We start from the raw sequence: 72089 nt of genomic DNA on the forward strand, positions 1-72089 counted from the left end.
GAGTGAATGAACCTTTTTCAGCCCTTGTGTGTCTCATCATCACTGTGGGGCATTTTTGTTTCAGACTACTTTCCCACATTCTGGCAATCACACTGTCACTGTCTGGCTGTGTTTATGCCCCTTTAAACCTAATCTTCACATGATTATAGAGTGTCTGTGTTTTTGTTGTACCTCAAGGAGACAGAGGCATCATTGTGAGAGCAACCCTTGCCCGCAGGTAGCCTCAGCAGTCTCACCAACTTGTTAAAGGTGGCATCACATAGAAAAAGTTATTCATTCATCATGAGGCTTTAGATGCTCAATTTGAATTTTGCAGAGCATAAAAAGCATAAAAGCCACACACATATTATTGTTATGTGTTGTATTCCCTTTGATATGAATCTGCAGACAAAAAAAACCCTAATATTGGCACCACCCTACCACTCCCTGTCTTGCTCATTGTACCAGACAATTCATGCCTAAGTGATGTTTACGCCCGCTGAGTCTATTTCATGTTCTACCATCGTAATGACAGGTTTTTAATATATGCACCAACAAGCACTCATTGTGTCCTTCAGCTCTCACAACCAAGTGATTGTCATTCTTGCATCTGCAGCCTTGAGACCTGTATTTATTCTGTTGTATAAACTGTTAAGAGAGATGTTGATGGGACTTGTTTTCCACTGTGACCTCACAGGGCCCAGCCTGGAAAAAGGCCTCTTACACTGCTGAGGAATGACTTTGTAGCTGCTGTGCTACTGTTCAACTTCACTGTGTGCATAAATTAAAGCTGTACGCGTTAATACTTGTATTTTAGCAGATGATATATTGAACTATAAGGTTTCGATCAAAGTAGCAAGATGCTCAGCACAAAGCAGAGAGGCCCAGATTCTCTGAATCCTCTGTTGCTGCCTTGAGTGGATAAAAAAAACTTGACAGAGGGCATACAACCATTTGCAGAGACGTCACTGGCTCCATGAAGAACAGTGACAGCAACTCACATCCATCTTAGCAGCCTTGGCCGGCTGTCATGGACGAGCTCCATCCCGTGAAGGCACTCAACTCACCCTTAATACCTGCTAACAATTGTCCTGTGTCGCAGTGAATATACACAGGAGTTTTCTGAGGCTTAATTTTAAACATAAGTATCTAATAATGGAGACTTTAGAGAATAACAGATGGCCCATTCTAAAATTACCCTGATGGCTACTGCATGACACTCATGGACTAAATTTAGGAGGATACGATGCCTTATTGTTGCTCTCTCGAACGTTCACATCTTGTGTGTCCAAAGGCAATTCAGTTTTTTGTGGACCTTATTTTGACTTTCTGGCAGGTAGCCATTCCCTCACATGCCTCATGTCTGAAAGCTCGGCGCCGAGGTCCAAGAAGAGACTTATGGGTGAGCTAATCAGCTCAGGATTTTATACGCATAAAGGGTTTGCACTCTGATCCACTCACAGGCAAATGAAGAGGCAGGTGAGGCTCCGTGGATGAGTGTGGGCAACCCTCTGTCAACTGGTAGGAAAATATGTATTTGTGTGAGTGTTTCCATGTGTACCAAATGGTCGTCAGAGAGCAGGTGTTCTCTGCCTCTCCTGATAAAGCTAGTGACAGGCAGACGTTCATGTCTGGCTTATCCGTCCCTTCCATCTGTCTCGATGTGAGCCAAGAGAAACTGGATCCTCTATTCCCCACACACCTACGCTAAAAGGGGGACCCTTTTAATTGCCTTCCTCTGCTATGGGAGATGATGATGACGAACCACTTCAAGTTCATTGATGACAGAAAGATTCATTTTCCTGTGAGGTGACTGATGCCATTAAGATGGCAACATGACCGAGCATCTGTTGTCCTGCTTGGCAGCAATACAACCTTATAAATCACTTGTTATATATCAGATGTGAACGGCATTAAAATGTAGATTTCACAAAATTCCTCCCCAACACTGAAAGCAAACTACAATCCTTTAAAATTGCTGACTCATTTATATAGTCAATTATATTTGGGACTTAATTATCTCTTAATCCCTTAGCCTTACCTGAGCTATAAATAGGAATTCATGTTGTTCCTTGTATCTTATCATTTTGAATATTAATTATGAGTCTGTTTGAATGTACATCTTCATAATGAACTCAATAAATATGTTATCTATTTCTATGTACACAATTAAAACGTTTCTGTATTTGTAATGTGCCGCGAATATCTGTCTAGTAATCAGATCATCATCAGAACGAGATGATGATGCTGCAGTTTATGACCTTTGATAACATGATGACCTGAATTGAAGTTTATTTTGTTTCCTGACAGATGTGAGTGATGACCACTGGAACTAAAATGACAGCATGACGTTTGTTGGACGCTGTATGTGTGAGACCAGGGAGCAATGAGGGCAAATGACCTCATCAGTTCAGCCATGTCAAAGCCTCAATTTCCTAGAGCTTGTCTTGTTTTAAATTAATGAAAGAAAGTGAAGCCAACGTAATTCGAGGGCCCCCTGGTGGCTTGATGCAGTATGGGTAATAAATCCTGCCTCCTCCATGTTAGTGGATGGGACAGAGAGCAAAGTCAATGTAAACGTTAAATACAGTGGCGGCTGGTGACATTTTTTTTGGGGGGGGCGCACTTGGGCGGCGCGGTTTAAATAGCCCACCGCAATGAGAAAAAAAAAACTCCGGGGTGCTCCGGGGACCTCCGGTCCGGGACCGGGACGTCCCCGGGGACGTGCTCCTCCGGGACCGTCTCCGGGACCGGTGCACCTCCCCGGGTGCACCTCCCTCCGGTGCTCCGGAGACCGGGACCGGAGCACCTCCCGGAGCACCTCCCCGGGAGGTGCTCCGGTCGCGTCCCGGTCGTCCCGGACGTCCCGGTCCCCGGGAATGTGCTCCGGTGCTCCGGGAGGTGACCGAGACCGGGATGTCCCCGGGGACGGTCCCGGAGGAGCACGTCCTCATGCACGTTAACATGTGGTTAAAAATTTCAGCTGATTATTACTGATCGATAAAACTACACACACGACACAGTAAACAACAATGATTCTATCTGTCCACTGTCTGTCCTCTACCTGTCTCACTCAGTGCTCCGGGACTGGAGCTGCACCTCCGTGCAGATTAAAAGTATCTGCTAACTATGCAGCTCCTGTAGATCAGTGATAAGGTCTCTGATTGGACAGTCCTGTCAGCATGATGTATAAGAAACCCTTTCATTGGCTGTAGGCGCAAGTGAAGTGCGCCCATGGCTCGAACTGTCATCCGCCATTGAGAAGCTGTCCTTGCTCAAATGTTCCTGCCCCTTTTGTTGGCTTCCATAGACTTCCACTTGCCCGGCGCCCACAGGGAGGAGTGACTTCTCTCTCAGTGATAACGAATGGCAAATATATTACCAAATATAATATATTAAGTGGTTTTTGACAGGGGCTTACGGTCTCCGGCACACATTTAATGCTTTAAAACAGTACATTTCTTATTAAATTATTTGATATATAATGTTTTTTGACATGTCATTTTTTTTTTTTTTTTTTTTTTTTCATCTCAAAATTGTAGGGTGGGCGGCGCCCCAGCGCCCTGTATGACAAACCGCCACTGGTTAAATACCTTTTTATCAAAGATGGTTTCTGACGTTTTCGAAATTCTTAAAACACTTCACTCAAAATCACAAGTGTCAACCTGCAGGTGGCGCTAAAGAGAAAGTCCGGGATCATTAAAGTCAGTCAGGTTATTAACTGAATGAATGAATGTCTGGACAAATTTTCATGATTATTTCAGCAATAACAACTAACATTACCATCCATGCTGCTAACAACTAAAATAACTTTTAGAATAATATTATATTCCACATTTTGCCTTTATTGTCCACTATGGCCTCAGTCAGGAATCAGTGGCAACAACACTTGAAAACACTTTGATCAAATGTACCCTTTGACACGTCTTTGTCTGCTGGAGGAAACTTTGTTTGTGATGTTATCAACATGTGGATCATCCGTTTAACCTGCAGGTCAAAGGTGAACTGAACGTGAATGTAGCTGTTAAAGCACCTGGGCACAGACCCCCCCCCCCCTCCCCCTTAGACAAAGTACGCCTTTACTCGCCATAAAACTAATTGAATCATCTATCCCATGCCTTTTAGGAATTAGATCATTGAAACAACTGAATCTGTTAATGAATTACAGCAACTGCCCTGAAAATAACCCCACTTCTGAGTATAGTTACAGAGGGAAGGGATGGCATTATTCATTCACTTAACATCATATAGGGTTTAACATCAGATATGATATGAGACAGATTTTACTCTAATGTGTTCAGACAGGAGTGGTGCTTATTCACAGAGACACCTCCCCGCTGTATTACAACACAGTGACCTTTGACCTGGAGTTTCATATACCTTAATTATTTTAGTCAGAATACGTTTTTTGTGTAAAAACTGGTTCCCTTTTGTTTCCACATTGACTGGATGTCACACACTTTTATGAAATAATCTCAGTGTTGCAAATTCACTGGAAGATGGGAGTCGCTGGTTAATTTCTCAACACACTGGAATAAATGTAATTGGCCCATTGACTGCTGGACATGTAGTACATGTTGTTGAGCATTGTTTTGCCAAAGCCCCCCCCGAACTCCCCTCAAAACACGATAAAATAAAATGTCCAAGGTGCTTGATTGAAAGAACTGCTCGACTATCAACATGCTTGGCTCTTTAAAACTTGACATACCGCTTACCTTCAGCAAACAGAATGACACAGAAGTGTGTTACATGTGTTTATATTAAAGGTGGAACTTAAATCATTAATCTCTGCTTTTTAAAAAACTGCTGTAAAAGAGCAATAAAAATGCCACGGCTGACTGAATGCATGAGATTATAACAGGGTTTGTTCTGTTTGTCGAGCTGAGCCCCAGACTTAACATTTCAGTCCCCGTGGATTAAGATTTAACAGGGCATGCTAAAGATATTTGATGGTTCTTAGAGGTTTCATTTCAGAATTTGGGTTTTCCTACATCACTGAGACATCAAGGCAGTTCGAGGTGGGGGCTACATGTGAAGGAATTGAACCCACAATCATCGGTTTCCATGCAGATCTTTTTCACAGCAGATATTTTAAGCTGTTAGAGTAGGAAAGCTCTGGTGTTGCCAATGACATGAACAATAGCTCTGTTCTATTTACGTTTGACTGTAAGCGCTGTAGAGCAGCACAAACAATACCAGGACGCTTTACTGTAACGCATCTAGAGAGAATCCAGCCATGTTTATTTTATCATTCACACCTGTGCTTTTCTCACTGTGACGTGTCCAAATGTCTGCTGTGGAAAAAGTATTGAATCTCAACTTAAACAACCTCAAATTCACATGATGGAGTTCTTGAAGTATTTTAAATTGACTTATGTTACTTTCTGCATCTTCCCTGATTTGTCCCACTTACTCACTTTGAAAATTTGAATTATCGTTAGACTAAACATATCTAACTGTAATTAATGACCAATGACACCAAGGCAATTTCCTGTATGTGCAAACATACCTGGCAAATAAAAGATTTCTGATTCTGATTCTGAAATAATCCAATATGTCTCCAAAAATATAATATGATGGGGAAATGTGTAATTGTGAAGAACTTTGCCTTTTCTTCCCTCCTGTCTCATTAATCATCTCACAACCCGTTTTATCTGAGTGTGGCTCTGCCTATAGATCCACATGCTGCTGACACTAAGTACACACTGACCTTCCACTATTAATCATCTAATGATGTTGCAATAAAACCGGTAAAGGTGTCATGTCCGTCTGCTGCTTGAACCAACACAAATTAATTTTTTAATCAATAAAACACAGATAGATACTTCATTGACCCCAGGGGAAATGTAGGAGTCCAGTAGCACATAAAACAGTCAAACACACGAGCATCAGAATAATAAGCTGCAGGGAGATGAACATGTATAGCTACCAGAACTACTAGAAAGCTGTCGCTGTAAAGAAGCATGTGCTAATGGAGATATTGACAATATGATATTTAAGTATAAGGTGATTGAAAGTACCCGAGGCAGAGTATTGAAGTCAAATATAAATAATAACTGAAGCTATGCAAAGTTGTGTGTTAAAGACTGAGCATAGCTTGTAAAACTATGGTACAGCAGATGTATTTAAAAAACAGTGAGAGTCAAACTTAAAATAAAAGACTAGAAATGTAAAAGATGTCAAATCAAATAGAGAAAATGTTGACAGCACATATAAAGAATAGTTCATGAACATACAGAAACACACAAAACAGAGAAATGTGTTTGTGTGTTAGTACTTAGAAGTGCAAGTATGTGTGTAATGAAATAAAAGAAACCCATGATAAAACGTATAAAAGCAGGGCTACACTTGTATCAGTACATGAGTTCAGTTCGTTCAGTACAGATCGTTGTAGAACTTCTTTTTCTGTCCCTGCGCTAAATTACGCGTTTGTTTATTCTCGGTGTTTTGGCCAGCAGCCGTGGGCCAGCCACCCCCGAGGCGGCCGCAGCCAATCAGCGGGCTCCTGGCTGAGAGGAGTGCTGCGTGGTGTGGAGCTGCTTCATTGTAGCGAAGCGGCGGCGGAGCCCGGAGCCGACATAAGACGCCTGTGTGTGGGACCTGCAGCTCACACTCCCCGCCTCAGACTCCCACACACCAGGACCCCCAGGACCTCCAGACCCGCAGCTTGGATTAACCTCTCCGGCTGAGACACGTCCACCACCCCCCCTCTCCTCTCCTCCCGGAACCGAGCAGCCCGGACCGCGGATGCAGAGAGAAGAAGCGGCGGCGGCGATGCGGCGGCTCCGCTGTTAAGTCGTCGGACCTTCCTCCTCCTCCTCCCTTCCTCTTCTTCCTCGTCTTCCTCGCGTCTTCCTGCCTCCTCTTCCTCTCCTGCTGTCGCCGGTTCCAGCCGGAGGAGGCCGCCGGGTGACGCGGGCCCAGGATGAAGCTCAAGCCGAACCAGACCAGGACGTACGACGGCGAGGGCTTCAAGAGGCGGGCGGCGTGCCTGTGCTTCAAGAACGAGCGTGAGGAGGAGGTAGGAGAGACACCACCACCCCCCCCCCCCCCCCCCATGTTAGTGTGTGTGTGTGAGTGTGGCCTGTAGGACCCCCCCCCCTCCAGTCATTCACACAGCAGGAGGGTGTGGATAAATCCAAAAAGACCACATTCTTTAATGAAACATGGGAGTTGTGATTTGTGTGTGTGTCATTGTGCAGCTCTGTCTATTCGTGTGTGTGTGTGTGTGTGTGTGTGTGTGTGTGTGTGTGTGTGTGTGTGTGTGTGTGTGTGTGTGTGTGTGTGTGTGTGTGTGTGTGTGTGTGTGTGTGTGTGTGTGTGTGTGTGTGTGTGTGTGTGTGTGTGTGTGTGTGTGTGTGTGTGTGTGTGTGTGTGTGTGTGTGTGTGTGTGTGTGTGTGTGTGTGTGTGTGTGTGTCCGTGCTGCTGGTTGTGTCGGTGATGCGCCTCGGGCCATCCAGTTCAGGCTAGTTTCAGGAGCACGGCGAGAAAAAAAAAAGGAGGAAAACGACCGTTGTCAAGGCAGCTTCGCCTAGCAACGCAGGAGTGGAGGTCCTGACTTTCAAAATGAAAGCCCCCCCCCTTCCTCCTCTGAAACTGAGGAAATAAGAATTATCAGTTATCACAATATAATATGCATCATTTGCAGTGTAGTAAAGATTCTATGTGTTCCGATCCTTTTCCACAAAGGCTTGAGCTCAGATTTGTAAAATTTGTTCCAGTGTTTGTTTTCCCATAAAGAAGAGTTTAAAACCCACAACCCTAACCCAAGAGTTAAAAGTACTCTTTGAAATACAAAGAAATAACAATGTGACATCGCCTGACATACTTGTTTTTGTTAGGATGTATTTCTTGGCAGTATCGTCCAACCCTTTCCTCGACCTGATCAATACGATAAGCTTTATTAGTGTGTCATTTACACGTCTTGCAAAATTAGTTATTATATGAGTTACATCCTTTCATTGTGCACAAGCATTATGTCAATACTTATTGAACTTGTTCTATATTGCAATTAATGAATATAAGACTGATAATTACTGATATCGTTTTATTGTCCAGCCCTAAAACAAACCGCAGACAGTGGCACCAAGTTAATGATGTCGCAATATGTATTTACAGATTTTTGTCTGTTTGGCAACTAAAACCACACACTTCAAACTGAATGAAGGGTCCTTCTGTGTCAAACTTTGGAATATGGGGCAGTAGCCTATTTTTATTTGAATTCCAAACCTGTTTTTATATTTTAACAAGGTGTTTACATACTTTTGCAGCAAAGTGTGTTCCACTGCTTTTTTCTGTGTCTTCTCCATTTCCTGACTTCTTCAGGGTCTTTTTGCTGGTTTCTGACACCTGTGAAGTGATCTGCCGCGCCACACTGTCTGTTTGCGGACAAATAGTGTGTTATGAGTGTGTGATGTCATTCCAGCAAGTTGTGTAATTCTCTTACTTAACTTCGGTCTAACGCTCTTATTTTGAAGATGTGCTCGCTGCACTTCCTGTTAGCATGTAGCTAGGGGGCGAGGCGCTGCGATGCTCGTTTCCTTCTAACAGCGACTTCATCATCGACAGGTATTAAAGATAAATGTCAGAGGTCGAGTCACACCGAAGCATTTGATCGTCACGACATTGTTTACGTCCAGAAACAAGCTTCTTCCATTCAACTCCACTGCCGCATCCCGGCGGTGCAGCTGAATCATGTTGGAGGATTTAAAGGGACCAGCACCATGTAAATAAATGTGTGGTAACAGACTTTATACAACTTAAAAAACAATTTCCTTTGCCTAGAGTCGTGTTTTCCACCCCCGGACATAATTAGGAATACATAAGATGTGATATGAGATATTGTTACATGTCACATAAAGTAATAATCAACATTAAATGCATAGACTGTATATATATGTAAAGGGTCTCCACTTCCTCCCACTGTCCAGAAATGAAGCCAAAGTATTGATGATGTGAACGCCACCATCTTGTGCATTGTTGTCAGTCAGTCATGATGTTTTCCTCACATTTTCTTATAGCATCAAATGACTAAGCAAAACAAAACTTACCGGAAAAAATAGCACTCGGAAAAGAACTTCCTTAAATTACAGAATCCATAAACTGATTCAAATGATAAAGTCTGAAAATATTAACATACGTTTGCTGAAAATGCAAAGAGGAAGCGAGCCACACATAATATAGGTGGGCTATCTAGAGCCTTTTAACGACTTTGAACTATGACTTTGGTTACCTTTCTGCAGTAAGTCCTGTTTATGTCAAAACACGTCACTAGCATATCTCTTTTATTGTGGCAAACACTTGCCAGTCTAAATTTAGCCTCATGTTTGAGTGTGGAGTATACAAACTGTTACACAATATATTCTAGAAGCAGTCTGAGTGTCACTAGAAAGGCACAAAGAGCTCTGTCTCTGCCCTTCTGTGTTTGCCTGGACAATACACTGATATGAAGATATAGACACACAAGCATGTCTGTTCAGTGCTCGCCTACATGTGCACAACATGTTATGTCATCGTTATGTCTGGCCATGAAATAGTTTTTATATAAGTGATGCTATAACAGTAGAGATTTGTCTCTTGATATAATTTCTGTTGTTATAAAAACTGTGCACCTGCATATCTGAACCCTTTCCTCAGAACTTGTTTGTACAATTCCAAAAATTATAATTACAGGAAATGACAGTCAGACAGTATTGTGACAACAGACGTGTGTAGGTGTGACTATCAACCTCAGGATTTTCCGGCTCTGACGAGCATGTTTGCTCATGCATTCACAGAGATGACTGTCCGAAGAAGCAATCTGCTGCTCTGATTGTGATCGTCAGTGATACGGGATCAGCTTAAACTTAAAAAAGCCTGAGATGTTCAGCTTTGTGTGATTAAGTCATACGTTAAACACATACTGAACATACAATCAGTTCCACAGACACCGGAGACACGTCTGTGGTGAAGGAGAGTCGGACGTGCTGCCGGAGTGTTTTGTTTTGGAGACGAACGGAGAAAGCTGAGCCCTGGGGGCGAGCTACCCTGACAGCAATTAAACTCCTAACAAGGGAAGGCAGCAACCTGACAGTGCAGAGGGACAACAGTGGTAACTGAGCGGGGGCCACCTGAGTTAAACAGCATGTTGGTCCTTCTTTAATTATTTTCCATCAGGATAGAGCAGTGATAGGCTGTAGAAGTCCGTAATTAAGTACGTTGTGCCACAAACTGGTGGGCGTGTCAATGATTTAATCACAAACTCAGATTACAGCCCAAAGTTGCCTGTATGACTTTACAATCAATATATTTTTATACTAACAATTTGAAAAAGTACAACGTTTTAGTGAAAAGGGTATGTTTTTTAAATGTCTTATCTTTTATATAGTTTTTTTTTTCAAAATCTTCAAAATATAAAAAGTCTTTAGATGTCCTTTGTTTTTTTGTCTTTTTTTGTAAAGTGTGTCTAAAGACAACTAGACCTATCTTATATATTGGTTTTACTTGTGCACTTACATTATCCAATATCCTTCGAACAATGTTCAAACCCAGAGAAGCACCAAACGAGAACATTGTGTATAAAGAAGGAAAATCACACAGTTGTTTTTATTATAACTTTAATAAAACTTTATTACGTATCCTCATCCCTGAACATCATTTGCATCATGTCGGTTTTCACTGGCAATGGTGGTGAAGACAACAAGTCCCATGATCTAACTTTGTTTCGATTGAAGAAACCCCTCGTGGCTGAAGTTACATATCTTTTGTTTTCAAATGCATTGAGCTTGTGCATCAAATGATAGCAATGAATTGATTCCTCTGATAGAGACGGCATTTCTAGCAACGACCTCCATGTTTATGATTAAAACCCAGGGGCTCAGTTTTGAAGGTCGCTGCAGCAGATTGTTAATAATGTCAAATTGGAAACAGGAGTGTGTGTGTGTGTGTGGGGGGGTTATCTGATTGAGTGGATGCTTCACTGTAACATCAGAAATTGAGGCATTTGGTTTCTCTCTCACTCTTGAGCACTCGTGTTATCTGTTGATAGCGCAGCGGCGAGTGTACGACTGTAGATTGTGTCCCTCGCTCCCTCCTCCCGGCAGCGGGCCCTGGCTTGGCATTTGGAGCCTTCCTTATTTGACAGCTACATGCGTTCCTCCTCGGGGAGGAGGAGGTGTTAATGTCCTCCAGAATATTTCTGCCTGCTGTCTATGATTGAGGCCTTGCCAAAGGAGCTGCTGTCATAACGGCTGGTGGTGATTTACTACCAGTGGCAAGTCTGACGTCGCAAACTAAGAAACTAAGTTAAAATGACTGATTTTTTCTTATTTTAAATCAGTTCTTGTGTGGCTTTGTGTTGGAGTTTTAGATCACAGAGAGCTCAGCCAGTGGTAGATGTGTCCTGAGTGTCTCTATAGCGTTTGTCAGTGCACAGATTTACTGCACGTTGCCCCAGAATTGGCCCTCCTCTATTTACAATGGGGGCCCCTCGGAAGTGGTGTGAGTTGCAAAATCACCAGGAAACACTGCAGCATTCCCTCTGAGGGTCCTCTGTCTCTCTGCCCCTCTTTTTAAATATAGGTGTTTTTTTTTACCTGCACTCAGAGGTCATCTGTCAGCTGACTGTTGACCAATCTGTCATGACTGTGTGAGTTATTTTGTTTTGGCTTTTCATCACGCTTTCAAACCAGAGTTAAATCCGGGGTGTTGATCATTATGAGTTAGTGATAGCCAACAAGGGGTGCTTCCCCCCAGGGTAGTTTTACAGTTGCCAGGGTGGGCTTGGAAGGATTTTATGGTAGATCAACTAATTTAACAGAATTTAAACGGCTGAGTTATTATTATTGCTTTCTTTTTAAATATCAGGGAATTGGTTTATATGACTCAGTGCTCAAAGGCAGGACCAAGCTCCGGCTTCTCCCTCCCAGCCAAGTAGCACATGAGGCAACAAAATCTTAATTATATACAGTTTGTAGTATGTTGATTAACTGGTCTACATTCCTAAATGCAATAAAACAAAACCTAAATGTGGCCGGCACTGTGTGCTGAGGACAGACGACAACCAATAGATCAAAATGGAACAAGCAGAGCAGAAATCCGCTTTGTCCCCCCTGCCCTGAAAGCTCTTCAGCTTTTGTATTGTACACAACACTCACTGTCGGCTCTGACCACGTCGACACCAGCGATCCTTCCTTTAAGCCTTGTTGGCCGCAGCTCAGCAAACAGACAACACACAACCGGACAGCCGGGGCCGTGTGTGCTCTGAAATCTGCCCCAACAAGTCCCGAACACAAAGAATGAATGAATCTTTCATTATGTAATGGCACTGAAATAGCCCATCCTGCGTGGAAGTACTTCACACAATAAATAGCCCAATGTGAAAACAGACGTCTGGCAGGGGACAGGAGGACAAACAAACCCTTGTCAGAAGTCGCACACAAATTCCTGGATAAGAAAAGCACATTTTTCTGTAGTTCAGTTTGGCTGAGCTCTTCTCAAAGGGCTGTTTTCTCGAGCAGGTTTAACTTTGCACCTTACTCCCAGTTAACACTCTGCTGGGAATGCGTCCTATTCCCCACTAGAACCGCTTGTACAGTGACTGTAAATGTACCTGCCTTTAAACTGGAGGGCACCTTTTATGACCTGCATCTGTTGTGTAGGGTTGACACCTTTTTTGTTTGTGTGTTTTTAAATTTTTTGCAGATGCTCACACTTAATCCACATTCTCATACTTCGACTTCCAGCCGCACACATGCGACCTGTCCCCCTCCCGCCCTTTCTTCCTAACCTATATCATCTGGGAACAAGCAGATGGCTGAGTTGGGCACGGGAGAAAGGCAGCAGCCGACAGCGCCCGCTCTCAAGGGGCCCCCCCCCCTCCAAGCATGCCAATCGGTTTGGCCCCCAGCCATTTAGAGAGAAGCCCCAGAAGGCCTCTGGTCCCACAATCCCATTAGAGAACGTGAAGAAGGCAAAACAGAGTCAGGATCAAGTGACAGGTTGACTCCTCTGGCAGATTACTAGATATTGTGATCGGAGGGGTGGCAGAAGAGGATGTCACCATTTGTCGCGCAATCTGCTTAACGCATGTTTCTCCCTTTAATGCACGTATATTTACATTTCAAGGAGAATGATTTCTGGGATGACAAAGATGCACGAGAGACATCGATGTGAGCATGAGAGAAAGACGACACAGTTGCGTGTCCTCGAGCGAGACGCTGCTGCTATTGCGGTGCTTATAATGTCTCTGTTCCTTGCCCGCAGTGGTGAAACTGATTTGTTTGTATGTTTGTATCAGATTGAAATGAACCTAATGTGTCAAATTAAATGCTGCAGGGCTGAGAAAGTGTGGCTGAATCACACATGCAAATGAACCGCTCCATTGTTTTTCCCCGTGTTGGTGCTGATGTTGTTATGACATGCGTTCTGTCACGGGCTGAGCCTTAATGATGATTGATTCGCTCTGTGCCAATGCGATAATGTTTACAGCTGGTGCACTTGTGTCTGTTGTGATTGCTTCTCTGTACGGATACGGCAAGAACCTGCCGACACAGGCACATCTGATCCTTGTGTATCGGTGTCCGCTGAAACTGTAGTGTAATTCGAAGTCGCCGCAGGGCGCCCACTGGAGTGCTGGGGAGAATTTGAGCGGCTCATGCTCGGTTTTATGTGCATTGTTGCCGGGGGTGAAAGTTGGAGCTAATTCGCTACTGGCTTTGATTGAGCTGCATCAGCAGACTGGAAAAATCCTAAATAAGTATAGTGAACATACGCTATGGCCTCAGAACATTTGGGATTGGACATCTGTTGCTGAAATCACTGTTGGTGTGTGATAGTTGTCAGAATCAAATGTTCAATGGGACGATGTGGATGCTGAGTTAAGAGACAGCAGAGGCACCAGCAGTCATCAATCATCTCTCCATGAGACCTGACTCCGAATAGTCAAAGGGTCGAGTCCCATTTCAAAGTGATCAATTTCAATATGACACAAAACGTCAAGGCAGTGAAGTCACTGAAGCAAATCGGAATCAACACTTGGGTGTGAGAACAGATTCCACTTTTCTTAAGGTTGGGATTTCATGTGAGACGCACATTCCCGGCTAAGCAAAATAAAACGATTAAAACCAGGCTCTATGGCTGCTGATGTTGTGTGTTTTCTTTCTTCAACAGGTTCTGTTGGTCAGCAGCAGTCGACACCCGGAGCAGTGGATCGTCCCCGGAGGAGGGATGGAGCCAGAGGAGGAGCCGTGTGGTGCCGCTGTGCGAGAGGTCTTCGAGGAGGTGAATAAATCTCAAATAATTTTGAGAGAAAGCTAAATGAAAAAACAGCAATATATCGTTGTCCTGACTCACAAGATTCGATTACCGTTATTTAGTTGTACATATAGTTTGGACTCCACTTCATGGTTATTTTGCAATAGAATGATGGCTTATGTGAACATTGACAAGTTACAACGTATTTGTTTAAGATTTAAGAGGCACCAAAATAAGACTTCATAAAAACATTTATGATGTACGTTATATGATTGTCTTGCAATTTATCAATATCGCAGAGTCACTTAATCCTGATATTATCGTGGGACATGTATCCATCATCAAATCATTTGAGACAACACGTGGCGGCTGAGGACATTTAACATGCAACGTTTTGGCCAGGGAAAGATATTTGTGCTTATTTTGATCAGATATCAACCGTCACCCGTGACTCCCTCTTGCCCTTTGCAACCGATTTCCAGTCATATAAAACCGGCTGAAATTACCAGTGGTAGACTTGTGTAGCGTTACAGCAGAGCGCATACTAAAGCAGAGATTTTTGAAGGGCCAGGGTGTCAGGGTGTCAGTGGCCGAGCTTGCTGGTATTCCAGAGGTCCAGCCGGCGGAGGACCTTGTGTTCTCAGCCACGTCAGCGGTCTAAACTTGGCTGCTCGCTGGATTCCTGTGCATTCACACAGGCTGCACTCAAGTCCACCGGACACATCGGTGGGACAGAGTGACACTTGTGAAGTATGCAGAGAGGGGAAAAGGACAGATGTCATTTTTCGTGACAGTAATTTGAATCCTGTGAAGTGCATCTGACTTAATAAAACAAATGTTAGAGACATTATTGCATTTCCATGATGATGCACTTTCAGGATTCATGCCAGGGTTTTTATCCAGGGAAAATTCAAATAATTGCTAATGACAACTATTATTATAAGATGTCCCTAAGTTCCTCTAAAAGTCTTTATCTCATCAAACTAGGCTGGAACAAAAGCTGTGTCTCAATTCAGGGGCTGCATCCTTCAGAGGATTCGGGTCTACCGGGCCCATGAAGACTGTCTCCTTCTTAGACTGCGAAGTCCGAACAAAAATGAGAATGTTTTAATACAGCATTTCAAGGAGCCAGTGGTCTTCAAACGCAGCCTCTGAAAGATGCGGCCCCTGAATTGAGACAAAGCTATAGAATGCATATAAAGAGCAACATCACTGTTCCCCAAAAGTGAAGCCAAAGGGTCTCTATTGCCCCCTGATGGATGGTTTCTGTTACTTTAGGTTGTTTTTATCACACTGTTTGTTCAAGTGCTCATTTTTCATTATGTCTGGTTTTAATTGGTTAGTTTAAATAAAAAGGAGGTGAAACATCATAGTTGACAGCTGAGACAGTCTCAAGATTGGTTGAGCATGGCTACCGACATCCCCCAATCACTACTGCGCAGACTATGTTCATACCGGGATATTTAGGCTTCATTTCTGGATAGTGGGATGTAGTTTAAATGCGTCGTCCATCTTTATATACGGTGAATGGTCTGGAACATACATGGCTCCATAGAGACACTGTGACAACTTTAAAAGGAACACAACATTTGTAGCTTGACCGGCAGTTTCTACGAAACCAAAGCAGTTGTGAGGCCACATCGGACAAAAAATTAAATCTAAAAATTTTTTCCAGAGAACACATGGATTTATTCCACAATTTACTTCTGAACATTCTCATGCTCCAGTGATTGTTTGTCAGGCACGTCCAGTATTTTTGTATCAAAACAAAGCCTGGGAGTTTACACTTGAGCTCAGTTCATAGGAGGTGGACTCTGCGTTCTTTAAAACATTGAAATGCAATACAACACAATGCCCATTGTGTGAACTCAGATTATAGTCTGTGGTTTGAGTGCTGCTTTTCTATTGTTTTCAGCCTCTATTCATCGTTTTGTTGTTGTTGTGAGTCCACAATGAAGTGTCCTCAACATGAAGTGTCCTGAACAAAGGAGAACAAACATTGCATTATTTTCATGTTTTATCTTTTCTTTTTTCAGGCTGGTGTGAAAGGAAAGCTCGGACGTCTGCTCGGTGTATTCGAGGTAAGCATTTCACATTAGCATATTAGCATATAAATGTGCACCTTTTCAATTGAAAAGTGCCCGTCAGTGCCAACGCACTTGCAATTCTAATGTTTATTTTGCATTGAATAATAATTCTTGGCAAGCCAAGTTTATTCGCACTATTCTGATATAAGTATTGATCCTTTCATTCTATGAAACCTTTCCAAACACCTGGGGCACCTTACAATACATTATATATGAACTCAAGTCCCAGAAGCCCCCTTATGAAACCATGTTTAATATGTTTCACGATACCCATTTTTATTTGGATCTGCTTCAAATTGCACACACTCATAAATATCTGTCCTCTAAACATGCCATATTAAAAAAGAAATCAAGATCCATGAGTTATTCTCTGAACGAAAAAACTTGGCAGAGGTAAAAACCATGCAGGCGTGAAGACTCTCCTGACAAACCTCACGTGTTTTGTATCATTGTTGTGTAATATAGTTTCCTTCCTTTTTCGTCTCTAAAGCAAAACCAGGATCGGAAGCATCGGACGTATGTGTACGTGTTGACTGTGACAGAAACCCTGGAGGCCTGGGAGGACTCTGTCAACATAGGTGCAGTTCCCCTCCTCATCACTGTTTGCAGATGCAGTTGTTCTTACTGTTTTGTGTGTGTGTGTGTGTGTACACTTGCTCTGTTTAGGTTCTTTTTTCACTTATCTGTGAAAGCTGCTTTACCCCATGCAGACAACTAAGGGTAGTGGGGTAGGCAGTGACAACAGGTGCATATACATCTCGGCCACTGATCTTCGCTGCAGCATTTCTCCGGTTTCAGTGTATTGGAGCCGTTGGCGGCCTGGCTGGCAAAATCCAGCCTCAGTTTGTCCTGAGCTCAGTGGGAAGCAGCTTAAATCTGACCTGGAGCCTGCTGTATCTGCTGGTTTCTTGTTTTGAAATTTAATAACACGTGTGCCTCTATTTTTGTTCATGCACGCAACATTTGTTGGTTTATATATGTACACACATGCATTTGTGTGTGTGTGTGTGTGTTTGTGTTTGTCGTTTTTACTTTCATTTTTCTTCAATTAACCTTTTGAATCTGACAAACCAACCAATAAGCTGCCTCTTGTGGCATTTTACTGCAAAATATATCAGCCCAGCTCCAAAATTATACTTAACTTATTTCTATAAATTATTTTTACAGTATAATCTGTGCAATTGTACATACACAACAGAATATGTAGAATTTATTAATGGGTATACATGGAAGATCTGATCTAAAGGCTTCCTCTGACTCATGCGTGAATCTCTGTCGCCCTCCACAGGCCGTAAGCGGGAGTGGTTCACCGTGGAGGAGGCTATCAAAGTGCTGCAGAGCCACAAACCCGTCCACGCAGAATACCTGCGGAGGCTCCAACTCAGCTGCTCCCCGACCAACGGGAACTCCTTCCTGCCCAGCCCGCAGCCCAACGACAACTTCCCCCATTACAGCGCCACCGCCAACACGCCCTCGACGGGCAGCGTGCTGGGCTCCTCCTGCAGATAGGACTGCACCTCCACCTTTATTTTTCGTTTTCTTGTCCAGCTTGGACAGTTTACTCAAAGTCTGTACAGTCTTGCATGAATCTAATGACTTTTCAGAGTCACGGCTCTCTTGTATGTATAAATTCTAGTCTTAGCTGCAGGACAGACCAAAGCCATTCGCCAGAGCTGTGTTAAAAGGCTTGTGTTAAAGACTCGTGTAACTGAGCAGAAGCAGGTGGAGAAGCCGGGACAGAAAAACAGTGGAAATGGCGAATGGAAGAAACCTTTCCTTTGCTGGCGAAATCCCAGAGTGATGAGCCGACGTTGTGGAGGAAGCTGCAGACTCTGCTGGCATGACTGAGCTGGTGAAGGAATGCCTTACTGAAACTTTGTATGAATGTTGTTCTTATTTCACTAACGCTCGTTTTTATTTTCTTTATTAGAATGGATTTGCTCTCTAGTGAATGAAAAGGGGGGGATGACCCCAGAGCATGTCCATGTGGGAAGGGGGGGAGACTGAATAATGTCTTCATCATCAACCAGTGATGATAACAACCAAATATCGGATTTTACTACACAGATATAACTTTACAAAAAACTCCCTGAGCACTGATGTGATTCGAGAATCTTCTCTTTTGAATCTTTTATGCCAAGTGGGATTTTTTCTCTCCATTAGATCATTCATTAAATGCATTTGTTGTTAAGTTACCTGGCCTAAGAATTATTAACCCGTGTCCAAACATTGCTTTTCAAAGCCCCAAGTAGTGGTGATAAAAGAGAAGTGAAAGTTCTCACATGTATTAGCAAAACAAACGTTCACTGATTTAAAAAAAGGCCGCCTGTGAGTTTCTACCTCTGCAAACTGGACCCGGGTCGCGACGCTCGATAGTTCGATTTCCTCCAACACGACACTGCTGTGTTTGTAGTTCAACTTCACTCGAGGCCTCTGAATCTCACGTCAGCTGACCTTGACTGATCCAACAAACCCGGTGTCTGCCTCAGGCCGCATACCTTTACATCGGCGTTTCCCATGTCGTCCAAGTGAAAGGATTAAACGATGCGGAGAACATCTTTGCCTCGGCTGTTGCTGTCTGTGCTGCCTTGAAGATAAACGAGTTCCCTTCAACTATGTTTGTACGAAAAGAGCATTTCTTTTAACCTTGAATGCAAAATAATGCAGATTCACTTTTGTGTCTTTTAAACAAAACAATGTTTATCAGTTTTATTGTTTATCACAGTGCTGGAATGCAATTTGGTCAAAGCGACCACCAGATAACACGATGTACAGTATGATTGTTTTTGTCTCGATAATTTAAGTCTACAGCTGCAGTTAATTCATCTGACAGGTTTTTTTTTTTATTAATCTATTAGTCGGAAAAGGGTGAAAAATGGTGAAGAATGCTCATCACCATTTCTGCATCCCAGTTCTCAGACCATCACCTCAGTTTTTATTGGTTCATAAATAAAAGGTAATGCAGCTTTCACTTAAATCTTTTCTGTTTCTGTGTAAACAAACAGTTTCATGATGTCCATGTCCCACATAAACGACTGCATCATGTTTCCTGCTGCCTCTTCACGGTCACAGATCCTCCCTCTGAAATCTTCTGCTGAATGACGACTGACCACACAGAGATTTGTAAATAGCTTTGCAGAGAAACCTCGTGTTTTTAACCTGAATGAAAAATGTTCTCTAAACATTTTCTATATTTTTTAAACAATGTACAAATGATGACGGGGAAAACAAAGACGTGCAGAAAAAGCTCACTGATTATTTACAGAACAAGGATGTTTGTATCTGCAACAACGTGCCACAGGTTTAGGATACGGAGAGTTGGTCACTTGGTGTTTTATTGTGAAATGGAGATGTTGGAATTGATGCAAAGTTAAAACGTGATTTGGTGTTTTTCATGTGGTCGTCCGTAATGAATCAAGAGGTAAATTTCAGAATGAAAGGCAGTAAGTTTGGGTGAAAATTTACACTTTAGGTGAGGAACTTGATTTTCTTAAATTAGCATCATGATCATTAACTTTTTTCTTTGTTGCGGCCAAGCAAGTAAACAAATCTGAGCATTAATGAGCACAGAAATAACTCTACTATTGTGAAGGTTTTGGTGAGAAAGCGGTGGTTTTCATTTTTTCACAAATGTTTATCCAGACTCTTTGGTTGGAGCAGAAACACAACACCTTCCGAGCTGCACAAACTTGTCTCGTCGCTCTTTACTTCACAGAATTCACCGCTCTTTCATCCTATCCTTAGCTCGGATTTGCCAATTCAGTTAAAATCAATGTTAGGGTTTATCAACGGTTAAAAAAACACCTTAAACCTCAATGTGTGTGTGTGACGTATGAATTGTGGAAAGATGAATGTGAAATATGATGTGCCAAATGAAAACAATATTAATGGTCAGATGGGGAAATTTGCATTTTTCAGACCTGTACATCAACCCGTCTGTGAAATAAGACCTTAACATCATTGATATGATATGATTGAAATTAAAGTATTAGAGTATTCTTTACCCCATTCACCTTTTTCATATGATTTAAATCAACTTAAATTGAACTCACACCCTTTAATCTTGATGTTTTGCTGCTTTACAAATAAGAAACACTTTCTTTCTCCTCTTGTTGAAATGCTGTGTGACGCTGTGTTGATCTCGTGATGGGTTAAACATGACAGAGTATGGAGAAGAGTCCCTCAGTATACATGTGTTTGAAAACAGAAATGTTAAACAGCTGGTTCATGACACGACTGTTCTATTGTGGATTCAGACTCCTTGAATGTTTGCCGAACACGTTGTGATGTCACGACAATGTGAATCAAAGTGAGTTACAGACATGTCACTGTTTGTTTTCGTGAATATTATGCACAGAGACGATTAATGTGAAAAGTGATTTCAGGAGCTGGACTGGAAAGATTGTTTTTGAGAAAACAAAATGCATTAAAGGGAAAAAAAACAACTAATGCACTTGTTGAGCCTTTATTTATTTGATATATTTATTTATTTTTTTCCTAATAGCAGCAATAGACTGCTGTGGTGAAAGATAATGAGTGCTTCTGCAGATGATGAATCATTACATTTGATCACATAAAAACACATTTGATGTTTTAGTAGATGAAAAGGCCCCATTGTAAACATGGGCCGCTTCCCAGCCCCACCCTCCATTCTCAGCAGAGATTAGCATCTGTAATGCTACACCTATATTAGCTGATCTTTTGGGGTTTGCACAGTTTAACTCCACTCGGCGCTGACTCAGCTCTGTGGAGACAGATCTCAGATGACAGGAGCCGTGAAAAGACACATTTGGACTCTGGTACCAGACACCAGCCAACTGAGGGCCCCTGTGGTGCTTTATGATGGATGTTCTAAATCTGATTGTATATCAGATAAATTGTTCTTGAGCTGTGCTATACAAGTAAACATGCCTATATTTAATCTATACCAAAAACCTTTGTATAACCTGCATCTCTATGATTTTGAATAATCGACCCAAAAGGTTGAGACCTTTATATGTACAGTCTAAGGTTGAGACCATAGACTGTACTGTATAAAGGTTGAGACCTGTTTTTAAAACCCACCAATCAGCTCCAGAGCCAGTGTGACATCAGGGTTGACCAATCAGAGGCGGGCAGGGGCGGGTCTTAGCCTCCGTCCCTCGCAGCAGTGACGTGTGACCATCAGGTGTATCTGCTGTAAGCCCCGCCCTCCTCCGTATGTACCTGGCTGCTCGCAGGAACAAAGCAGGAACTCGACATGTCTGCGGGATCGAACCCCCGGCTCTGAATGGATCCACGGCCGTGACGCTCCCCCCCCGGACCCGGTCACTATGGACGAGGTGTTCCTGAGGTCGGCTCCCCGGGGCCCGGGAGGCTCCGGGCTGGACGACACCAGCCTGGCGGTGCCGGCCGGGCCCGGAGCCTCCTCCCCGGCCAGGATCCCGTCCGCCGAGCGGAGCCTGCGGGTCCAGCAGCAGGTCCAGCTCACCCTGGCGAGGAGGGCGAGGAGGACCCAGAGCACCGGTACCGATCCACATTACTATGATCACTGTGTAGCTTATCATGATGAACATGAGTTACACCTGAGTGGATGTGATGCAGAGGAGCCACACTCTGCTCCTCCTCCTCCTGTCCCCACTAGAATAACCATCCACCTTCAATTATTCATGGCCGCGTTTGGACTAAATGTCACCAAGATGAAACTAATTCATATCATTTTATATCAATAATCATCACGATAAATGATGATAAACACCATAAAACATTTGACAGATCTGAGGTAGAATGCATCCATATATATGGAAGTGCTATCCGTGAAAATTATATTTCAGCAAATGGTCAATTTTATTGCACTATATAGATATATATCTATATGTTGAAGTTTCGATGCATTGCGATCAATGAAAATCTTGTGATATCACTGTTATTGTTATTTATTGAAGTGTTGTATTGTGCTTATTGTTTTTATTTTTTTATCATAATAAACGGAGTATGAAGTTTTGTTACAATGCTATTTAGGAAAATTAAACTGCAAAGATAAATCGCTTCATGTTGAAGTTTTGTTGTATTGGTTTTGATTAGAACGCGATCATTATTGTTGATTAAAACGCGATCATTATTGTTATTGTTTTAAGGCAATATGTTGATATTTATATATATATATATATATATATATATATATATATATAGGAGTTAAGCTACATTGCTATTGATGAGAATTATTTTGCAATATTCACTGTTTCTCTTTTATCACGATACTGAGATATATTGGAGTTTTGGTATATTGCTATCGGTAAAAGTTAAATTGAGATAAATATTGATATTGTTTCATTGCTACATGGGGATAAATATTGAAGATTCGTTAAATAGCTTTTGATGATAATTGCATCGTGATATTTGCTGTTATTGTTTTCTCATGAAAGGAGCCTTTTCCCATCCAGAGGATCTGCTCTGTGTAAAGCATGTGCAGTCCACTGCTGGTTAACTATTTATCAATCATTTCAACTTAATCCAGGCTTTTTTTTGTGAGGAGAATTCTTGCTGCAGTACTTTCTGGTCCAACAGGTTTCTGCAGTTTCCTTCAGCCTGAACCTAAACTCACTTCCTGGCTTTCTAAGGGATCTGTCATCTGTGCTCTTATATTGTTTTATTTGGTCGGTGTGGGTGAGTCAGCTGCGGACACCAGTAAGTCATCAGCATAAAATGATTTACAGGAGAGCAATGAACTAATGACAGATTGAAGCATTCAGGCGTAACACTTTGAATTGTATGTACCAGAAATTTATGTCAAAATCAATTAATGAAAAACCCTAAAATAATATACGCGTTCCTCCTCAGTCTTCTTCTTACCAATCCCTCTAAATGGAAATGAAGAAGTTTGGTTTTCAGTGTAGGAAAACGCTCGCAGCGCTCTGAGTGTTTTGGGTGGGAGTCACTCCGCCGACCCGAGGAGGTGTTGGTGTCGCCATCATGCGTATATATAATTACAGTGTGAAACTGGACGCTCTGACTAAACCTCTTCCACTTGTTCAAGGTGGTGTCCACTTACAGAGAAGCGCAGCACAGAGCTTTGATGCTGCAGATGGACATTTACCAAACATGAAGGTGAGGGGCTCTTTTTACCTCCTGACTCATGCCCACACAAACACCCACACAAACACAAACACAAACACACAAGGCTCGTAGATGCTTATCACGCTTTACTTTACATATTGTGACATTTGAATGCATTCAAATGTCTGCAGCTGCTTCATGCAAATCAATAATCGTGTTCTTCACCACGACGTTGGGATTTATATGTTATTTTAACAGTGTTGACTTCAGCTCTATGGAGCCCCGACAGTGACAAAATAAATAAGCTTTTTCATTCATTTTAACAAGTGATTAGTGGTGAAATGACATTGTAAAGTCGTGTTTTATTTACTTTTTTCGATTCAATCTATTGATTTCAGTATAAATAAAAAAAATTCTCAAGGAATTTGATTCAAAACGATAAAGTAATAACCTAATAACTAATCTCTTAATAAGATCGATTAAAACTTAATGTTTTTGATCAAATTGTAGCTGGTAAAATGAAATTTAGAATTTGCTTTTGTTGATTGAAGTCAATATATAATTTGACACTATAGTTTCAATTATTGAACGAACAGCATGAATTATTGACATCTGTCCCTTCCTATGTGTTTTCAGCTTCATGACTCATATACCAATAAACAAAAGCACTTCCTGTCTATTTTTTTCTTTAAAATCCCCTAAAACTTGTCCAAGGCAACTTTATATTATTATAAAACACATATTTTTGTGACACAACTTGGATAAAGAGTATGTTCTCAGTTCAGGTTCTAAATTAAACATACATTTTACTTTGTGTTTCATGCACTCGCCTAGACAAATGCTTATCTCCGGTTAACATGGCAAAAGTAACAGTATTGATTATTGGATCTAAAATTGTACTGTATTGTGTAAATTTAAAGTCCTCCCAGACCTCACTGTATTAACGTGTAGTTTGTGTTTTGTTTCCACAGATGAATGGATTGACCTCCACTAGCTGCTCTCTGTATAGCAACCACGTGCGGAGACCGACCAGGAGGGTGGAGGTGTCTCCGCCGCAGACCCCACGATTACCTCGCGCCCCCTTCAGCTACAGCACCCTGCGGTTCGCCACGTACACGTTCCCAGGACCGGGTCAGGCTCAGAGGACGGGCACGCTGCTCGACCGCTCGTACGGGAACGACTCAATCTGGCGTTACGCCTTCTCAGAGGCGCCTCATGGAACGCGGCCGCACGCGTCCACAACTGCAAGCAGGAGCTTCCGCCAGGGTTTACAGAGGCAAACGTCAGGGCCTCAGCCCGGGTTTGCAAATGCAACGTTTCAGCAGAGTGGTGGATACGGCTCTCGCTGGAGTCAAAACCGAACTGAGAGACACAACGTGCAGGAGAGAGGTGGTGATGAGGGGCTGTCGTGGTTGGCTCAGGTCGGAAGGAACGCTCAGGGCCACCGCAGGCTGAACTCGTACCCGCCCACGGTCACCAGCGTGGAGGTGGACACTGGCAGGAAGGTGGAAGTAGACGTCCCCGCTCAGCAGATACAGACGCAGAATGTCATGACACTGTAAGAACACGTTTGTGTTTCTTCTGGTTCCATAAATATATTCTCGGTTGTGCAATTTCTCATTCAGGGCTTTGTCTGCTTCACACAGGAAGTCGGAGAACAAGCCTCCGGAGATGACGTTGGATAAGGCCGTGGGCATGTTGACGCAGGAGAACGAGGAAACGCTGATCTACGCAGCCAGCCACATTCAGAATCAATGTTTCAAGAGCGAAAAGGCTAAGAAGATGGTGTGTTTACTCACATGCAGTGTGTCCACATGATGGCGTGTACAGTTTAGTTCATAAATAATTAAATTTTCATACCTCAGTTTAGGGAGGAAATACTTGTAGCATCTTTTAGTCCTGGTATGTCTCTCTTTGTACAGATAGGTGTGAGGTGGCAGGAAACTCGCATGCAATCTCCACTTAAAGGTTCAGTGTGTAGAATGTAGTGACATCTAGTGGTGAAGTTGCATGTTGCAGCTGAATCCCCCTCACCTCACTCTCCCCCTCCAAACCTAAAAAAGAACCTGTGGATCCTTCAGTTATCATAAAAACTCAAAAGGTGTTGTTTAGTTTGTCCAGTCTGGGCTACTGTAAAAAAAAAGGAGCTGCTCCCGATAAAGTATTAAGTATTTAAATATAAAGGGCCCATTTAATTTAGATGTAACACTTGTGAAAACATCAATACCATTATTTTACATTCAATTTCTGCCCAGATTCCTTTCACCTGAATCGTACACGCTAAACCTTTGAAGACCCCATTTTAACATATATTTTCAGGTGTACTTTCTCCGTGGAATCGGAAAGCTGCTGCAGCTCCTCCACAGCGACAGTGAGGAGGTGCAGCGCGTCGCCGCCGGCTCGCTGCGCAACGTCGTGTACCAGAGCAGCGAGAACAAGATGGAGGTGAAGGAGAGCGACGGCATAGCCACCATACTGGGCGCGCTGAAGGGAAGCCATGACATTGAGACCAGACGACAACTCGCAGGTCGGTCTTTGACTTTGTAAATAGATTTTAAGTTGCTCTGGAGATGATTAAATCTATTTCTGTTTTTAGGGCTCTTGTGGAACCTCTCCTCTCACGACTTGCTGAAGGAGCGTCTCTCCAGACAGGCCTTACCTGTCCTCACTCAGTCCGTCCTCGTGCCCAACTCGGGTATCTCCGAGGGCGAGAACCCAAAAGACGATCTCCTCGCCGACCCTGAGGTTTTCCACTTTGCCACAGGCTGCCTGCGGTACGATTCCTCCTCCTCTTCCTCTGTGGGCTTTGAAACCGGATGCTCCGAGTTCTTCTCTGCAGCGCTGATTATAGATGGCAGTAAACAGACACCGACGACTGGTGACAGACGACTCATACCAAAATAAATGAGGCTTTCACTCTAAACCCTGCGCTGGCACTCGGATATACGCCCCTTGTGCTTAGATTTGCTCCACTTTTTATAACGTACCAAAAAGTCAGGCTGAAGCAACAGCTGACTAATAAATCACTTATTAAAATAGATTAAAACTTAATATACATAAAAACGGTGACTGATAAAAGGAAAAACAATCTCTATATGTAATGTAAAGCTTTATAAATTGTATTTTACACTAATTTCACTGATCTAAAAGTATCAATTATTGATTTATTTGATTTTGCTGCATTTAGCTAGTTTAGAAATAAACAAAAGCAGCTACTCTTTTTTTTCTTTATTTAATAATAAAAGTTGTACATGGCAACTTTCATCTGATTATATAATACACATTTTTGTGACACCACACAGTTTATACAGTTTATGAATTATACACACAGTGGGACTGAAATAAGCCTCTATAGACTTTAATGTAATATATAAGTCATTAATAAACCATAAGTAATTAACTGTTCAAGCTGTGTGATAATGTGCAAAGTAGACTTTAAAGATGTAATGTACTTTGCATCAGCTCTGCATTTACTCTGCTTGTGCTCAAACTGCTTGCACTCAGATATTTTGTATCTGCGCTTCAGCTCCTCTTCTAGCGCTCAGACTCAAAGAAGAGCGTGCTCTCAGAGAAGGTAGTCATACACCATCTCTGCTAAGCCGAGTTATGAGTAAACAGATTCTCATCGAGTTATAAACTGATCTCTCCGTCCAAGTTCTGCTGTAACAAGGAACGTGCTGACTGTAGTTCTGTGGAAGGAGCCGAAACCCCTTTTCAGATTCCTGATGAAAAACTTTATTGAGTTTCTGCCAACAAGAAGAAAAACAAAAGAAATTGTGAGAAAGCTGCTCGATGATGGATTGAAGAAATGTCACTTTCTCCTGTTTCGGTTTGTGATCGCACCGACTCAAAAACGCCAAAGAATTTAATACACCTGTCGTATTCTCTGCTCTCGTCATAACTCTCGGTTGATGACAGCTTATCAGCCGCGGCCTCAGATTATGTACGTTGTGTTGGTTTCCAGTTGGTTATTCTCGTCGTAGATCATCTCCTTGTTTACAAAGCAGAAGAGAATGCGACGCGGCCGCTTCCCCGGCAACTACAGCCAGATGAAAAGAGTCGGAGGCTGAATAATTCATGGAACCCTCTCTCTTCTCCGCTCTACTGAACTGAAATCACTCAGTCCTCGGCGGCCCGGCGTTATCAAGTTCTCCTTATCGTGTTCTCAACCCCTCAGAGCCTCCCCGCGGGAGGAGAAAAATGACGAGTTCCCTTCGTTATATTTGATCAAAGAAGCTGTCAGGCGCAGTTAGAATGTTAATCCAGGAATTTGTTTTGCAGCTTGTTTAGGAACAGCCTGAAATCCAAAAACCATTGACGTGTGTAATCATGAAGTGAATTTATTTCTGCCAGTAGAATTAAAAACACAAATGTCACTATGTGTCTAAAGGAATCTGAGCTCTGCGGGTCCGGACGGCAGGAAGGCGATGAGGCACTGCGAGAATCTTATCGACTCTCTGGTCTACTACATCCGGGGAACCATCGCCGACTACAAGACGGATGACAAGGTGAAATGGAAATGATGAAGCGTCCCAGAGAAAAACATTCATCTTCACACAGTCGGCTTCACACAAAGGCCGTTGGCAGTTTGAGCTGAAGTGGAGTTTTACAGGCGCTGGAGTTTCTACATCTGCTAAATCCGATGTTTTAGATGTGATGCTTTCTGTGTTTAAACCCCACATGTTTTACTCAGAGGTGCAGTGGTTCTCAAACTTGGGGGCGGGCCCCGAGGGGACATAGAGTAAAAGTACCTTGATTACAGCTATACAACATGCCATCATTTAAATCCTTGAATATTTACCCATGTTTATATCTGCTCTGAAGTCCACAGAGAACTGCGTCTGCATCCTGCACAACCTTTCTTACCAGATGGAGGCGGAGCTTCCTAAAGACTTCCCCCAGGACCTCAGAGGGTCTCGACGAAACCTGGCTCCCGAGCCAACGAGCGTGAGCTGCTTCCCTCAACGCAGCGCCAAGATCACAGAGGTAATCCCTCCCGACAAGAATCCACTGTGACAATGCAGAATATGTGTTCGACAATATCTGACAGCAAGTCTGTTAAATCTGCTGGATTGCTGCAGGTTTAATCCTCTTTATGTACAGCCCGTGGTTTAATCAGCCCTAACACGGCTTTTATTCATCCTCCTGTTATTTGCATGAAGAGAAACATGAGAGCATGACATTTCAAATAAAAGGATTACAGTTTGGAAAATGCATTTTTAATCCTTTCACATCCATTAGACCCTTTGAACAATATATCTGCATTGCAGCTACTCGGCCGCTGCAGCACAGGTTTCATGATGATGTGAATTTACAGTCTGGTCTCTCTTCTCTGCTCGAGTCAACGTTAAATATCTACACACGCACGGGATGAGAGCAGAGATATGCACATGTCCGTCATCGTCACTCATCCCCCTGCTGGGACTGTGTGAACCCGGTGAACCCAACTCATATCTGCCTGTCCTCCCCCCCACCCCCCCTACCCACCCCCAGCATCTGGAGCGGCAGTGCCCCCTGCTGGAGGAGAAGGCCAACCCCCGTGGCATGGAGTGGCTGTGGAGCGCCATCACTGTCCGCATGTACCTGTCGCTGATCGCCCGCAGCGTCCGCCCGGCCACCCAGGAGGCTGCTGTCGGGGCCCTGCAGAACATCACGGCTGGGAGCGGAGCGGTAGGGTTATGGAGAAGTTGATTGAATATAGAGAAATGTATAAACTGTAGTGAAATATGTGTATATAGAGAAAGGTTTTAAGCATAGAGAAATGAAATTACATCTATTGAATCAATGTTTCATTGATTCAGTAAATGTCGTAGATACATTCATTAATTATAGAGAAATGTTTTATTATAAATAAATATATTATTTATAAAGGTATGTATCAATTATGGAGAACTTTATTGATTATACAGAAATATATTAACTAGAGAAATGTATTGATTATAGAGTAAACTGGTGACATTCATGTGCCTGATTTCAAATATTATGCACATGGATGTAGATTATAACTCATTTATATATGGAACTTTCTCATCTTCTGAAATACAATAAACATATCCCATATTTCACACACATCTTCATCGCAGGTGTCTGAAGCCATCGCTTTCACTGTTGTCCAGCGGGAGAACGGTCTCCATCACGTCAAGAACATGCTGCAGGAGAAAGAGAGCGCTGTGAAGAGGATGACCGTGTCCCTGATAAAAAACCTCTCTCACCACCATGAACTGCATCCTGACATCGGTAAGTTTCACACTGGGACTGGAAAGCGAAGCCAATGCGGAGGCGGCCAGCAGGGGGCACTCAGTTTCTATAGAAGTCAGTTTATGGCCTAACTCTCTAGTTTCAAGTCCTCTTCAACACAGCATGATTTTCATTTTATAAATGATAATCCCATTTAGAGTGAGATAGACTATAAAGCACGGTGTTCTTCTGGGCTTGTATACCGTGTGATTGACAGCTTGTACCGTCCAATGGGTGCAGGTCGCAGGTGTAGGCAGGTGTTCAGAAACTTTGAACCCAGTCAGACTCCACCCCCCATCCTCTTGAAGATAATTTAGGTCTTTTAATATTAACCATGTTGTTTTCACTTGGACTGCGACATTTTTGATTTTTTTATACCTGTTACTGCTCAATTTAAAAATTCTATGTTTTCTATATATTTCCATGTGTGTTATCGTTTCCCACCCGAAGTGAAGCAGGTGTTGCCGGAGGTGGTGGCGATGCTGCCCAACGACGACACGGGAACCGACCTTCCCACTGAGGTGACAGCTTCTCTGTGTCACATCCTGATCAACCTGTGTCAGAGCAGCCTGCAGCACGTCAGAGCCATCGTCAGCCAGGGGGCGCTGCCCAAGATCATCAGCATCAGCAGCAGGGACAGCGGGTAAGTCAGCGCTCACAGCTCACACAGCACAAATGAAGGACAATACAATATGAACACAAACCACAAGTTGAAAGAGAAGCAAAAAAGCAAAGAAAATAGTAAACATGGAGTTTATTTACCTCAATTTCCTATGAATATACCAGAAAAATCTATAAGCAAAATACCTCTACCCTCTCATATACTGTCATACGCACCTATATTATATATTTAGGAGGGAATTAATTCACCTCTCTGTGTCGTAGTTATGGACCCAACAGAGCCTGTCAGGCTGCGTGTGCCCTGCTGCACACCATGTGGAAATACACTGATCTCCATGGAGCCTACAAGAAGGTGAGTGTGTTAGATGTTAGATGTTGTGTGGTTTCCTCCGTCTAACACATTGTCCTTTTGTCTGAACAGAGTCAGCAAAGTCAGTGGCATCTTTTTGTGTGTATGTGTTATTTTTAGGTTTGTGTGGATCCTCGCAGCCTCTTTGATTTTTACCTTTATTTTGCTTGAAATTGCATCAGAAACTGAAATTGTAATAGCAAGTAAGAATAGCGTTTGTTTTAGGTCGAGGGGATTTGAATACATGAACTGAAAGATAAAGCAAGTGAAGAAGCATTCGGTCATTGAAGGAGAAGATAACAACCGAAACTAAACTCACAAGAGCAATACATGAAAAGGCTGTAAATTGAAATGACATATATCAAAAATAAAAGTACATTTATAGAAACATGTACATTATGAAAATGTGTGAAGTGTATTACACATTCTACAGTCACTAGTTTGGCTCTCCATAAAGACAACTAATCATCTGTTGTTCAGCTGATTTAACTTCCAGTATTTCATCTTCCTTCTCCCTCTGCAGTGCGGCTACAGGAAAACTGATTTCATCAATCCGAGAACGACAAAGGCTTTGAACTCTGGACGGAACTGAACCCAAGATGCTCGTGCACAGTACATCATACTCCGTGCTGCACTTGTTCACAGTATCGGAGCTTGTAGTCACATTCACTCGTTGCACTGTTTCCCTTTATTTGTGTCACAGTTAATAGAAGATGCTTTTCTCAACACTGCGGACGAAACATTGTAAAACTACGTCTGTATTTCCGGTTGATGTCTCATGAAATGGGTCAAAACCTTTCTTTGTGTGATTGAATGTAGAGAGTAGATCTTAGTGTTTATGTAGGGAAAGAACAAACCTTGTTTGTAGAATGTTTGTAAATGTGGAAATAGGGAATAGAGTCAATTTAAACACAAAAACATAAAACATTTTTTTATTTGCAGCCGCTGTCTTTGTGCCTCATGTTCGGACAAACTGACGGATGAATTAAGAAACTTTTCTCGAAAATGTAACATCTCTCCAACAATGATAACGGAAATGAATTAATATTCCTGAATTTTTTTCTAGGTTATTTAATAATGGCAGCTTGTTGGTCAGTTTATGGTTTTGCTGTGTGTTTTTTTTGCACTTCAGGTTATTATTGGAAAGAACCACAATGAAACACAAACTAAATGTTTAACCAAAAACAAACGATTGAAGATCAACCTGTATATATGTCATGTACATAAAAGTATTTTAAGACTTGCTCCTGTAAAACAAGCTGCTCTCCTGCTTTCTGCCTTATTGAATGTTCCTCAAATGAATAAACGGTTTTAAATACACTTTATTGCTCAGTATCTTCTCTTTACCTTGTTTTGCTAGTTTTTGGTTGCTCGCACTCTGAGTTCTTAATTTCCTGTTTTATCTTGAAACTGCTTCACTACTTGTCTTTGTGATGCACCTGTCCTGATGTGTTTCTCCTGTGTTCACTGATCCCTTCATCCCTTGTGCTTCCCTTTGTCTTTGTCCCTCCATCTGTTAACTAGTGGCTTTCCCTTGTGTCTCAGTTCAGTTTCCAGGTATTTACCCCATGTTCCTGTGCTGTTTGCCTGCGGCTGGCGACCATAAGCCTGTTTGTGTTTAATTTTCTTCTCGCTGAAGTTCACCTTCACCAGCTTAAGCTTTTGTACCTGCGTTTGTGTCCTGACTCCAGTCCCTCTCCCCCTCTTCCCCTCGGTGGTCGTGTTCTGACACTTTGCGTTTAAAACAGACAAATTCCCCCTGAGATCCACTCGGTCTAATGAAGCCGCTCCCATCTGGGAAATCTACAAAGGCCTCGCTCGACTCCAGGCAGTGGTTGAATTTCCCTCAACCAAATTAACAGCATCCCACTAAAGTAATTACAGCTTTGTGTCAGTGATTGTCTTCATATATCTGCATATCCAGCCTGCACGGGAGCGAGGACGTGAGCTCTTAGAAGAAGCTTAGTCTCCATCTGCAGGTACCTGGGACATAATGTAGCGTGACATGATATACAATTGATGTTCTTCCTGTTTTCTGGCTTCATTCTGAGCGGCTGCAGCTTCTTTTATATGTGTGTGAAGTGCATTTTATATGTATTTGTATGTGTATTACAAGGCAGAAAATGCAGGATGATTCTCAAAATATATGGAATAATTTAAGAACCATTTTTCCGAGCATATAAATGCAGAAAAGTGGAGGGTTTCTCTTGATATATCCTGCAGGGGGCAGTGGTGTAGCATCAACTCATCCTCACTAAGTCTCCTTGATGATGAGCAGAACAGATTCAGTGTAAAATCGTCCCCCAGTTGTTCTTTGCCCTCAAACAACATTTTCTTTTCATATTCACTAACTCCTAATCCGTCATATTTTAAGTGGTTTAACTCTGAGATTAAAACCCTGAGCTGTTCTATTTTTGAAGAACTAAAATCTGCACTTTTCTTCTCTTTCCCTGCTAATAATCTCTAATTCTCCCACTTTCTGAGCTATTTTGATGACAAAGTGCATGATTTCCATGCCTCTAGTTTGCAGAAGAAGTGAAATCCTTTCAACAGCAGCCTTTTTGTCTCTCACACAGCCGAGAACTGGTCAGATTTATTATTTCTCAAGGGGACAATCGTCTTTTTTTAGATGCTAAGAATAATTAAATGTTCCCATTTGTAATTTTGGTCTCAAAAGAGCCCAAAACAACGGGAGAGTGTTAAAGTTTTCTGAAGCCTTAAGAAAAGAGATTTATAGCCTAACTCAGAAATAAGAATATTTCCAAAAATGTCTGTTCGTGGAGCAGGTAGATGTGAAGGGGAGGTTGTCACGTAATGAAAGAACATGTTTGAGACGGAGGAAGAAAGAAAGGATTCTTCCACAGAGGAGCAGCAGCAGTGGAAAACAGGCTGAAAAGAAGCCAGCTTGACTTTTCTCTGCTTAACACTGAGGCCATTGTGAAGGGCGTCAGCACTCAGAGCAAATTGCTTCTCACTGACTTAATCACTCAAGAACATTTCAGATGTAAAATCAAGTTTTCCTTTTTTTTCCAGAACTCGGTCCATTGATTTCCAGGGATGACGTGTGTCCCTTATTCCTCTTCATCTTCTAAGAACATCTGGGATGAAGAACCACCCGGTGATGTCACAAAGGCAGACATGTGAGGAAAATGTTCGAAAGATTATTTAAAAATAATTTAAAACTAACTTACTAGGTATCTAATACATTTTTTGTCACGAATTTGGTCAGGAGGAATTTGGATGAGATTAAATCATATTGAAAATAGTCATTGGAAAAAACAAAACCTCTTATTTAAACTACAGGAAATGACTGACAAATAGAACAACATTTGGTTCATGCCTCTTGACAGAACTGCCTGAAAACCATGAAGAAGCAGGAGTTTATTTAGTGATTCCAACCTGCGGAGGAAATAAATAATCAAAATGACAAAACATCCTGTTTCCGCTGCCATGCTGCTTTTAAAACTGACATTTATAAGATAATATAACTTGTTTCATTATAGATGAAGAGCTTCACATTGCTCAGTCTGATCGAGCTCACTTTCTCTCGTTTGTCTCCATCTCTTTTAGACTTCCAGCTTTTCACTTATTTTTTTACACATTTGTATTTGTTTTGGGGTCATTTCAAATAGAGCGCCTCCCACAGGGCACCACACCTTGGTCTTGGTTTCAAAAGACCCTTGATCCCCTTGAGCCCAGTGATTTCCTCGGCCTTTGTTTGGACCAGGTTTGAGTTAATCCCTTTCCTGGTCAGCTAATTAAAAACACTCAGGTTTGCCAGATAACAGGCAGTGTGATATTAAGCTTTGGCAGCAACACAGCCAGGAAGCAATGGTAGAAAGATTGCACATATAGAGAGAGGAGGTAGAACAGGGATCTTATGAAAGTGGGACAAAGGTTTTTCTCCCTCATTAAACAAAATGGATTGTATTAAGGTTTCACAGCCACATGCTTGCAAATACAAGCAACCTGTGCTGAAGCTAGAAATTAAAACACGCCGGGTGAGAACAGAAAACCTGAACCAAAGGATTTTACATCATTTTAATAGGATTGTAATTTTTGAAATCTCAACCAACATTGTGATTGGGTTGTAACACCTGCTTGATGGTGTATTTTACTTCTAACTGTTCAGAATGTGATAATTAGTTTATTTGATTTTGCCAAAAGTACTGGGCAATATTCCATTGGTCTAAAACGATGACTCCAGACAGTGGAGAGATGAACAAGCGAAAACTATTTGCTACCTTAATTTAATCCATACATTTCCTGCAGCCTTTGGCTCCTGAGAAACGCTGGAACATTTTGTGCAGTTATTTTAACAAAATCACCTCAGTTGAACTGGTCACGTCCAGACACATGCAGCTGCTGGCACAGAGTCATGAGGGCATTTTTTTTCATTCTAAAGACTCATGAGCTTAAAATGCTGAGAACCACTGGTCTGCTTTTTAGAGTACAGAGCTTCTACAGGCAGCTCTGAGGAAAAAGACAAAGAAATCTCTTAATATGTCTTATGATCACTGGTGATTGACAGGAAAATACTCAAATACCTGCTTCTAGATCTTCAGCTGTTACTTTTATTAGACCCACTGAAAAGACTTTTACCACTGTCCATTTTTTTGTCAACAGGATTATGCAAAAACTTCTCAACAGATTTACAGGAAACATTTTCCTATAGATGTCCAAATAATTTATGGATCTTGATGAAAAAAATCGGGCATATTTATTTAGACTGATGTTTGAGGCAGGACTGGCTGTGGCTCAGGGGTTAGAGCGGTCGTCCTCTAACCTGAAGGTTTGTGTCCATGTCTTCCCCATTCTGCACGGCCAAAGTGTCCTTGGGCCATATACTAAGCCCCAAATTGTCCCTTCTCAAATCAAAGCGCTGCTCATATGTGAATGGGTGAAGGGCAAAAGTTGTACTGTAAAGCCCTGTGAGTGGTCATCAAGACAAGAAAAGCTCTATATAAATACAGACCATTTACATGTAAATTAGGTTTCACAAGGGTAAAGACTTTTTTCAGCTGCTGTGCGGCAATAAATCTGCGTGTAGATCCGCACAAAGGGATGGATCCAGGAATGTTTTCTGTAGCATTGCGTTATAGGGTCCTTGGTGGAGGTATGCACTCTACTGAGAACCAAACAGTGACTCTGCTGGTATTATAGGGAAGGAGAATCTTTCAGTGGTCATTACCTCTTTGGTTATAGACCATACCAGGGTCCTTTAGTTTCAGTGTGTCCTCAGGATGACACAACTAACAAGTACTCTATTCAGAGGAAGACTGGTTCAGAGGTGAGGACTCCAATTTGATGTGAACCTGTGGGGTCAGGAGAAGAAGGAATAATCTGTTCAGCCTGAAAGTTTTCATTCTAACACAGAAAACTGATTCCAAAGTTCCACCTGAGCAGGGAAGATCAGTTCACTACTCGGAAAGCAAGGGCAGCATAGAGAGAGCAGAGGGATTTAGCACTTGAGGGATTCCAGCAATGAAACCTTTATAGAAGCAGCCAGGTAGAAAGAGACCCTATACAGTTAAATTCTCAAATCACATGGTCTGCAGTGGTGCCAGGCAGAAACGAATGGCCGATTGTGCCAAGCACCGCAGACAGGTCAAGAATGATGAGGACCAGGAATAAGGAGGCGGCATGAGGAGAGTGGAGTGCTTTTGAAATTCAGAGTAGATGGGGTGTCTGCTGGCCTGACTCGTGACTCGTGGGGTCGAGGAGGTCGTGTTGTGACTGGTACAGAGAGAGCTGGTCGGAGAAAGCATGTTGAAGAGTTTGAGAAAGGGATTAAAAGAGCGACTCACGTCCGCAGGTCCTGACAACGGACGGGGCAAGAGTCTCCGTCTTGAAGTGATGGCAGACAGCGTGCAGACACACAGGTTTAACAGGAGGCAGGAGGTCAAGCACACACATTTTAAGAATTTACCAAGGAGATGATGAGAGAAAAATTAGAAACGTGGAGACTAACTCATCCTCAATCTTTTACAAAATGTGCCCCAGAGGCATTAAATAATTGATTTGATGGAGATGTTCAAGGCGCGATAAGGAGTTCGACTAGACTCTCTTTCAATTCAATGATACAGACGGATATTTTGACTGTCAAAACGTAACATAGCATCATATTTGTGAAGGTCCAGGATTTTAAAGGTCCCCTCGTATGCCCATTTTACCACAGTTGATATGGTTCCTTGGGGTCTTAATGAAATGTCTGTAACATTTTTTGGTCAAAATACCACAAGGATCATTTAAAACAACAGCCTTTTTACCCTGTCTAAAACAGCCCTCTTAAGATTGACCTCTTTTGAGTCCCCCCCCCCCCTCTCTCACCGCCCCGCCCCCCCCTGTCAATCACACACACACACATCCACTTTCACGTCTTAAATCTCTCCTTAGCATATGTAAGGTTGTTAAAATAATTTTAAGTCACTGTCCTGCACATATTTCTGTATTTGTTTGTTGTGTTTCTTCATTGAAGCTACAATTTTAAAACTACTACACCCTCTGATAAGGATGTACATTTATTGAAATACATGCATTAGATATGTGTGTATACAGTATATAATTGTATCTTAGCGCTCGCACACACACACACACACACACACACAGACACAGACACACGCACACACAGACACACGCACACACACAGATAGACACAGACACACACAGGCAAAGGGATGTGGGGGCTAGCCTTGGAAGCTAACACTGCTGCAACTTCTGCGGCGAAATGCACTTAAAATCCCGGGTATGAGTCTATTTTAAAGCGAGCGACGGAGGCGGCACCGGTTCGTGCAGCTCGGGCTGCGTGGAGCAAATCTGTAAGAGCCACAAAAGTTATAATGTGCAGCTCTCTGCCCCCCTCCTCCTCCTCCTCCTCCTCCTCCGCTTCGCCACCCTGGCGCTGAGCGAGCCCACCGGCACCGGTACATTGCAACCGGAGACCGGGGGGGGGGTCCTTGAACACGTTCCGGTGCTAGTTTCTAACAAAGACAGACACACACAGAAGCTACGAGTCGGGTTAGCCTCCGAGTGCATTGTTTTCTATGAAAACGTGCTGCATGCCCGGGACGCCACAAACATACACACACACAAGCTAGACTCCGAGAGCTAACAGCGGCACCTCCGAGGATCCCTCAACGGGACGTCCCGGAGCTAACAGCAGCACCTCCAAGGATCCCTCACCGGGACGTCCCGGAGCCCTCACCGGGACGTCCCCGGAGCTAACAGCGGCACCTCCGAGGATCCCTCACCGGGACGTCCCCGGAGCTAACAGCGGCACCTCCAAGGATCCCTCACCGGGACGTCCCGGAGCCCTCACCGGGACGTCCCCGGAGCTAACAGCGGCACCTCCGAGGAGCCCTCACCGGGACGTCCCCGGAGCTAACAGCGGAACCTCCAAGGAGCCCTCACCGGGACGTCCCCGGAGCTAACAGCGGCACCTCCAAGGAGCCCTCACCGGGACGTCCCGGACCCGACAGCGGCGGTGCACGGAGGTGCCGGTGCCGCAGCTAACGCTAGGCTAGCGTTAGCGTCGCTAGCAGCAAGCTGTTTTGTATTCATACATGCTGCTTCCACCGGGGCAAAACACAAACACAGAAGCCAGCGTTAGCTGCTGCTGCTAACAACAACAAAGTCACATGCAGTTGAGGCAGCATAACCACAGCATCAACACAGTGAAGCAGCTCCGAGCTCCTACCTGGAAAAAACACCAACAGCTCACTCTCCAGGCTCCGGGCTCTCGCCTCCCGGGCTCCAGGCTACGGGCTATGGGCTACGCGGTGGCTCTCGGTGGTCGAATTCGTTTCATGCTGCTAGATAGCTTATCCAAGTGTTTACAAGGCTCGCAAGAATGCAATCGCGGCGCAAACCGATGGACGGTCAATAAAGTGGGTGGTTCTTAAATCTATTGTGGTTCCATCGATTGGTGGGTCGAGTGTTATCGGGGGTCTCTGCGCTGACGTAAAACTGCCAATGACGTAAAGATTGCCCATAACCCCATTGGACGCTCGCTAGCGCATACTTCCTGACATAGAGAAACCACACCAGATAGCGGGAGTTATCCACAGTTTTTGGGACGGTAGACATGCCAGATACCCAAATTAACGTGTAGAAGCACTACAAAAGTGGAATTTTCATACGATGGGACCTTTAAAATACTGGTTAAATATATGTTTATCATGCAGCCTATACCACAACCTACACAGGTGTTTTTACTTTGTTGGCCGACAATGACTGCTCCACAAAAGGGAAGCCAAGGAAACTCCTGGTGGCTGGCTGCAGTATATGTCATAAATTCCGCCTCCTCCATGTTAATGGATGGGAGATGGTCCATACTAAAAATTAATTTTCAGAAATATTTTCTTTAATTTTTTCCAGTGACCTAATGAATTGTGCTGCTCAGACTCCAAATGCGCAAGATGGCTGCTTTCGTGTCCGGGGATATTTTAGCTTCATTTCTGGATAGTGGGAGGTAGTGGAGAAGCTTCATCCATCTTTATATACAATGTCGGGTTCTGTCTGATTAAACTGCCGAGCTGCTTGCCAAGTTAATTTTCAGAACCAGAGGGATGTTGAAGGTTAAAGTTTTGTCCGACAGGTGTAAAGAAACCTGGAGAGAGTAAGCACAATCTCCCTCAGGCACAGTGTGTTCACACCAACAGTCCTGAGAAGAGGTCCAATGAGGCAAAGTGAAAACACGTGTCAGGACCTTAACCATTTGGCTGCTGACATTGGAAAGTGGCTTTTTAGCTCAAACTGTTCCTGCCTACTATCCAATTTGAATAACTTATCTATACAATGCATTAAATCATTAGAAATCCCTGTGAGTGACGGGGCTGTCTCGTGATTTTACTGTGTCACAGACCTGCCACTAACAGCAGCAGCGGGAGAACTGTGTGCATTAAGTCTGAAGATGGGTTTTAAATCCTTTAATCTGTCAGCACTTGTCACCACTGCTTGAAAGAAAACATCAATCACTCATGGCTTGATTGTTACAACAGCTTCACCATATGTTGAGGATTAGTTTCTGCATTGTAAACTGACGTGTGGGCCGAGACCTACAGCTCTGGAACCAATGACTGCTATCAAAATTAAAACTGGCAAGAAAGATAACTCACATAATGGATTTATTTCAATTAATGAGTCATTTAAATTAATTTTTCAAAAGCTGAGCACCAAAAATGCATTTTCGGTTTGAGCAGATTATGTATCTGAGTTGCATTGAAATTACATTTTACTGGAGGAATTGTTTCTGCACGATCAGCACAACAGGCAGCTGTCATGATTAATGCAGTGAGACATGACAACATCAGTCTTGACTGGAATTTAAATGTGGTTGAACGCACTCACACAAACTCACAACCTGTTTGTTCTCATGTAATACAGAACCGGTAAATGAGTTTTGTAAAAAGCGAGGTTGGTCACTAAATATAACTCAGAAATGAGAATATAAACGTTCTAACTTGAATGAGATGTTCTCTTTTTTGACCCAAAAACCTCACTGTTTCCTTCCTGCTTATGTTGTGCAGTGAAACATCCCACAGGCTCATATTTAATTCTAGTGGAGATCGCAATGTTTCCAGAGATACCAATTAAGTCAGACTGTATTCTGGGGGAAGAAGTTCCTGAAATGCTGCACAAAGACATTCAGAATATTTATATTTCCTGGGCTTGTGCAGCCATTAAAAAAACACATAGTCTTGGGTTTGGAAGCTCAATGTATATGGGTCTTTAAATTATTTGCAAGGATGCAGATAGGCAGTGATTCAAATGTTCTGAGAAATATGTTTTTTTCAAAATGTTATAGATGATGGAATTAGAGTAATGTGAGAAGCCATATCTTTGCATTGCCTGTAGACATCACTACAGTAGATTGTTAAAACGTGATCTTTTATTCTTTAAGAGAAGACGAGCCAAACTCAGTTTGGTCAATCAAAGTATTTATTTAGGAAAGCAATGAACAGGTAACAGCAAAGCAATGGGCTTCCAATACATTAGTTGTATCAGAGCGCCCTGAACATCCGGCGTCTGTCTATTTTATACAGTAGATCTTTGTTCCTCTTCCTCGGAAGTGCGCAGGCGTAATCCATCCTCCTGGCATTTGGAATACGGAAGTGAAAAGGAAGACACTCCCAATGACGCTATAGTTGCTAGGCAACCTGTTTACTTCATAAAAGACTTTGAACCAGCAGATGCAATGTCGGCCAAAGGTGTTTACAATTGGAGAAAAGATTATTATGTTTTCTGCTTCATCGAAACAATCCTGACTGTGTAAACATTCGGATCCTCGAAACCAAAGCAACATACAAAATTAATCCAACAACGTCACTCTGTCTGACCTCCAGCTCCTATCAAGACAGCTGTGAGACTGACCATCAATGTGACGCACACATTTATAATTTGTACATTAAACATTAGGAGAGGAAAAGGTTATTATAAAATCATTTGTACAAGGCCTTATATCTGGCTAAAACTGTTCCTATCTTTATTGTTAAGAGTTCAGTCAGACACAGATTATAGTTAAAAAGTTTGAAATTCCAACAAGATCTACATCTAAATCTTAAGTCAGAGTTAGAAAACATGTCTTTCTGCCTGTATGTTGAACACATAACACACAAAACGTTCATCTTATGGACTTCCCACCAATTATAAGTACCGTTAGTGGTCCAGGAAAGTGCAGAGTTAAATTTGGTAGAGAGCTCTGCACACAACTTCCAGCATGCAAACAATCAAAAGGTGACAGTATATTGTAGAACTGTTTGAGGAGGACTCACTCATAACAAGGAGTAATTCTGAAGTAGCTCCGGAGCATCAACACAGGCTGTTCCGAACAGGCAGGTTTAGAACGTGCCCTGCAGTACTTAACATCTTTTAAGAAAATAAGAAACATTAATACAGTTTTTTATTACAAAACTTATATTAGATTGAAAAATTACAAAAGGATTAAGTTTACTGAACAAAAAATAGATTTGTCAAAACACCACATTGTCCCATAACAAACTTTGGTGACTACATCAGACATGTGAGGATCTACCATGAGGTTACCAGTCCATTGCAGCTTTAAACTTCAAAGAAAATCCTAAAAATTGTCATTTCTGGATGATTTTTTCAACCAAACACATGAAGTTTATCTTAATATGTAGATTTATCAAACGCCACATTGTCTCACAACAAAGCGAAGTGTCAGGTGACTGCATCGGACGTGTGAGCAGGATCCCCGGGTCCAGTGCGTTGCAGCTTTAACCGGTCCATCATGCCTTGCGGTGTCCCATGTCATTTCCAGCACGCTGCTCCGAGGGCTCCCCCCTCCTCCCCCCCTTCACAGCGGGGCTACGAGCGGGCGGAGCGCCGTGCGTGTGAGCTCCGTGCGTGTGAGCTCCGTGTCGGATGTCCGAGGAGAGGAGTGACGCGTGTTTACATCCACATCGTCATCCGCACTGAGGAGGAGGCGGCGGCGGAGGGAGAGGAACGTGTCCGCTCCCTGCGAGGCTCGGATCGGGATAGAAGCAGGATCCGGCCCGCGGACCATGCACCGGGAGAGAGGGAGAGAGAGAGGGAGGGAGAGGCAGCAGAGTCCTGAAAACATGTCCTGAAATCATCATCTTTCTCTGAGGTATGTTTGTTTTATACACAGGGTGCAATGTTGTCAGTGCTTCTGCTGGGGGGGTTTGGGAGGGGAGGGGGGGGGCTTGGATGCGTCAGTGAAGGCAATAATTAAAAACCTGCAGGTTGTTGGGCTCCTTCTAAAAAAAAACAAAAAAAACGACTTCAGATATTTCAGAAAACAAAGTGATCAGATGTTGTTGCATAACTTTGTTTGGGGGCTCAGATGCATCCGGATGAATTCCCTTCATCCTCCTGTGGAAACCTCCAGGAAGGTGCTGCAGAAAAATGAATAATCTCTTTTTTTTCGTGGTCACACTTCATCATCAAAACATGTTGTGACCCTGGAGAGATTCCCCACATGGTGCATGAGCCATCTGTGTGTGTGTGTGTGTGTGTGTGTGTGTGTGTGTGTGTGTGTGTGTGTGTTTGTGTGTGTGTGTGTGTGTGTGTGTGTGTGTGTGTGTGTGTGTGTGTGTGTGTGTGTGTGTGTGTGTGTGTGTGTGTTTGTTTGTTTGTTTGTTTGTGTGTGTGTGTGTGTGTGTGTGTGTGTGTGTGTGTGTGTGTGTGTGTGTGTGTGTGTGTGTGTGTGTGTGTGTGTGTGTGTGTGTGTGTGTGTGTGTGTGTGTGTGTGTGAGCCCTGCAGTGATGAATCTCTTAATAGAGTTTGGGCTCTAAGCGCTCACTCAGCAGTGGTTTTAATCAGAGTTCCTTCAACTGAGTCACACAGCCCCAGTGCAGACTGAGGAGTCCTTGAAGCACACGTGTGATGGAGACAAGGGCAACACTCATTCACTCAGAACCACTTCTACGTTTGTAGTATGAGAATGCACATAGGGGGCAAAACCCAGGAAATGTGTGTACTTGTGCACAGGAGAATACACCATGAGATCACAGATGTACTTTCTGATAAACTAATCTCGTCACCTGAACTACATTGGCTCTATTTTTCTTTAATGACATGTTAATTTACCCCTTTGCCACATACTCAAGCATCATTTGTCAAGTCCTGACCTTGTCCAACACTTAAAATCTGCTTGGTTTATGACTCGTGCCAGTAAAAGATGTAGTTTCCAGTTAACAGTCCATATTCTTAAATATCAGTTTTCTTATCATCAAGACCCATGAATTACCCATATCACATCCCTGCACCAAGTTTCATGGAAGTCGGGTCAGTTGTTGTGTAATCTTGTTCACAATCACACAAATCAACAAACAAATGGACGGAGAGTATAACAAGGAAAAGTAGCAAATTCTCTCCCGATCTCTGCAGTTACAGAGACGTCTCTCAATGTCAGTTTTCCAGATGCAGAAAACGGACCATTTCACTTTTTGAATTCACAATGCATTGATTCAACTTTTTGAATTCATGCTTGTGTTATCATTTGGGGAATAATCACGTAAAGATCTGTGGGAGAGAAATGATAATTTTAAAGATTTTCACGTTGTTAATCTAATCCAGAACCCCCCCACCTCCCACCACCTCATGGTCGGCTAAGCTCAGAGTCTTACAGGGTTAAAGGCTTATTGTCTCCACCAAGCTGATTAGTTTGAACTTTTCAGACTGCAAGGTGGCAATTTGGTCACTCAACTTCATTCCATGTTGGCCGCTGCCATGTAGCACTGCTGGAAATAACATCAATATAATATAGAATATGGATTTTAAGGCTGTTTTCCAAGCATCTGCAGCAGTTTGAACACAACCAGAGCAAGTGGTGACGTACCCAACCGCCTTTAAACGTCTTTCCCGCTAATTTGGATTAAAAAGCACATCGATCGCCATATGTTGCATCCAAGCTGAACGCCACACCGCTTGTCCACATTCAAATCTTACATGATACGTTTCTGGAACGGATGACTAACGCTACCTGAATACGGAGCTGTTGTGCTGCGTAGCGGTTTCACTCAGCTTATTCCAGCTTGTGTTAAACCTGCAGCCGCCTCCCCCCCCCCCTCACCTGACAGGGCTGATGTGGAAGTAATCTCTAAAAGGCGTCTCCACTCAGCAGCACACGACCGACGAGGAAACCGAAAGGAACACGGGAGGCTGAAACGTTCCGATTGCAGTATGTGGGAACAGTAGGTGGAGGAGCATGCGTTTCCTTGTGTCGTCCAGTAGTATTAGGAGGGGGAGTGCAGGATACTCCATCAGGAGAAGTGCCATCTTGTCCGAGCACAAGGGTCAAATCCTAATGAAATTTGCTTCTTTATATTAGAAATACCTGCTGACACGAGCAGCTCCCGAGGCTATTTTTAGCCTCGCTGGCAGCGTGGCTCCAGGAGCAGCAATGTCAGTCACACCGAAGGGTCTCCACTACTGCCAGGGAATTTAGTGCAGTCATATTATATTATTATATTGTTATCTTCGCCGAGGAGGTTATGTTTCTGCCCCTGTCTGTTTTGATTTTCAGCAGGATTAAGCAAAAACTGCTGAATGCATTTTCACGAAATCTGGTGAAAGGATGAGATATGAGGCCGTGAAGGAACTCATAAAAGTTTGGTGCAGATCCAGGACATTTTATTATCACTTTCTTTAACATTGCGAGATGTGAGAGTTGGATTTCTTTTTTTACATTTCTAGAGAATAATTCATAAATCTTTTGGCATGGATCTGGATGCAGAGGAGGAACCAGGACACAACACCAAAAAGACAAATATGAATAAACACAGACAAATGGGGAGTAGCACTTAAACACAAGGCTCAAGGCTTATCCTTAAAGGGAAAAAGGAGGTGTGGGGGGCCTGAGCTTGGCCCCAGTATTTTCCACAAAAGGCCTCCAGGTTCCCTCAAAGTCACCAGAGGATCCACATGCAGCAAGTCTCAATTTCTCATCTCAAACTTTGACATGTTGCATCACCTCACTGAATCCAGCTGGGAGGGTGAGGAGATCTCATTAACCCGAGTTTAGATACAGAAAGTTTATTATTGTTCCCACCCGCAACACCAAAGAATGTCCATCTTGGGATCTTGCGGCAGACCGCCACCCTGAAAACTTCAGATGGGGACTTTAAACGTTAAACACCACCCAGAAATCTTTTATCAACTTGGTTAAAGTTGGGAGATCGGTGGAGGTTTGCGCTCTACAAAGTCTAGTTTCTAATGTGAAGTTTATTAGTTTAGCTGGGTTAGGGTTAGGGTTAGGGTTAGGGTTAGGGATTCATTTCCACTCAAGCATGTGAGCTAAAACCTTCCATCTGCTCCAATTCAAATTATTAAATGACTAAATCTCCACATGCAGATCAGCTGGGAGACGTTTCCGCAGCGACCCCACTTACTTTACCTCTTGAGCTCGGGGAACCCCGCTGCAGCGACACCTCCGTGTTTTTCTTGGAGGCCACATTCAGCGGAAACAAAGAGGAAGTGACAGGAAAGCACGGGTTTGCTTCTTAATTGTTGCTGATTGTTTGGTTTGCTTTCCCAGACTGTGCCCTCGAATCAATCCAGTCATCTGTGCAAAGCTCGGACAAAGGCAGAGCTGCGTCGCCATGGTGAGGGATTGTTTGCATCCAGCTAGCCATGTGGGCACGCACACACACACACACACACACACACACACACACACACACACACACACACACACTGCAGCATGCTCTTTTGTCCGTGCACCCCTTGTTCCTGTGGACCCCCTCCTGCTGCCGCTGCCTCCTTTTTGCTGCAAAAATTTGCCTGTGGTTGCGTCACCGTCTGTTGTTGCTCATTGCTGCTGCTTCAAAAAAGCCTTTTCTCCTCAGTAAATTTCACAAGATGTCATTTTTTTATTTTTTAAGACAGACATCAGTGGATTCAAAGGAAACATGTGACATTTGGGAACAAATTAATTGGATTTTCGTGTTTTTTTGTGCAAAGTTTTGTTTTGTTGGCAGTCTGCCGGATATGAGTAAGGGTCAATGGTTCAATCCTGATCAATGAGTTTGTTAAAGTTTAATTTAGCGACGGGCTGAGGGCGTTCAGCCGAACACGGCAGGAAATGAACCCCTTGATGGGTATCAGGTGTGGCACTAGAAGCTTTTCTTTACATTTTTCAATCTTAATATCTTTTTAAAGCTCGACTCAGGGCTATTAAAGGAGCTTATGTGCTGAGCTGTCTCATGAACCGTCCACGTCTGAGGAAACATAAATAAGAAACACTATGTGCCACACTGTGTCCCCTCCCTAGCTCTGGCTTTCTGTGGCATCCTGAGAATGGAACTCCAGGGGAGGTGGACTGAAGTCACCGCTAAGTTTAGCTCGATGGTTCACAGCCCAGACGATACGGTATTCTGCACGTCTGAAACAGAAACGGCTGCGGCAAAAGTTGTTGATTCGCACTGACAGCTTCCATAGCAGAGACGCACTGGATCTTATCAAATCTTTCTCGTATAACCTCGACCAACTCTGCCTCTATCTCCTCCAATGAAGAAGCAGCTCTTTCTTTAGTTACACACAAACTTGCTATTACATGACGGCATTTAAATGTTGGTGTTTTCAGAGTGGACCTATCTTTTCTTTCAAAGCAAATAAATGGGACATGTCTCCACAAGGGAAGGCAAAATATCCTGGATGTGGTGGCTGCCATCTTGCTCCGGTGAGCCAGTCTCAGCTGTCAATCACAAAATGTTTTTATGGAATCAAAAAAACAATCGTATAAGAAAGATGAACACTTGAACAAAGGTCAGTTTGATTTCGACCTACCTTAGATAACAAAAAACATCTTTGGGAAAAACTTGACTTTTTGATTTGCTGGAAGGGGAACATGAATCTTTGGACAAACTGTGTCTGCAATCCAACCATAGTGCCTTCTGCTGAAGGTCATTGAGACCAACTCTGTCCTGGATTCTCTATGAATTGTTTACTACGTGTCGTGAAGTAGGAATGTGGAGGGTTGAGTTGTTTATTAAACTGTGACGAATGAAAAAGGAAATACCAGCAGCTCCAGCACCTTTCCCACAGGTTCTGAGGTCACTCACCGTGGAAATGTGAAGCTCAGTGAGCGGAGCCCGTCACTGAATATGGAGGTTTACATTTAAAGTGAGGCTGAACCAAAATAGAAGCACACATTTCGCGGCATGCTAATTTGTGTGTACGCACCATGTAGCCGGTATGATTTATTTATCCACTCTGTGGCAGTGGGGGCTTCAAAGCAACTGTAATTTAGATCAAAGTCGTAACCAGAGAGAAAGTGGAAATAGTATTTAGAAAATTAGATTAGATTAGATTAGATTCAACTTTATTGTCATTGCACAGTACAAGTACTTATACAACGAAATGCAGTTTAGCATCTAACCAGAAGTGCAAAAAAGGCAGTAAAAGTGCAGAGTACTGTGCATATTATAGTAAAAATGTAAATAAATAGATCTGTACAATAAGAAATATATATGGAATATTACAGTATTAACAGGAATTGTAAGATATAAGGACGATGAATACACTATGAGCAGGATAGAAATAAAAATATATATAAATGTGAATACACTATAGGCGGGATATACAGTAGTTAAAAAAGTAACAGTTAGTGCAAATGTACAAATGTTCAAAAGCAAAGGTAGCACAATAACAGCAATTGGGGGGCTGGGGGGGTGGGGGTGAAATGAGCAGCAGTGGTGGTTCAGGCATGACGGTGTCCTAATGATTCGAGTGTTGGAAGTTATTAGCTGGGTAAAGAAAATCGAAGATCGTTTCCACAAGGAAACAGACTTCAGTAGCTGTGTTGTTTGAGCTGTAGAGGGAGGGATTTGATTAGATTGACATTGAGTCGGATGCCAGTGTGATGCATGTTGTTCTCTGACGTCACAGCTTCTATATCCTGTTCACCGGAGCCGCCCGTGCAGAGCATCTCCGCAGCTATGAAAGGGATCAAAGCTTGTGAACATATAGATCTGCTTCGGTTCCGCTTCGCAACCTCCGAACATCTGCTCCTGCACAGCTGCCTGCTCCTATGGCACTGTACTGTATGCCACCTCTGATCAAATCAAACATCTCCCAACATATGTTGTGGTATTTGTGCCAAGGAGCCAGTGAGAACGAGTCAAGTAGGGAAAAATACCCATTGATTGACCAAGAAAGGAGAGTTATTAGTGTGGTCGGTTTGACCTTATGTCTTCTGTTTCTTTACGTGCTGTTTCCACATGTCTGCACTTGCGGCTAAAGATGTCTTGCATTGATTTTTCTATTAAATAGACACTTTAACCTTCGTGTCAAAGGTGACTTATTTACCATTTTTATACTAAATGTCTAGAGCCAGTGGATAGAGGCGTTAGCACTGAGGAAAGGGGATTTCTTCACCTCTGGTACAAACGTTTCCTTGGACTCAACGATAAACTGATTTGATTTTGAAGGTCAAGGTTACTGTGACCTCACCAGACCTCGAGAGAATCCTCAATAAGACTCATGGATTAACTGATTAGGTTCGGGTGGTCAAAGGTCAAGGTCATGTCACACAAAGCATGTTGTTTTACCTCGTGAACATGATATCTTAAGTCTGCCTTCTATTTTGACCAGTTGTCATTTGGACTCAAAGATTAACTGACTAGACTTCAGTGGTCGAAGGTCAAAGGTCACATTGATCTCTTATTAATCTGCAAAAATTTTTTGATGTGGGATTAAATGCACTGGTTGGTGGAGACACAACCAGTTACCAGGTTGTGTGTCTCATTAGGGCTGTAATTCTAGTTATCAATCTAATTTGACTGAAGCACAGTCTCTCATAGCTTAAAGCTTAAAACTTTCACCTTAATTCAATAACATATGATTGTTAGAGTTAAGTTTCTGATAATTGTTTTGCAGACGTGTGAGTGAATTGAGTTCGACTTTTCACAAAGGGGTGTCTGTGTGTGTGTGTGTGTGTGTGTGTGCACATAGAGGGAATTGGGTTTACAAGCCTGTGTGAACTGGCTCTTCCTGGTGGACGAGGCCTCGGTGGGATCTGGATATCGCTCGTCATTGAATAAACACTGTATTACAACATTTCGACCTCGGCTGGGAAAGCAGAGAGTGTCATCACATCGTCTGTTTGGACGCTGTGTGTTTTAACAGAATGGTGTCTCAGAGCTGTTTGTTAACAAGCTGTAAATACACAGAGGTCTGATTTCCAGTAAAGAGTCGATTCAGATTATAAACACTGCTTCCACTCTGGACACTTGTTGGCTACACTGTTGATGAGAGAATCTTTTTAATGTCAGATTCTATTTAGATATTTTTCAGAAACACCTTATAAACCTCAAACAGTACTTGTACACTGTAATCTTTAAGGTAATTTGTTTGTCGGTTAACATTTGTGCTGTTGTCATGTTGCACTCATTCTTTAGACCACCCCCAATCTCCCCCTCTTCCTTCTTCCATTCACCTTGCCTTCTTTGTTTATCCATCCGCCCCTCCAGAGTGATTTGTCTTCCTTTCCTTTCTCGTCCACCTCTATTCTGTGTCCCGCCGAGCTGCATTCAGGGTAATAGTCTCATTTACTGGGCTGTAAACAGGTGTCTGGGTTCAGATGCATCCTGCAGTCTCCTGTCCACGGTTACAAATCGTCCCGCTCCGCACCGAACGAAGGCCTTGCCCTCGCCAGATGCCAAGGAGCGTCCACTGTAATGCGGTCTCCGTAGGAGGAGGCCCCGGGTGGGGAGCGGAGCGGGAGCTAAATAGCAGGAGAGATTGGAGCCCCATTCCAGCTGTGATAAAGATGGAAGGCGCCTAAATTGTAATAAGGGAGGCCCGAAGCCATATGAAAGTCAAGGATGGGAGCGGAGCTGATGGCCCGTCAGGAGAGGAGAGCGCTGCCTTCCTGTCGGGCTGCAGGAGCCTGAGCATTAGGCACCTGCTCCCTCATTGCTCTGGCCCGGCTGCCGTGGCCTTGCCAGCTTCCTAATGACTGCCTCGCTGCCTGACGTGCTTGTGTCAGCAGTTTGAAATGGGCTCTCGTTCTGCGTGCATGCAACTGCTGTAAGCCCCCCCCCACCACCACCACCTCTCTGCAGCGACACCGGCGAATGAAAAATATATCGAACGGGCCCTGTTAGACGGTCGCAGTCGCTGCACCACAAGTGTGTTGTTGCATTCATTTGTCAGCTGCGCTACAGGAAACTGCCTCGAAAGAACAAGTGTTGCAAGTTGTTGTGCTGCTGCTTCACACGAGGCCGGTGTCGCTCTGCACAACTGTGTAGTTTGTGTGTGTTTGGATGATTTATTTATTTGAACTAACTGAAACAGGAGGTTGACGAAATGTGAGGCTGTGGAAATTTTGATTTTATTGTACCAATATGATCACATTGTGTTATTGTTTTACAAACATTTGTTTTACAGATTGTGCACAGTCGGTTTTTCGAGCTTTTTTAACTGAAAACCATTAACTGCTGTGGCTGGTTACACACATCATTGTGGTGAAATTGAACCAAAACTGTTCAGTTGTTGCCATAGAACCAAAACAATGAGCTGAAAGATGCTAACACTCTCTGTGCTTGTCACTATTAAGTTATCGAACTATTCTTAGTATGATAGTATTTGATGCAGCTTCAAGGTTTTTCCCTTACAAGCATTGAACAATCTTAATTTTCTTTTTTCTTTTAGGATGGACATTAAATCATCATTAGCGCCCCGCAGTGGTGTGGAGGTATGAGGGCCTCTGGATGAAGGCCATGGAGCTGAAAGTGTGGGTGGACGGAGTGCAGCGCATCGTGTGCGGGGTCACGGAGTTCACCACATGCCAGGAGGTGGTCATCGCCCTGGCTCAAGCCATCGGTAAGATCTAAACTCCTTTTACATATGATGCTTGTTTGTTGGTGATAGAGGATTGTGAGATATTAACATAGAGTAATGGTAACTTGATAGGAAATTACACAAAGGTCTTGCAGAATCCAAAAGGCAACCTGATAACTGGACAAACACCACCACCACCACAGAGGAGTAGATCATAGATGAACATCTTCTCCATCTGGCCTCTTAATGCTGAAAAACTGTGCAAATGATACGTCGTCCCACAAAGATCCCAATGGGGACACTCTGTGATGTGGACTGTGTCCAATATTGGCCCAGGCAGGTTGTCAGACATAGTGGAGATGATAAATTGCATGAAAATGAAAAGTGACTCGAGGGCACAAAGAGAGATTCACCACAAATGGGCTGCACAAAAAACGAAATGAGCCCGACTGCAGACGCTGCTTTATTGACATGTTCTGTTGGTTTGCAGAGAAACGAGTTGACACTCTGCTTCTGTTTGTCATCACATGGATTGTGTTGTGCGTAAAGCTTTGTGAAGTCAATGAGGATATGACTTTTTTAAATTGAGAGACATGTTCTTTTTTTTAAAACCGATTTATCGCTTAATTTCTCACTTAAGTCATTGATGTTTTTCCTCAGAGACAGTGTATCAGGAGTTATGGCTTTCACTGTCCTGTGTGTCCCCTGTGCCTTTTGTCCAGCCCTGGCCACATTGATGTGAATGGCCGGCTGTGGTGATGAATGTGCCTCTTTTACGAGGACCCTTACTGTGCAAGACGAGGGTGAGGGTGCAATGGGCAGTGTTACGCTGTTATCTGGATGTGTACACACAAGAATGCAGGCGAACACACACAATTACACACACAAGGGGCCGTGAACCATTGAACCAAGTCCTTTTCCCGACACAGTCAGGGTTTGTGTTGAGTCTTCCCACTGTAAAGTGCTTTCACTGTACACACTGGTGAAGTTCTTTGAATCTGCCCACGGTGCACGAGCGTGGGAGAGTTGTAAAAGAGTTCTGTCTACTTATTTCTTGTTACTGTAGAAGAAAAGCAACTACTTTTGTAAAAATTCTCAAACATGATTGAAGAGCCAAGATTTTTGGCTGTATGCTTAGTATTTGCCATTTTATAAATAATGTTTTACCACCATAAATCTTGTGTCATCTGCATAAAAAGGAAGACAGCTGCGTTTCCAACTAGTGTGTTCAAGTGGGCCAAAAATAGATCCCTGTGGGACGCCATAGGTCAGAGGGACCTCCATGGAGAAGCAAATATAACAAAGAAGCTTGTGTTGGACATGTATGAGTGGAATCAGTCATAGGCATCATCCCTAAAGAAAGTCCTTATTCTTGCAGGATCAGTTATTCCTGTCACTTCATAATAGTGGTATTTAGTGATGAAGATGAGTGGATCTAAGTGATTAATTATGATTAATATAGAGAAGTATTGGTTTCCGTAAAAACTTAAATTGAAAATTAAACTGTAGTTTGAAGATTTAATGTTTTATAATCAATTTTTAGGATTGTTTATGTGAAGAAGATAAACATTTGCATGTGTTAACCAGCAAGAGACACTTATCAGACCATTTTAAAATGTTTCTGCAAAACTCAGCCAGTGATGGTACACGATTAAAATGCAGAACCAGTGTTAGCAGTGCACCAATAAATAAATAGACTTGGCGAGCCAGAGGAGTGTGTGTGTCTGGACTCTCTGTATCTGCTGTAGCTCTAAAGAAACAGCATGCAAGCTGCTCTCATTGGCCTCTTTGCCCCAGGTCGCACTGGCAGATACACTTTGATCGAGAAATGGCGGGATACAGAGCGTCACCTGGCTCCAAATGAAAACCCTGTGGTGTCCCTCAACAAGTGGGGTCAGTATGCCAGCGACGTGCAGCTCATCCTCCAGCGAACCGGCCCGTCCGTCAGCGAGCGGCCGGCCTCCGACGGGCAGGGTCGCGTCCCGGAGCGAGGCTTCTACCGGCAGAGCCTCCCGCCTCTGGCCAAGTTCCGGCCGTCGGGGTCGGACCACTCGATAAAACGAAGGGAACCCAAACGCAAATCCCTGACCTTCACTGGAGGGGCCAAGGGTCTGCGGGACATATTTGGGAGAAGCAGAGATGCCGGAGGTAGAGTGCTGTGTTAGTGTGATTTATTTATTTTGTCTATCACTCATACTGGTTTTATTCATGGTTTATTTCCTTCCCGTCCTCCCTCTCTTTTTCTGCATATCAACAAACATTTGTCTCCCACCTACCTACCCATCCATCCATACAGCCAAACAGCCCCAGCAGCGCAGTGTGAGCCTGAGCCTGAGCAGAGTTGGAGGTGGTGGAGGAGCATCTGTGCCTGGGAGTCCAGCCAGAGAGCTGAGCCGGCTGGTGCAGCTGCAGAGAGACAAACTCCAGGCCCTGGAGAGCCGTCTGCTGGGCTGCGAGGCCGAGCTGGGAGACTGGGAGGAGGCCGCCAGCGAGGCCAACCAAGTAAAGACAAACCACAGCTGCCACAGCTTTTACTTACAGAAAACTCTAAACCCACACGTCCTCAAATCTATTAGCTTTCAGACCGTAAATCAAGCATCTCATCTCTGGAGTATTTCATATTCTCTGTAGGGCAAGTTTCCAAATGAAATATTTTACTCTGTCACCAGCGACAAAATCTGGAGGAGGAGCTTCTGCTTTTGGAGCAACAGGTGAGGAGGAACGATGCCGAGATGGAGGAGGAGGAATTCTGGGAGAACGAGCTGCAGATCGAGCAGGAGAGCGAGCGGCAACTCCGGCAGCAGCTGGGCGAGCTGCAGGGCCGCGTACGCGACTGCGAGGCCCAGCTTTCAGATTATATAACACGCATCCAGGTGAGAGTGGCATCAGAAAAGAGCATGGAAACGTTCTGTATTCTTCCTTTTGTACAATCCCATTGTGGATCTTGACTAAAACAGCCTGGCTGTCTGTTTTTATTTTCTGTGATGTTGTACAGAGCATGGACTCGGGCCTGGAGCAGGAGCGGCTGCAGCACGAGGCCGAGCTCAACCAGAAGGTCAACGATGAGGAGGTAGAGGCTTCCAGAACATTCATAACAACATGGAAACTCAACACATAAACAGCTGTGGAGCATCTCACTGTCTGTCCTGCAGAAATTACTATTTAACCTAAGCTGCACAGAATCTGCTAAATTAGCCACAGGGAGATTTCTTCCAGACAAAGCAGACAGAGCAGACTAGAAAGCTCTCAGTAGACTGCATACCTCTGCTAAGGCCCAATAGTCCCCTTAAATACCCTTTAATTAAATTCAATCAAGCCGCACCCAATTGCACACCAATATCAGTCACCCTGACTTCTTAGATCTATGAACTATTCCCTGTAAAATCAGTGAAAAAACATTGTTAAAGAATGTTTAAGAAAGGGATTACAAAATCCAGATCTGCACCAGAGTTTAATGGGTTCTTCCCGGAGCCATAAACACATCCTTCCACTACGTTTCGTGGTAAATAGTTCCAGGAGTTTTTGCATAATCCTGCAAAACAAACAAACATTGCGTCATTGGTGGAGGTAGAAAGTGGCAAAACTGTTGCATTTAAAATGGTTTTAACTCCTTGATTAAAAAAAAACAACCTACATATGTGGTTCATACAGTGACTGGAACAATTCTCTTTTTTAATACAAATGTAACAGGAGATTTCCTTTATGTATAGCTTCCACTATAAATACAGTTTGCGACACTGCATCTTTTTTCCTTTACCTTAATGGAATTCAACTTTAAACAACTGTAAGCATCAGAGTCCTCCTGCATGTTTTACTACGGACGATGTGTGAGTCACCTTTGGCCACTTCCCTTCTATAAAAGTCGTTGCTGCGTTTCAGGTGCGATCTCAGCTGGAGAAGGTGAGGGCAGAGCTGGAGACGCAGAGCCAACAAACGGCGCGGCTGGAGAGCAGCTGCCGGGCGTTGGAACGCTCACTTGGCCAGTCGGGCAAGAGAATACAGGTCAGCTCCCATTCTCCTGCCTCCTGTTTTATTCAGTTTTATTAGCGCTGTAACCTCAACAATACATTTTTTTTTTTGCACCCTTTAGCCATTGGATTTCAGAAAAACGTTTTAAAGTACTAACTCAAAAGTTTGGCGCCGCAGTGTGGAAATTGTACCCGGCAACCAGGTGGAACTGTGGAAATCTAAGCTCATTAAACTGTGGGCAGTGAAGCGAATTTTAATCTCTGGCTCGCGGGGATGGGAGGTGGATCTTTTTGGCTGCATGCGCCCTGGTATGAGTTAAAGTGCCGTATGTGCAGGCGAGGTCCAGCAGGGTGTGGGAAGCGTGAGGTAATGAGAGGGGGAAAAGAGAGAGAGGGGGGGTTCCAGCATTCTTTGCCTGATTAGAGAGGGGCCTGAATAAGAACACAATCCCTCGCCTGCAGTTGCGTAACCATCCAGCAGCTCAGTTTCTCTGTTGCCGTCTCGACTGGGCTCTGGCTTCTGCAGAGAATGATACCTTATTAATTTCCTCACATGAAAGATGCAGATTAGAGCGAAAGCAGCCTTGTTCCTGCAACAGGAAAATGGGCTGAAAATTGGGTCTGGAAAATGTTGGGAGTTCATATGTGAAGAACAGCAGCAGGAGATTGTTTGGGTCCATTCACAGCAAGAGGAACATCTCTGGTGGGGGGGGGGGGGGCACCCTGGTAGAACATGCAGGACGTTTAAATTATCTTGAAACTCGTCGTCTTTTAAGGTTGACATCTTCACCTGCGTCTACAACATGTATGATGCCTCTTTTACATCCTGAGATAGATGTAGTCTTCTTGTTTTGCGTCCCTCACGTGTTAGAAACGTCATCAACACACCCACTCGCGTTCTGAGAATACTTTCGAACATTTTTGCTGCTGTATTCTCACACTCCGACATTTCCGGGACATTTTTCGAGGGGGCTGGTTTACATTAAGCAAGAAAACTACCTTCAACTTACAATTCAATACTGTTGTTGTCTTGGTGTCTTTTCTGTTTCTCTCCGGTGCAGGAGAAAGAGCAGGAGCTGGAACAGCTGACTAAAGAGCTGCGACAGGTCAACCTGCAGCAGTTCATTCAGCAGACGGGTTCCAAGGTCACTGTGCTGCCTGCTCAACCTGCAGGAGAGGACAACACCACCGGCACGTACACACACATACACGGACACACACACGGACACACACACACACACACACACACACACACACATATATTAGTAAGATCAATCATCATTCTGAGTGAGGTACTCTATATATTGGTTTTACATGTGTATGAGCACAGTGCTACCTTGTGGTCATCCTGTGAATTACAGGCTAGGCCAGTCACAGCAGCTTATGTCTATAACCCTGTTACATTGAACTAATCACCAGCACCTCTGAGAAGCTCAGTGAGTTTCACAGTGAGTCAAAAAGAAAACAAATCATTTTAATTCTCAAAAGAAAAATCCCAGGGAATGTTTTTGGTCATGTAGAAAACACCTGGAAGCTTCTTTACAGACGTGATATGAAAACTGAAGTAATAGTGAATAGTTACTGAAACTAATTGCAAAAAGACTAAAAGGCAAAGTCTTTAATCACAAGAATAACGCATCTGACTGTTTGAATGACTGTTGTTCATCCTCTGTTAAAGCGGGAAAATCTGTTTCATGTTTGTCCTCTAAACCTCGGTGTTTCAGAGCTGGAGTCCGGCTCCCTGAACAGACGCGGCTCGTCTCGTCTCTTACCCAGCGACCTCCGCACGCTGCAAAACACCCTCTCCACCAGCCTCAACCCCGAGGGGATCTACGTGTGACCCAGGGGACCATCATAATTCAGCCTGGTGTTACTGGACTGTTCTCTAACTGGGAGTGAACGCATAATCAGCTGAACTGCTCCTGACTAACGCACTGCAGCGAGCACAGCTCCAGGAGCATCCTGTGGAGGATCAGTGGGATATCGTGAAAGACAAGTCTGATCTGTTTTGCATCTTTTTTGCACTGCGTCTTCCTCCTCCATCTTACACAGACACCACAACTGATGTCAAACCCATTTGCAAGCAAGCATTTCATCTGAGTGAGTGAAGACTCCTCTTAAAAGAAAACGACAAGCCAGCAGACATTTTCTTGTCAGGTACGGAGGCTCGAGGCGGATAAACCTTATATTTTTTAATGTCCTCAATCATGAACTGGAACAGGAGTTTCAGGATGCAAAGTGTGGACACATGTAAACATACACGCATAGACAAAAAAGAAGGTATATGCATGAGCATGCACAAACTGTGACGTCACACCTGTGCTATAATTCATAGCCATATCTGATTGCCTTACTCTGGTGTGTTCAAACCAGACGTCAACAGGTCTTATGTTTAAAAGAAACTCAAGGTAGCTACTGAAAACTATGCGCCATATTGATTTAGTATTCAGGTGATCCCTTGTCACGGAGACCGATGTCAGTATAACTCAACAATGGCTTGATCCTTTCAATAACATGATTTTATTTTTTGAATTGATTTAAACAAGCAATTTACATCCTGTTTCAAGTTGAGGGATGGCACAGTGGGGTAGTGGTTTACACAGCCGTCTCACAGGTCTCCGGTTTGAATCCCAGTTTAGCCAGGGTCCTTCTGTGTGGAGTTTGTGTCTGCGTGGGTTTTCTTTGACTTCCTCCCACAGCCCCAAGACATGCAGGTTAATGGAGATTCTGAATGAGCTGTAGTGAGTGTGGGTGGTTGTTGTCCCTGTACCTTGGCAACTAGCGTGCACCCCAGCTCCTGCCCGATGTCAGCTGGGACTGGCTCCAGCCGCCCTACGACCATCAAAGAATAAGCTGTATAGATAAAGGATGGACAAATGGTTAGATCTTCTGTTTCTGTGACAGAGATTCTGTTGACAAATATTAACTCATCCCATAAAACTGGGACACAAAGTAAAATCAGCAGCTACTGGATATTTTTTGTGAAACTGTGGCTATTTCTCTTTAGCCTGAAAAATGTTGCCAACAATGACCTAATACTCCGTTTGACCACTGGGTGGTGACAAAACATATACTATTTAGCCAGCTGAAAGTTAACTCTGTGAAAGTTAGTCCTGCTCCCAGATGATGGCTTTTTTTCAATTTTTTTCTGTCTTTGTTCGTTTTCATATTGTTTTGTGACGAAGCCTCAGCACTTTAGCTCCCAGCGTATTTACCTGAGGTGCAACTTACGGTGTTGGACAAGACGTGTTTCACTGTGTTCGAGCAGGGACACACACACACACACACACACACACACACACACACACACACACACACACACACACACACACACACACACACACATAGACAGTATTCGTTTGTTCCGTCTGACTTTTGTGATTTTAACCAACTAAAGATGTCTCATATGAACCAAAGCTAGTGTAAAAATAAATCATTAATAGTCAGATGAATGTACTTTTTTTAAAATGTACGCAGCTTATTCAGATTAAGTGTATACTTGAATAACTAGATAACAAATTGTAAATGTGTCAACAAATATATTCAATCATAAAAAAATATATGTAAATATCAAAGGTGACATGCATACAAATGCCCAAACTAGGGATAACATGTACACTAACCTAAATGTGTGTGCATGTGTGACTTCAGTGCCATACACCGTGTGGGGACTTTTTCTGCTTTGATTCGGTTTCTATGGCGTTGATCTGATTTGTGCACAGGTGCAATCTGTTCCAAACCCCGTTCGCAAACCTGGATTTCTCAATCTCCCAGAGCTTCATCCGAACGCATGCAAAGAAGCTGGAGTTTGTTCTGCTGACGCTTAACTAACACGAGTGAATTCCTGGCTCCAGTGCTGCGGTTCCCCGGAGGAAGTCACGTCACGTATCTCTTTGGAAAAACGGCATGCCTTACTGGAAGAATAACTGTAACTGATCTCACATCAGTCTAGTCTATTTTTTCAAAGTAGATTGAAGTCTACAATATGCAGAGTGTTAAAGGGGTTAGGTTCTAATGCTGCTGTTCAATAGGCAGCTCTGGGTGCATGCTCTGTGTGATTGGTTTTAGTTGGACTCCTATTAATAGGCTAATGTTATAATTCATTTGGTTTTAGTTTTGTCCCTTTTTGCCTTGTAGACATGAGTTAAAGAACAGTGTATATGAGCAGAAAAGGAAAAACATCAATCATGGATGTACATGACATCCCTGTTGCTTTGAAACCTGACAATACATTTACCAGCATCTTATTTCCCCCTGAGACACTTTGCCAATAATTGTCTCTGGCCGTGTCGTCGGTGCTGATTCTGGGTGAAAGGGCAAATCCAAATGAGATGATGGAGCCATTATGGAGACAGCCATCAAGTGGTTCTGAAAGCTATTTTAGAAAAACGTCACGGCTCAGGGATATTTCAAGACACAGAATTACTGGGACGAGGACGAGCGCAGAGTAATTAGGGGATAAAAGCTGTTTTAGCTGCGAGACACAACACGACGAGCGCTGGTTCGGAACTGAAGGAGATGTATCGTCTCTGCCGGCTCATGATTAATGTCTCGGCTTTAGTTCCGGTTTTGTATTGACATGAGAGATGCACCAGAGTGAATGAGAGGCACAAACTGGGGCAACTTCAAGCCACTGGGTTTGTAGCATAGTGCTGAAACACTCAAGTGTTTACATGCATACAACGTCATCATGTGCGCTTGGCCAACATCACTAACATGCATTAACTCTACCTTCAAAACAGACACAATATTGTATCTTATTTTCTATTGTCTACTTGCAATTTCAGCTCCTGTATTTCTTTTTAGCTTTTACTATTTACCATTTATCCTTTTGGTTTTCATTCAGCCACTGTGTATGAAAGAAACTGAGATCAAATTGAAGAATAATGTAAAATACATGAAATGAATCAAATATATTGAAAGAAATGACAAATGAATAAACTGCTATACAGTGATAAATGCAGGATTTTTTCATATCTTGTGGATATTAGATACGAAGGATTAAATATACACTTGTTAAACCCTCTAACTACCTCACACCTCAAACTAAAATATGTATATTATCTATATTAATATCATGTACTATGTTGACCACTCTGTTGCTACGGCAACTCCTCATGCAATCCTTCAAATAATGCCTTTGTGAGCATTATGGATGTTTCACTGGTCGCCTGACAAACTCCAGCTCCCATTTCTTACACAGGAGCACGAGCTGAGATTTCAGCTCCTGTCGATGTTTAACCAAGAGTCCAGAAAACAGGTCCACAGAACCTGCTCCACAAAGGATGTACCTGTCCTTTCCCTGTCAGCGCACTTAAAGTAATAATATAGGATAACTGAGGTCGTAAAACTAGATGTTGATACAAAACTCTTACAAATGAAGTTCTTGCAGTTAGCACTACCCCAACCTTCAGTGTTTCAGTGTCCTCGTCCAGCATCCAGCCTCATGCACCCCCCCCCCCCCCCCCAACGCCTGCACGGTGTCGGAGTATATTGACATCATGTATACAGAATGATACTTTCTTTTAAAAACAATTTTGGTTTATGTTAAATTAAAGGAACATTTCTAAATTCATCGAAAACAGTTGAACAGTTAACAAGTGTCTAATGTTAAGGACATCGCACCCATGAATGAAAGAAGAAGAGATGATGATGATGATGATGAAGGAGGTAGAAAATCAAAATGTAAATAAATGATTATAAAACAAATGTTTGAATCCTTGTGGAAACATTTATCATTCAGTGCTTGTCTGGTGTAAATAACACCGATAAAGTTGGTGACCTGGTGGTGAAAACAATCATGGGACAACAAATCAAACGCACCCTCTGCAGCACCTGAGTGAACAACATGTGGACGTCTCGTTTGTTTGTTTGGTGTCTGAATGGATTTGGAGATTTTTCAAAGTAAAGTCCAACATTTTCACTGTGGAATAGATCATTTCAGTTTTGTCACTGTAGAAAATAGAATATTTCAGGATACTTCAAAGTACTGTAAAAACCCTTTGCTCAATAAGTTCAGAGAGAGACTGATATGCCTGTGTTCAGGACCTCTCTGACTACCTACATACTGAATATCAAAGTAAAGTCCAACATTTTCACTGTGGAATAGATCATTTCAGGGTACTTCAAAGTACTATAAAAACACTTCTCTGAACACAGGCATATCAGTCTCTCTCTGAACTCATTGAGCAAAGTGTTTTTATAGTACTTTGAAATATCCCGAAATTAACTGATTTGATTGTACACATGTTGGACTTTACCTTGAAAAATCTCTTAATCCATACAGTACATATGTTTGATATTCAGTACATTGATAGTTTGAGAGGTCCTGAACATAGGCGTATCAGTCTCTTCTGTGGGATTATTGATCAAAGTGTTTTTACTGTACTTTGAAATATCCAGAAATTAGCTACTTGAAGCTAAAAAATTGTGACTTTTATTTAGTAAAATCTCTAAATTGATACAGACAAAATGCTATTCATAAAAATGACAAGTGAGACATTATATACTTCTTGTGAATATAATCCAATCCCTGTCCTTTTCAATTATGCATTTTGTATAGGCTATGCTCCATGTCAACAGTTTATTTTGAAAAAACGCTGTGGATGGGTTTACCATAAATGTCAGTATATGCGCGCAGTAGAATTTCTGTGTCGGCTGGCTTGACCGCAGTGAGCTGCAGCAGCAGAAGTTATCCGGTAGCTAGCAGAGGCTAACACAGGCCAGAGCAGGTATGATTCAAACACACAGGAGCTACTCAGAAACTGTTAGCATGCTAAGCTAACTGTGGTTTATGTTGACTTAATGTTAATTGGTTTGCGTGTGTGTGTGATGGTTCCCCTCATGTCAACAAGCCATTTAAATCACCCAGTCTTTATTTCGAAATGTCTGTAAGTCATAACTTTACATCCCCAGTTAAAGTAAATGTCTGTAATTGTAAAAATCTTCCTGTTACCAGACAGTTATGATATTTAGACTATTTGATTCAAAGTATTACTATTGTTTCTGATGTGTTTGGTAGCTTATGTCTATTATCATTTTATTATTATTTGGAAGCTAGACTATAATTAACATGATTCATGGATGGGGATATATCACATTAAACAGCTATCCTCATGACTTACAGTTGCAGCCTTACATTTTTACTGGTCCTGATGCACTTTACAATTAAATCAATGTCACAGAAACATATTTTTTTAGCAAATAATATTTCCTGGATATCAGATAGGTTCAAATTAAAAATGTACAGTCTAGTGCATTGTTTGCCTCTGTGTTTGAAAACCATGAGCAGATCGCTTGTCATGTCAAATTCCATTGAACTTGATTTTTTTTGGAAGAGTGACCTTTAGTATGAGTCGCCACTATTAAGAAGAACCAGATTCATTATTTCCAGGAGTGCTTAAGAATTAGCACCCAGTTGCATCTGTTGCATCGATAAACGAGAAAGAGATAAAAGCAGGGATGACCTTCTCTGCATCTATGAAGGATAAAAAACACCTCCATTTTTGATATGTTATGGAATGGCAGGAAGCGGAGAGCCACAGCCGCTTCTTTACCTGCACTTCACAACACTGGTAACTGTCAGAATCCCTCCCGGCTCTCTGCCCAGTCGGTCTTTGTGTTCGAAGACAGACTCATGCCAAGCTGGATGGGAATGGAAGTTTCTCCAAATAAGGCCCTGTTTCAGATTTATTTTCAAGTTCTGGAGAGACACTTTTCTGATACTTTACAGAGTTGAAGAACTTTGGTTATTACGCGTCTTTGTGAGAAACGGTATTTGTCCTCAGTCTCTCCCCAGTGTATTGCAGGTCTAATCCTTTAAATGGAGCTCTGGAGCTGGGTCAGAGGGGCTCTGATTACATCTGTGACCCTCTCACACCACAACACACTTGAAGATCTGTAACGTTAAATGCTGTTAAGATTTTTTTTTAAACTCCAGTTGTCTCCTGATGTTGATGAGGAGCCATCATTAGATTTAATGGTGAGCCCTTTTTGGCAGGCGTCACTTTTGGTGATGTATTATACCACATCTCATTAGGGAATAGAACTCCTACAAGGAAGTGACAGCAGCTCCCAGTACGCAGGCACCAGCCAAACCTCCAGCCATTAGAAGACAACAGTTTTACCAAGTTTAAATCTTTTAGCTACTGCAGTGGGAGGCTTGAGGATTAAAAAATGCCTAAGTTACCATTTAGATTGCAGCACGTAAATGATTTTGCGTCAATTACAGGGAATACTAGTAGAAAACAAAAGATAAAATATATTAAAATACTCCTTTTTAACCATCCCAGTGCAAAATTTGTCCTGGGAAGAGTCATATTTGGTTCTTTATCGCCCGCTCTACTGATACAATGTCTGGAAGGTAAAAGTTTATCCCTGATTCGTACAGCTAATCAACTTCCCTCTAAGCTCTATCGGCTTCTCTCTCTCTATCCGGGGTTCTGCTGATTCAATCATGCAGTTTAGTCCCAGGGCTTCCAATAACATCAAAGTAGTCAGATTGTTATCAGGAGGAAAATCTGTACAATCCCATAGTGTGACAAGACGTTAGTGGGAAACTGTCTGGATGGAGATCTGAGATTTTGTGAGTTATCTGAAAGTCTCCTAAAAGTGCACCGTGTGCATGGGGATGAGTTTGTGAATTAAGATGCAAATGTCACACCTCAGATGGATTAAACAACTGTGTTTGGAATAATTTATAGTTGCGTTGAAGGATTGATTCGAATATGGCGTGTGTTTGTGTGGATAGCTGCACAAGCCATGGCTGATGCTGTCATTAAATAGCCCCTTGGCCCCGCTCCTGAATTTGTTTACTCTGCACTGGGCATGGGAGAAGGTGGCAAACAGATGGGCATCCATGAATTATGGAAATTACAGGGCTTTGATTAACCACCACACACTCTGCTGGATAAAAGTAAGTCCGGGGTTGCCAAGTTATGTGGTGCCCTGGGCTGTGCCGTCAGTCAGGCAGCAGTTTGATGGACCTGATACTTGGCAGGTGTGGTTTACAGGGCAATCTTTAATAACATACCGAACAAGCCAGTATTTCTAATCTATTTTCCTGATGAGTTTGGTGCATGAGGAATAAGCTGTTTCCACATTCTCAGGTTCGCTGGTAATTTCCGTCCCTTTTTATTAGAACTGAATAGATTTATGCTAATATTGAAATACTACGTTGAAGTTTAGCTAATTCACTGTCTTGCCACTGTCTCATATGGTAAATACGGAGCCACAAGATAATTAGCTTGGTTTAGCATTCTATGGTTTAAACTCCATCAACCAGCACCTCAGAAATTCACAGACTCATTAACCAGATACCAAAGGTTCTGGTCTCATTATTTGACAATATAAAACTGAATAATGCTGATTTACAAATGATCCTATTCATGCTTATTTCTTGAAAAACACTTTGAACACACAAACAAATTAGGCTTCTCGTCTCCCATTTGTTTCTCATTTGTATCATCATAATCATAATCCACCGCAGAGTTTGAAACTGAAAACAGTCATTCGCAGGGCGTGCTGCATTGTATACTGTAATCATGGTACATCATTTATTTAATCTTTCAGATGCTTTCATCCAATGAAGTCAGATTTTTTACTGTGTTTAATCAAAGCTCCTCTTCTTTCTTTAAAAAAAAAATAAAAGAAGCTTTGATTCAACACTTAGATTTGTTTGAAACGGCCACTAATTTTGTCTCAGAACTGGCCTCGCAACTGGCCTGCAACCAACACCCCCGCACCTTTAGCATCTGACCGCCCCCCTCCACTATCACCACCAGCAGCCAACACACACGCACACACACACACACACGCACACACGCACACACGCACACGCACACGCACACTTTCCCCATCTCTCCACTAAATGAAGAGAGACAGTCTTATCCCGTAACCAACACGGAAAAGCAATTAAAAAGGAATTAAGGGTGTGCAGGGAGAAATTGGATATGATATCTGACGCCTATTGTAAATGTCAACGTTATTACTGTGTTGTTGTTTCCCATTCCTTTGCCGCCTCGCCCGTTTTCAGGAGTGACAGCCCATAGTCTGCTGGGCTTAATGAAGCCGTCTCAGCAGCCCCGGTCCTGGTGTGTAAGGTGAAGAGTGCTGCTTATCCTCCTCTACATGCAGCTCTCATTAAGATCAGTTTCGCCGGTGAATAGTAACACCCCCCCTCCCCACCCACCCCCTTCTCCTCCGGCTCCCTCCTCAAGCAAATGTCTGTTAAACTTATTTAACACTCATGCCCCGAGGTGCTGTGAACTGTTACTCGACTATAGGTTTGTCTAATTGTGTTTTCAGCTCAGCCTGCACCACGGACGAGGAGTGATTACCGCTGGTATTAACTAATGGGATCCTTAATAAGACAAAGTAAAAACACCCAGAAAACATTTCTATGCTTCTTGTGGACATTGTTTTGGTTTGTTAAAAAATATAAACCGCTGTTCTGGGCTCCTGAGGTACTGCATTGAGAAGAGCCGGATTCCATTCATTCCAATTCAGAATCCATCAATATCCCTATAATGTGACTGGTTTATTTAGCTTTTGTTTTGCTCCAGTTCTGTGTTTACTTGTCGGGAGCATTCTGATGGTCAAGAACATATTGATTCAGTGTGAGATGAGGCCAGTGTTTTCTCACCTGAATGGTAAAATGTTGTGTAATTAGAAAGCGCTTCTTGAGTCTTGATGAAGCTTCACATCACCTCTCGCACCAAAGACTTTTAATGACATATGTACATCCTTGTGTCTACCAAGACTTGATTGATAACATTGATTGGTTTGTAGATGGGGATGCGTTTTCCATTAGTGTTTCTTCAACTGAATGTATATCTCTGAATTTGTATGCCTATTTTCAAGTTGAGTTTTTGTCTTTTAGACAAAATCCCAATTAAATATATCATCTCCTCCCCCCCATGGGGTTCCACAGCTCATTTTTACTTCTGTTCTGCTTCCTCGTCTTTTCCTCCTCCTGTTGTTTAATTCTGTCTCAACTTCCTGCAATTGGTCCAAAAGTCGTAGCTATCCCCAAAAAGTATTTTTACATTGCAAACAAACAGAAGTATGATTCAGTTTGATGTAGACTGATACACCTCTCTACCTCTTTCGGTCGGACTAACTTATTGTCCCTTGGTCTGGACCATTGTTCCAGGCACCATTTACACCTGTTATTGTGGTTTTGCCTAAAACGCAAAGCCCGAAGGTCCGATCCAAACATGTTAGGTGTGAAGGCACTCTGGCAAAAATGCAGTTTGCATTTCAAATAGCTCTAGGACACATATAAACTATTCTTAGCACACTTTATTTTGTATTTGCATGGCTGCCAACAAGTATTCAAATGGGGTTTAGAGTCGCTGTGAAATAATTTAAACTCTGCGACCAGGTAATTGATTCTTAAGTCTTTCCTTGCCAGCCCGAAGCCTATAGGACCTGACAAAGGCAAATAAGAGGCTTTGCTGGAAAGCTTTACTACCAACAGGTAGTATGAAGATAATCTGACAAAAGAAATGGAGAGAGGTTCTCGTGATTTCAGCAGCAAGGATATTGCTGTCATGGTCGCTCCCTAATTACAATACTAATATTTGCTTGATGTGTGGCTAATTATCTCTCTTTTATTAATATGATAGAACCCTGAATTTATACAGCACCTAAAAGTCCAAGTCTCAGGAGAAGTGCGAATTTCTTATGAAATTCAGCCGAGGATTATTCTAACAGAAAATCTACGTGGAAATGGGATTTTGGTGACAGTGAAAAACAATTTCAATTTCCAGTCAATGCTGACTGCTGTCTGAGCTGTCACTGAAAAACATAAGAAGTGATTCTGATAGGAGAGGGTAAAAGGAATTACACTGGGACATCCACGCTGTATTACTGTAATATGTGAACGTCTTGTTTTATCACACTTTAATTTCCCCGAGGGACTCTTATTTTACACATTGCAGCTTCGGCTTCAATGAATTGTCATCCCCCCTGGGTGCTGCCAAGATTCCGATTTCTTTGAAATATATCCAGGGAGGGGGTTTCGCTGGCTGCCTTTTCAGCCCTGTGCTTCAAAATTCATGCAGACATTCGCTCAGTGCAGCTGAGGTCTGATACTGTTGGCCACTGAAAAGCTCCACTGGAGCGATCTGGGGTTTAAGTGGCTTCCTCAAGAGCACCACACTGGTGTTTGTTGAGGGAGTGCTGCTCATTCATTTTCCACACCGAGACATTCTCGATATTATCTGTCCAGAAATCACACGTTGAAGGTTCATGTAGAAAAATAATAAATCCTTCCCCGGTTTCTGCGATTGTGACACGTCCAATGAGCAAGTGTGTGTGTGTGTGTGTGTAGTGTGTGTATGTGCACGTACATTTCCCAGCTTCCTTTGTTCTCACACACCTGTCTCACAGTCTGTCTTGTGTGTCCCATTTCATCCAGCTGTATAATGGAAGTGGGTGACAGCCACGTCTGAAGTCAAGGGATGAAAGACATCATTACAAGTAGGTGTCAGCTCTCCCTCTGTGTGCATTATACACACACACACACACACACACACACACACACACACACACACACACACACACACACACACACACACACACACACACACACACACACACTAAATACTCTAAATTGATGTCAGCAGCTACAGTAATAACTCAGGGGTGGCATGTGCTGCGTTACCTTTTAACACAACACTGCACGCTAACATTAAGTTGTGTGTTCTTTTTTAACCTGTTACTAAATGTGCACAGTTTTTTCCTCCCACTGTTTGTATTTGTCACTCGTAATGGTTTGCGATTATTCATCGGCATTTGCTGCGTAACATGATTTTAACTTTAAAACATTACCTCATCCACGAACTTGATTTGCACCCGAGTAACAGATTTTCATCGGCAGTGGTGGTGAAGACATCCCCTCCCTTGATCCCACGGTATAACTTTATGATTTCATGGTCTGTTGATTATATGGATTGAGAGACTCTTAGTGGCCGAAGTTACATATGGTACATTTAAAGTATGGATATTAACCACACTCACTCAAAGGCCAGACTGAAGAGCTTGTGTTCATATATTTTAATACTATTTATAATTTAATTACTGTATAATAATTACTGATGAAGGGATTAAAGTAAGATCAGTACAGATGTGGTCCGTATTGTAGTTTATGTTGAATAATAGGTTTGCAGGTATTATCATTGATAGAGGAAAGCTCAAATACAGCTATAAAGGAATTCCTGGAAGACAAGCCAGTGTTGGCAGTGTGATACAGAGACACTCAGTAATTGACAATGATACAAGCTTTTCATTCACCTCCGGCTTCTTGCTTTGTTTCACCTGCTTAAGAGTGAAACCTTGAAACCCTCTTTTTCTGCCAATTACAAGAGACACAACCTGCCAGGCCTGATTTGTCTTTTCGTAATCTCTGCGTTTCCTTTCCGCGCCGCATCCTAGTGTACCCTCTGGCGTGCTCGAGCGCCATGAGGGGTTAGAGTACAACCTGCACCGGCATCAACCCTCTGCACCTTGTCTTGATGCCCTTGAGCAGTAATTGGTTGAATCCCTCCAGAATCTGACTTGAGGGCACAGAAATCCGTGGCACCCCAATCAGCCGGCTGTCAATCATTCTGCCAACTAAACTAAAGTCCTGGGATAACTAACGGGCTGAGATTGAAATTTAGAGTTAGAGAGACATAAATCTCTCTGACAAGTTTGTGCTTGGCCAGGTAGCGATCCTTTTATAGGCAGAGGCATCACCAAATTGGATGATAGGGATGCTGCCAACATGGCAGTTACGGGGGAAGGCCCAACATCCAATCTGGCTTTCACACGGAGACGGGATGTGCAATTTTCTTGTTGCAAATATGTAGAATTGACAACAGGTAGGCAGCCCTAATACAACACTCAATAGCTGTTCATAAACATGAGCCTCAGGAGAAAAGCTGTCTCCTGTTGCAGTATTTGTACACACAAACACACACCTTGTTTAGCGCCTGTAAAGGTTTTCTCAACTGCAGCACATTTTCAGGCGTCATATCTTAGTTGCAGGCGTCTCAAACAGATTGAGTCATCGCTCATACCAAGTTTAAGAATGTGGAATCCGAAAACAATCCTCAGGCATTTCAGGTGCCCAGCTACGAGGCAGAAAAAAAATCATTGTTTCCTGTAAGTTTACAGTTTAGAGAACTTACTGAACAGCATAATGTCCAACAATATTGTAGTTATAATACTTCATAGATACATTTTCTCCAAAATAGTAGAAATGTATTATTATTGAAAGGAATTTACACTAAAATTCAATGTAATTCCTTAAATTCATTTTAATGACAATGGTAATGATAAAGTTAATGATATCTTAATTAATGTATAGGCACTTATCGGGTAAACCTAGCATGATATTGCCAACACTAGTATAGATATGTACGATCTATATAATACATCGTACATACAGATGGATGGATGGACAAACAAACAAAGCTAGATTTAAGCACCAAAAGCATCTTTTAACTGTGATGAGACACATTTACTGAAGAAAATTAGTATTAGTATGAGTATTAAAGAAGGAAATAGTTGCTAGAAAAATCGATGTGCTGTTGCACCAAAGCACAGGTACTGTTTATGTTCCACTCAAGAAGGAACTGCAGATAACTTCTTTATTGTTTTAATATAGTCTCTCAGTATTTATAAATCTTTAAAAAAAAAAATTATGTCAACTTTATAAACAAAATGTTTATTTTATGAGTTTAACATCAAAGGATGAACGATTAAGATAATATGTTCAATTTTTAGTTAAATAAAGACAAATGTCTTGCAGATTCTTGAAAGTGGTTAAATTGGACATCTGCACCATTAGAACAAATTTAATAAAAGATAATTGCCAAAATATACACGCATATTTTAGCTGTATAATGTCTGTTTGTGCCACAGGAAACAAAAACATCCAAAATCTCACATTGCGTTTTTTATGCTTTGAGACTGTTAAAGAGATGAGACATTCTCTAAAGTGGTGGCACAATATCCAGCTCTTTATTGCTGCTTCCCAGTGCACCAATAAAGAGCTGTTTATTTTATTTTGCTCTTGGTGACCGAGGTGTGAATTAATCTTGTGTTTCCTTGAGGACGACAACAACAGCAGAGTAGCCATGCGGTCGGAAAAAACACCCTGTAAGCCTTACGGGACGGTTAACGTCCAACATTCGATCCTCATACCCCAGTGTCCTCCCTGCAGAAGTGTCCTTTTTAATAATGACTCTGAATCTTCACTGCTTCCACAAGCGGCTGACCCTGCCGCCTGACCTTCCCGCTGGTAGCGGGTAGTAGCACAACAGCTCCGGGAATCGATAGAGAATTAGAAAGTTTACAAGTCATACAGCTGCCACTCGTTGATCACACAGGGAGCAGTCGATGTAATCCAATGCAATGCTGATTAATGCGACACAATGATGATCTGCACCGACAGAATCATTCTTATCCCTCCCGGGGATACTCACTGCTATTTTTAGAGAAAAGCACGATAGTTATCCCACAAATTGAACCTGTGTTTGTTGAGAATTCGTCGTCATAGCGAGACATCACTGTTGAAGACCAGCTCACCTCGATGAATTACAACCAGCATGGAGGCATTTATCTGAGTCCAGTATGTTATACAATTCATGTGTCCACTGTGTTGTAATGGCGTTATATAATTCATGTGAGGGCTCCCACAGTAAAGGCTATCAATTGTATTTCCCAATAGCCGACATCCATGTTAGTGGCTCTTGTGTGGCTGTACTATAGAAAGAGAGATGACATGATGGCTCCACTAAAGTTAAGCCAAAGTGTTTTGATATCCCCCTGGTGGCTGGCTGCAGTATAGGTCATAAACCCTGTCTCCTCCATGTTAGCGGATGGGACATAGGCTAAACTAAAAGTCAAATACAAAATAAATTATTCTCAAAGACGGTTGTTATCACAAGGATGGAGAAGTGTTTCATGTTTCTGATACGTTGGGTTATTTGATGCAATAATAACTGCGTTGAATGTCATGATTGACAGCTGAGACTGACTTGACTTGATAGGTCAAGCTTGTGTACTGGCAGGACCATGATACCGCTGGTACTCACCACAATCACTACTGCAGAAACTCTGGCTCCAGATGACGTCATCAGCGGAAAAGGGCGTTTTTATTAGGGATATTTTGGCTTCATTTCTGGATAGTGGGTGGAAGAATAGACGAGCCAGAGCTAAATGCTAATTTGGGCAAGTTAACATTAATGCTTACATGTTGATCACAAGGGTGCAAGTTGCTTGAAAAATTGAATCAGCTGCTCATTACATGATGTTGATTGTAGAGACATTTTTAGAGGAAAAGCCTTGCACCAAAGTCTGGATTCATCCTGGAGACATCATGCAGAGCACCACTCGCGTTCTGATTTAAATTGATCAACGCTATCCCAGAATCCCTTTCTGCTCTGCTGAGAGCATTGTCACAAAGCACAAGTGGCCATCCAGTTATTTGATGAGAAAGATAATTAGTTCAACCATATGCCAGGGCTTACCAGAGCACCTGATCTGGAACCAGCACCGGGCTGAGATGGACTCGAGCCGAGCACAGTTTGCCACTGACAAACCATCTTTATTGACGTTTTCTTTATTCATTATTTGCTCCTTTATCTGTCGCTGTTAGCCCTTTTTTTTTATCGTTTTCATCTTGGCCATTCCATCGACAACTCACCTCCCCCCCACCACCACCACACACACACTCGCAGTTCCCTCTCCCGCCAACCCCCACCCCTATCCCGTTCACTTGATTATGTCGAGCCAGAGTCGGGGAAAGTGTCACTATGGAAACAGGGGCAGAGGCAGTGGAGGGCTCTCTATGGGAGAGAGGGGGGGAAAAGAGACGAAGGGAGAGAGAGGAAGACTGGGAGCTGGGGCCGGTGCAGAGGAATCCATGAGTGGTCATCTGACACAAATCTAGTTCAATAGAGGGCAGGTAACAAATTAACTTTACTCACAAATCAGTGGTGGAAATGCACAGCTGGGACGTATAATTCAACCTAATGAGTGCCTCTCTATTTTATACTTTAACCAGATGTGATGAGATATGATCTCTAACTGTACAAGATATGAGAACCAACCTTTAGATTTCAGTTTCCAGCCCCAAGCAATTGTCGTAAACCTTAAAATTCCTTCACTATCTCCCCCGCCTCTGTTTAACGAGTTCCCTTTCTGACGGCTTTTGTATCACGAAGCGATTTTAGCTTTTTGTGGGTCATCGTCTGAGTCCGGAGTCGAGCTGAGAGGATCCGTCAAATACTCAATTAGTCACAGAGCAGAAAATGAATCA

The 72089-nt window shown here is 42.8% G+C and overlaps 3 protein-coding genes across 4 annotated transcripts; all 3 read left to right on the forward strand.

The window, feature by feature from the left end:
- Positions 1-6544: 6544 nt before the first annotated feature.
- On the forward strand, positions 6545-20748 carry nudt4b (nudix (nucleoside diphosphate linked moiety X)-type motif 4b). The gene is made up of 5 exons (XM_061068865.1): positions 6545-7000; positions 14129-14239; positions 16249-16293; positions 16790-16877; positions 17588-20748. Exons 1-5 carry the CDS (start codon positions 6905-6907, stop codon positions 17806-17808), a joined length of 561 nt encoding a protein of 186 aa, XP_060924848.1. The 5' UTR covers positions 6545-6904; the 3' UTR covers positions 17809-20748.
- Positions 20749-21555: 807 nt separating this feature from the next.
- Positions 21556-31861, forward strand: pkp2 (plakophilin 2). The gene is made up of 13 exons (XM_061070589.1): positions 21556-21804; positions 23315-23385; positions 24306-24892; positions 24981-25119; positions 25654-25861; positions 25931-26108; positions 27725-27842; positions 28159-28320; positions 28828-29004; positions 29418-29571; positions 30022-30214; positions 30457-30544; positions 31065-31861. The coding sequence occupies exons 1-13, from the start codon at positions 21612-21614 to the stop codon at positions 31131-31133; spliced, it is 2337 nt and encodes a 778-aa protein (XP_060926572.1). The 5' UTR covers positions 21556-21611; the 3' UTR covers positions 31134-31861.
- Positions 31862-41874: 10013 nt separating this feature from the next.
- On the forward strand, positions 41875-58065 carry rassf8b (Ras association domain family member 8b). Of its 2 annotated transcripts, XM_061074926.1 has the most exons (10): positions 41875-42152; positions 45565-45631; positions 50682-50852; positions 52608-52958; positions 53107-53312; positions 53480-53683; positions 53806-53880; positions 54690-54812; positions 55840-55969; positions 56503-58065. In XM_061074926.1, exons 3-10 carry the CDS (start codon positions 50741-50743, stop codon positions 56616-56618), a joined length of 1317 nt encoding a protein of 438 aa, XP_060930909.1. In that variant the 5' UTR covers positions 41875-42152; positions 45565-45631; positions 50682-50740; the 3' UTR covers positions 56619-58065. The 2 variants fall into 2 exon arrangements, with proteins under 2 accessions (XP_060930909.1, XP_060930902.1); XM_061074919.1 differs by lacking the exon at positions 45565-45631.
- The last annotated feature ends 14024 nt before the right edge of the window (positions 58066-72089 follow it).

The sequence above is a fragment of the Limanda limanda genome, chromosome 1, assembly GCF_963576545.1.
Source record: "Limanda limanda chromosome 1, fLimLim1.1, whole genome shotgun sequence".
In the NCBI taxonomy this organism is placed as follows: Eukaryota; Metazoa; Chordata; class Actinopteri; order Pleuronectiformes; family Pleuronectidae; genus Limanda; species Limanda limanda.

Excerpts from the sequence above, each read along its gene's own strand:
- nudt4b (XM_061068865.1), top strand. The coding sequence starts at position 6,905 with ATGAAGCTCAAGCCGAACCAGACCAGGACGTACGACGGCGAGGGCTTC. Across the intron at positions 14,240-16,248 it reads TGCGAGAGGTCTTCGAGGAG|GCTGGTGTGAAAGGAAAGCT; the intron begins GTGAATAAATCT and ends TTCTTTTTTCAG. Across the intron at positions 16,878-17,587 it reads GGAGGACTCTGTCAACATAG|GCCGTAAGCGGGAGTGGTTC; the intron begins GTGCAGTTCCCC and ends CGCCCTCCACAG.
- pkp2 (XM_061070589.1), top strand. The coding sequence starts at position 21,612 with ATGGACGAGGTGTTCCTGAGGTCGGCTCCCCGGGGCCCGGGAGGCTCC. Across the intron at positions 25,862-25,930 it reads GACCAGACGACAACTCGCAG|GGCTCTTGTGGAACCTCTCC; the intron begins GTCGGTCTTTGA and ends TTCTGTTTTTAG. Across the intron at positions 29,005-29,417 it reads TCACGGCTGGGAGCGGAGCG|GTGTCTGAAGCCATCGCTTT; the intron begins GTAGGGTTATGG and ends TCTTCATCGCAG.
- rassf8b (XM_061074926.1), top strand. The coding sequence starts at position 50,741 with ATGAAGGCCATGGAGCTGAAAGTGTGGGTGGACGGAGTGCAGCGCATC. Across the intron at positions 50,853-52,607 it reads CGCCCTGGCTCAAGCCATCG|GTCGCACTGGCAGATACACT; the intron begins GTAAGATCTAAA and ends TCTTTGCCCCAG. Across the intron at positions 53,881-54,689 it reads AGAAGGTCAACGATGAGGAG|GTGCGATCTCAGCTGGAGAA; the intron begins GTAGAGGCTTCC and ends GCTGCGTTTCAG.